This window comes from Petaurus breviceps, unplaced genomic scaffold (genome assembly GCF_028583685.1).
Source record: "Petaurus breviceps papuanus isolate PSGF00001 unplaced genomic scaffold, PetGlider_PUasm1.0 189, whole genome shotgun sequence".
Taxonomy (NCBI): domain Eukaryota; kingdom Metazoa; phylum Chordata; class Mammalia; order Diprotodontia; family Petauridae; genus Petaurus; species Petaurus breviceps.
The window spans coordinates 50,112,266-50,184,354 of NW_027185809.1; the positions used below are offsets into that span (position 1 = coordinate 50,112,266).

The window sequence follows — 72,089 nt, forward strand, 5'->3', positions numbered from 1 at the left end:
TTAACAGAGAGGTTAGGGCAGGATAGGTAGATCTGAGAATCATCAGTATAAAAAGAGTAATTAAACACTTAAAACCTGATAAGTTTACCAAATGAAGATACACAGGGAAAAAGAAAGCAGGGGATAGAACCCTATGGATGCCTATACTTAGTGGGTATTATCTGGGTGAGGATCCAGTAAAGGAAGCTGAGACAGTGGCTTATTGGAGGAAAACTAGGAGATCATGGTATCCTGAAAACTTAGAAGGAACAGAATATCAGGGAGAAGGAAGTAATCAATAGTGTCAAAAGCTACAGTGATGTGTACAAGAATGAGGATTGAGTGATGGCCACTGTATTTGGCATATGAGTTATATGAGATGAGGAAGAAAGTAGAAGAGAGAGTTCACAGCAAATGACCTGAATTGATTTGTAAAATGTGAAAGCAAGGTTCTCAGCTGAGAGAGTAGGAGGAAAGAGAGCCATTGGAGGTTTGAAGAGGGATGGTGTGGAAAAGCTACTGTGGAGACTGGGAAAATGATTCCATAAGGGAGTATGGCAGGATTACCTAGTAGCAGTGACAGCCCAGTTGAGGTTGTATAACATAAATTTGTGATGGAACCAATTAGAATGGTTACATGACTTTCTCCACCTTTGTTCATCAACACTTGTAAGAATAAAGGTAGTGAACAGTGGAAGCAATCCAAGGTTTAACAAGGTGCAATGGTTGATATGATAATGGGACCAGAGCCTCAAGAGAAGAGACAGTGTAGAGTTGAATTGGTTAAGCAAAGGGTGAAGATGGGGAAAAGAGAAGAAAATGACTAGGACAGGGATGATGACCGTACAGAGAACTGAGGGGTCAAGAGATTGAAGGTCGTGATTTAGACAAAGATCCGGGTTTGTAAGGGAAGGCAGAGGAAGAAAGAGAAACCCAAAACATTATGAGCAAATAAAAGGATTTAGGAATTATCAAGCATGAAGGTAGTGCATTTTTAGATGATGGCAAAATCAAGGGTATGAATTTCTTTGTGTGTGACTGAAGTGGAAAGGGGAAGTAAGTCATGGGAAGTGAATATGTTGAGGAAATGAGTGGTTAAGGTGTATGCAGGAGAGTTGATATATATGTTGAAGTCCTCAAGTTTAAGGGCAGAAGCTTGGGAGGAGAAAAAGATTGTGAGCCAGATTTTGAACTCATTGAGGAAAATAAGAGGAGGGACTTGTAACATTGCACATGACAATCCACCAGAATTTTGATTGGGTGGTAGATATGAATTGTATGAACTTCAAAGGAGAAGATGTTACTGAGTGATGGAGGTGGGGGAGAACCTGGAAGTGATGATGGGGAGCAAGGAATATTTCAATTCTTCCTCCTCAACCAGTGATACAAGTAAAAGAAGGGAAAATCTATCAAGGGAGGATATGTCATAAAGAGGGAACCAGGTTTCAATAATAGCTAGAAGATGGAAAAAAATGAAAAAGGAAAAATATTTAGGATGAAGGGAAGTTTGTTGCCTATGGAACAGCCATTCCAGAAGACACGATAGAAGGAATGGGTATTATTTGCTTAGAACTTTGGGATGGGAGGACTGGGAGGTTAGAAAGGTATGAGAATAATGAATCAGCTAGTAAGGAATAGGGAATGAAGTTTGGTGATTACCTATGAGGTTTAAATCCTGTTCCTATGCTTCTTTCTCTTGGGTTATGCTTTTCCAATGACAATCTGTTCCACCTACTGTCATCCCAACATTTCTCTTCTTTAGGGCTGAGGTGCCACTGACTAGTCTGTAGAAATGCAGACGATTATAAAGCAACAGGCTACCATTTCCAGTGGTATGATCACATTCAAAGTAGAATGCATTTTATACCAACTTCTCTACTCTCTACTATTGGATTTGCCTGGGAAAAATTATTACTATCATGTCTCTACTAATCAGCTTACAGTTTCATAAAATTATTTTCCCAATCTTGGCAACAAAGAATACAAAAGAAGAGGGAAAAGAAAAATAGAGAAGACTAAATCAAGGACATTGTCTAAAACAGACAGAATAATATATTATTATAGAAACAAGGTAGTAGTTTTTGGGATTTCAAAGAAATTTGCCATAATGTTATCAAGATTTTCTGGGGGAAGGGAAAAGGTTGAGATCTCTAAAATCAGGAAATAAGCCATCCCCATAGCTCTAGATCAATGTCTTCCTACTCTCTGATTAACCTTCTTCCATCTTTATCCAATTCCTATATCCATCCCAGGAGTCTGATCTTCAGAAATGCATTCAATCAAAGTAGATTTTAAATTGTACTTAAGTTAGAGTTTCAAGAAATAAATTGCATGTTTCTTAAAGTAAATCAAGTCTACCCTTTTATCCATGTGAACCTTCCTTATCTGCTGTTATGATACCATGAATAAATTAAATAGGCATATTTAAAGCAGCAAATGGAAGCATGCTTTGATATCTGGGGAATCCCTCAGGTGATGAATATATCAAACAGCTCAAAAAGCTACCTTGCCCAAAATGTAGGATTTAAGAGGTTACCATCCAAAATGAATAGCTTAAAATTCAAATGGCAATCTTTCCCAAATATAGAAGGAAGCAGCCTGGATTTTCTTTCCTTTAAAGACACTACTAGAAAAAAGTAGAATAAACAACCAAGATAATATTGGAAGATTAGGGAAAGAGACATACATACAAGTACTATTTCTTTTCTCGTTGAGATAGCTTGTTCAAAAGAAAAAAAATGAGACTTGGATTCAGAGCACTAAAGTAACCACCCCTCTCCCTTTCTCCTTACAAAATCTGAATTCCCTTCTCCCCTTTTAAGAGTTTTTTTTTTTCCTTCTGTCTTCTCTCTATGAGGTTGATGAGTCGCATTGATTCTATTGCTAAGGTCAAATTTAATGGTCTCTTCATCAATAGAGATTTTCAAGGACGGTGGATGATTTGAGAGGTTGACAAGGAGGAAGATGGGAAATGTACAGATGGGACTCCTGTTCATTTATCTTAACCTACAACCTCCGAGGTTTTGTGTCTCTATGAATTGAATATAACACTCACTAGCTTTTTGATGTTAGTCAAGTCATTTGAGTTATATAAGTCAGTTTCTTAATCGATATGAGGGTATATGATAACACTTTCAGTGCTTAAATCACAGTGTGCATTTGGATGCTGGTGGGTGCTTTAGAATTTTGAAGCACCCTGTAACCATGAGTGAATATTACTATTATTATTCCTTTCTTCTTAAAATGTACTTAATCATAAATCTTAGATATTTAAGTCAGAGGATAAATTATTTTAGAAAAAAATTTGTAAAGAACTCTCAAAATATGTGCCAGAATGGTATATATTTTATTGGAAAATAAATTCTTGTGCTAAAGGATGAGACTTAATTAGATCAAACTGAGGATACAAAATAAGTTTTCAGACATTCTAGAAATAACAGAAACCAACCTAAATGAGATACAACTCTACTAATGAGGAAGAAAAAAAATCAAAGATGAAAAAAGAACTTTAGGGTCAAGGAAGCTCTCTGACTAATTCTGCTTTAATGTTGATAAGAGATTTGTATTGAGAAACACAGGTGAGAAACATCATAACTAAATTTTAACCTAAATAGTTGCATTTGTTGTCTGAAGTATTTAATACTCTTGGGTTCTCAAACCACTCCAGAAAACTGATGGGTTGTAGATTCATACACATGTAGCCCTACATTTGTTATTGTTGTTTTCCAGGGAAACTTTATCATCACAGTCTCACTTAATACTGGAAGTCTGACCCATTAACCAATAGGGAGTTATCAAGTACCATTACAAAAAAAGACAGGAGAGAAATCAGAAGCAGACAAGCTTCCCTGGAGAACTTTACAATAGCTTGTTACTTGTGAAAAGATATATCAACAAACCTACATCAGTGAAAACCTCTCAAAAATTTTTAAAATGCAGGTAAACCCTTCCTGGGCTTCAGAGGCTCAGCTGAATTTGAGTAGCCTTTCAAAGTAAACAAAAAAATGATTGTATAGCTCTAAATAGCAACCAGTTTCTAATTTTTGGCAATAAAAATCTGCTTTCCGTCCTAATTTTTCTGCTCCATGACACATCCCCTTCACCCGCACATACATATATGTGTACATGGCAGTGCAATCTAATTCAGTAATATGTGGATTCAGCTCACAGTTTTCAGTCTCTATGTTGCCCTGTCCAGTGTTCTAATGCTGAAATTCATAACGGAATCATAAGATGTTAGATGTGGAGTTGGAAGGCACCTCAGACATTATGAAGAAACTGATGCCTAGGGGAACTTGAATGACTTGTTAAGGCTCACACTATAGTTCAAATCCAGCATGCTTTGTGATTTGCAATTCCTTTCCTTTTATCTTACCATGACTTCCCCCTCAAATTTCACTCTGGACTGCCCCTAGAATAAGGTGAGAATCAGCTATTAAGATTGTGTTGCAATGGTCTCAGTTGGTTGTTCCAGGAGAGGTAAAGTGAGGAGAAGAGAATGAAAATACCAAGTCATGTGATCAGAAAAGTGGAAACTGTATCACCAGCAGATATTCTGAAGTAGTCATGATTTTTGTTTGTTGTTGTTTTATAATAGGCATATGGGGATCGACTGCACACCCTAAAAGTTATTAACTAAAGAATTGAACTCACACATAGACATAAAAATTGGAAATGGAGGAGGGGAAATTTAATCAAATAGAATATAAAATGAAAGAGAAAATAGAGCCAAATAATTGGAAGTAAATTACTAAAATAATCTGAACCTGACAGAAGCAAGGAAATTAAGGATTGTAGGGAGAGAAATATTCTTACTTATTTGGAAAGATGCTCAGAAATAATAAGAATAAAATGGAGATGATCTATCTAAATGTGATTCATTGTTTTCCATTTCTCCAAGACACTACATTATCTCAGCTTCTACAGTACACAATATGAGAGGCATATTGTGGATGCAGTGGTCAGAGAACTGTTGTCAGAGACAAAAAGTCCTGGGTTCAAGTCCAATCTCTGACACATACTAGCTGTGTCACCTTAGGCAAGTCATTTGAACTTTCTAGTGCTCTAAGCAACTCTCTAAGAGAATAAGTTGTGAAGTAGGAGTTTCCTCATATGGGAGTTCCTTGTATCAGTGACATAACAGATCAAATGCATATCCCTATCCCTATGATGCACAGCTAAAATTCAACCAGATTGCTCAATCTACCCAGAGTTATAAATTGTACTCATTAGTAAATAACTAGTTAAAATTGGTGCCCAGGATCAGAAAATGTCTAAGAATTGCATCTGAAATGGGAAATGAGAGGTAAGATGAAAGCAGAATATTGTATATATAAACAACTCCCTTGTTAAATTAGTATTGACCCACTAAAAGGCAGTGTGGTGTAGGAGACAAAGAGAGTCTGTGTTTGAGTAGGAATAACTTTCTTCTATGAAACTCCCTATACCTGTAAAATAATAGAAACATACAATAAAAATATCAACATATTTTTTATTACCAGTGATTCTATTGAACTAACATTAGGAACCTCTCTGTTTAGAAGAATAAACTTAATTCAAAAAATAGATATACTATCATTTATACTGTTCAAACTATTCTTTTCAGGGAATGCCAATCAAAACTTCAGTATGGCATGAGGTACAATGTTTTTCCCTTCATATTTTTTTTAATTGACTTATTTACAGAACATTTTTCTAGGATGCTTAGATTATAAACTTCTTGAGGAAACAGATTACTTGGGCTTTTGTTTGTGTATTCCTAAAATTTAGAATACATCCTGTAACATAGTAGAAACTTGATAAACACTTTTTGAATGAATTAGCAAGCTTTAGGAAAAAAAAAATAATGGCTGACACTTACATAGTGCTGTAAAATTTACCAAGTGCTTTACATAGGTTATTTCTTTGACTTTCAAAATACTGCTGAGAGGGAGGTGCTATTATTATTATTATTATCTCACTTTTATTGTTGGAAAAACCTGAAACTTAGAAGAGTTTTTAAATGACTTAGCTAGGTTCATATATCCATTAAGTCTAAGGCAAGATTTGAACTCATGTATACCTGACTTCAAGTGTAACACTCTATACACTGCACCTACCATCTAAGTGATTCACAGAGATAGGGTAGTGAGAATCAATTAACCAACCTCACCACACACTTTGAGTCTCACACTTAAAGTCAATGTGAATTTTGAAAGTTAGCAAATCTAATGAACATGAGGTGCAATTCTTGATAAAAGATCAAGGGCTAGGCAATCCAGGGCCTTGGAGAGAGGGTGTGAAACTAAGTATAGCAATACATGAAAAGTGTCCACAAGAAAACATGGAGTAGAATTGTGGACAATGAATAGACTGAAGTATGGAGAAGCTTTAGACTTGACAAGGAAGTCAGTCTCACAACCAATGCCAATTAAAAGTTAGATATACTGCCTTAAGTTGTTGCAAGGTCCCCATTACTGGAGGTCTTTAAGAAATTGAATGACTACTTTCCAGAGTATGATAGCATAGGTTTCTGTTGAGTTAAGGACAGAACTTGAAAACATCAACAAAAAACAAAATCTATTAAGTACCTACTCTATGCAAGACATTATGTTAGGCATTGTAGATTAAAAAGGGAAAGAGTAAACAGACTATCCTCAAAGAATTTATTTCTACTAAAAGAATGTTACTTGTCCATGAATAGAACCTTGATCTCTATTTTTTCTGATACTCTATCATTTCCTAGAGTTAGTTTGGGGGTCTGCAATCTCAAAGACTGAGTAAATGGATCTTCTGTGCAGATACTCAAAGTTGACAAATTATGTCTGTTCAACAAAAGTCCAAAATTCTTTTGAGTGAACTGAACTTGACAAAGGTGCTTTATATTTATTTCCAAGAAAATTAAAGTTAGATAACAAACAAGTGACTCAGGTAATGTTATTTCAATAACACATTTTTTTTTCATTTTTTATACTGGTGTTAAGTTAAATAGTTATTGGATCACTTAGCAAGGGATGAATTTTTTAAATATCTTTAAAATATCTTTTATAAAACTAAATTGATTGATATCATGTATGAAACAAACCTTACTGAAATTTAGAGTTCACTATGTGTGGGGAAGGATTAGAAATAGCTGGGTAACTGCAGAAATTCCTTTGGTTTGTTTTTGAAATTTATAAGGAAATGCAAATACACCCACGTGTTCATGTGCACGCGCGCACACACACACACACACACACACACACACACACGAGTCTTTGTGAGGTATACATAGAAGAAAGCCTTAGTATCTCTATAGATTAATTCATAATTCACATTGGATATATTTAGCCAGTCAAGGCATTGCTTAGGACTCCCACCTGTGTGCTTCCCACATCATAACTCCCACTTTATTTAGTACCATATGATTCTGTCCCTTGGTAAACATGGAGATGTCATTTGGGCCTTAGTGAGTAAAATCTGGTTTCCTGTATTAGCTTCTGTCAGTCTCACCTAAATGAATGGTCTGTATTTGCTAGGATTTTGAGGATAAGCTATTCAATGAAAGCTAATGAATGCCATCAAACACTGAAAAAAGCACACAATGGCACCCTGGAGTCTCATCATGCTTCTTGATTTCTGTGGGAAATAATGTATATCTTAAAGATTTATTTTGAGGCAGTAAAATGCCCCCTCATTCTTCACTTCCAATGCTCTTGGTAGAGCTGAAAACAACCAAATCATTGTAGGAGAAATTAAAATACAGGCAAAATGAATGATCTGCAGGACAGAATATCATCTGGTGTTCCACAACACTAAGATGTGTGAAGAGCCATTTCAGTTAACAGGCTCAATTTATCTATATGGTCTTTATATATAGTTCATGCTTCCTCAAAAGCTAAAAGCATTTTATTTCAGATTATGATGATTATATCCAGGGTCCACCATGTAATTGAGAAAACAGATAGCTACTGTGTTTATCAAGGCCTTTCTGCTTCAGAATACTTCCCCAATTGTCTGGACATGGATCCTATATTGTCCATATAACTTACTTCAATGTATGAAGGCAAAAAACAAAAACAAAAAAATACCGCATATTATAATAACAAATGTTCTTTGGGAGAGGTAGCATGTTTTCTTTCTTTAAAACCTTACCTTAAGTGCTGTTCTTATTCAGATCAATACAACAAGCATTTATAAGTGCCTATTATATGTCAGATACTTGTGAAACAGACAAAAATAAAATGGCTTCTCTCCTTGAGTTTACCTTCTGTGGAGGAGAAAAAACAGATGCATAAATATTAAATATAAAATATATCCAAAATAATTCTGTGGACTCTAAGAAGAACTGTAACACAATAGATTGACCTATTCTTCTCAGTGGCAAATGTTAATACAATTATCAACCCCTGAGCGAGAGGTGTAGTATAGGGTAGAGGTGGTGAAGGGAGAGAAAAGAGAGGGTCTATGCTTTCACAGGAGTGGGGCAGTTGGTGAGGCATCAGTGCTAATGCTAAAAAAAAAAAATAATTGGTTCTTCTTGGTGTCTGGTTCATTAATGTGTGTGTGTGTGTGTCTGTGCCTTTGTGTGTGTCTGCGTCCAAGTGCATATACAGGGGAAGGAAAGGAGAAGTGAGCCACTACTTCATGTCTGAGGTTCTCACACTGCAGGTCAGTTGTCCCACGGGATTCATATATTATGTAGACTATCTCCTTCCCCCTCACACATCCAGCCGACTGTTTAGGAAAGACACTAATATGATACACATGTCTAGATAGATATGTCCAGAGGGAGGCAATCAGGATAATGAAGGGATTGGAGACCAATCTGTCAAAACTTAAATTGAAAAAGATCTGGGGGGGGGGAAGATTAGTATATTGCAAAATTCATGTACATTAAGAGGGAAATAGCATCCACCAACAATTAGGTAATAGTCCTGCTGCACTCTTGCCTGGTCAGGTTATATCTGCAATGCTGTGCAGTGCTTCAGGATCTAACATTTTTTCTTCAGGAATTTTGTGTCATCCTTACCAAAATGTTGACTCATTTTTCATGATTTTCTTGCATCACTTTCATTCCTCTTCCCATTTTTTCTCTACCTCTCTTACTAGATTTTGAAAATCCTTTTTCAGCTCTTCTATGACCTGAGACCAATTCGTATTTTTCTTTGAGATTTTGGATGTAGGACCTTTGACTTTTTTTTTCTTCTGAGTGTGTATTTTAATCTTCTTTGTCAGCATATAAGTTTCTATAGTCAGAGTTTTTCCCATTGTTTGCTCATTTTCTCAACCGATTACTTGACTTTTAACTCTTTGTTAAAGTAGGTCTCTGCTTCCAGGGTGTAGGGTGCACTATCCCAAGCTTTTTGAGCAGCTGTTTTCAGAGATGCTTCTAGGGACTTTAATTTCTCAGTTCTTCCAAAGGTGGTATGATCTAAGGAGAGGGGTTTGCTTCTCTCCTGTCCTGTGCTCTAGTTTCTGAGTGACCACAAGCACTCTTTTCTACCATGGAATTGTGAAGAGTGTTTCCTCTCCATGGCTGCCACAAGCTCTCCTATGCTAATGCTCCTCCTCATCCTGGGACTGCCACCCAGGACCATCACCCAGATCCAAGTATAGCCAAAGCAACAGAGTCCTAACTCAAGGCTGGCAAAAAGAGCCCTGTAATATACTTCTTGCCAGTTATTTGACCCTTACCATCTGTGGGCTGAGAGCTCCAGAAATAATCAACACCACCACTGCTATACCTGCTCGTGATGATTCAGTCACTCCCAAGGCCTGTTTCTAGTTTGCTGGGACCAGGTCTACACTGGCACAGCCTGTACTGAATTGTGTTCCTCCCTCATCCATGCAATAGACATTTGCTCTTGATCTTCCCAATTGTCTTGGGCTGGAAATTTGTTTCACTCCATCTTTTGGGGGGCTCTGCTGCTTTAGAATTTGCTTAGAGTAATTTTTAAAAAGTATTTGTAGAGGTTTGGGGAGAGCTCAGGTGGGTCCCTACCTTTACTTTGCCATCTTGGTTCCACCCTCAGCATTTCACATTTCAGGAAAGATATTTTGATAAGCAATAGAAAATTTAACAAAACAACCATGGGCTGTCTTACAAGATAGAAGTGATATCAGTAGAGCAAGCAAAAACTAGATAACCACTTGGGTCTGTGTTAGAGGGGATCTTTGTTAGAGTCTGTGGCCTCTGAATTCATTTCCAACTCTAAAATTCTATTATTTTGTGAAATATCATGGGTGCTTATAATATAGAAAAATGTTTAGGCAGGGTAGGTTGCTGAGAAAGTGAATATATTTAAATCAAATTCTCTAATAACTGTTGTTTTTTGGCTTATTCTTTTAAAAACTTTTGAGGGCAAAAATAGAGATAATGATTTCCTCCCCAAAAAGTCCAGCTTTCACTATAAAAGCATAACAGAAATTCAGGATAGAAAGGGACCTTGACAGTTTTTCCAGACTTAGGGATTGGGCCTATGATTTCATTGGTAGAAGGAGCTCTCACATGAAAAAATAATCTTTTTCTATTAATATAGTTGGGTACCTTCTTTGGATCTTATCATCTTACAAAATTGTAGAATACCCAGAAGTTAAGTATATATCATAGGTTTCTTCTCTCCTAAATTGGAACCATACTAATATATATATATTTTGGAGGGGAGAGGTGAGGCAGTCATGGTCAAGTGACTTGTCCAAGGTCACACAGCTAATAAGTGTCAAGTGTCCGAGACCAGATTTGAATTCAGGACCTCTTGACTCTAGGGCCAGTGAGAGCTCCACGTAGCTTCCCCTATACTAATATTTAAATAGATAGCTAGGTATCTAAAGAAAGAGACAGACAGAGACAGAGATGGAGAGAGACACAGAGAGAGAAAAAGACAGAGAGACAGAGCGAGAGAGATAGGGAGAAAGAGACAGAGAGACAAAGAGAGAGAGATGGAAGAATGGATGAAAAAAATGGACAGATAGTTGGATGTATGGATGGTAGACCTTTTCCACCAAGAGTCAAATTGATAGTTTGAATAGCAGAAATACCAGGCAACATAAAAATATGTTTCATCTGTTTTATGACCTTGGTTAATTTATGACTGTGGAACTCAATATTCTCTTTTCTAAATTCAGAGATAAAATCTCTATAGTTGATCTCTAATGTCTCTTTCAACTCTAACATTCATGATTCCAAATCAAGGATTCAGTAGAAGATAGAATGATATTTTATATACTACAGCATGGCTTCTAAAGGGGTGGAAGGTTTAAATGTAATAGAAATACATACATCCCCTTCCCTCAAATGCCTGGATCAATTCCTATTTTGTTACATCATCCTGCTCTTGAAACCATGGTTCTTATCATCAGCATTAGCATCATAATTACTAGTATTTTGTAGTATTTTAAGGTTTGCAAAGAATTTGTATAATATATACAAATACATAAATAGATTATACATATAAACCCATAAATATTTGATTTTCAGAATAAGTCTATGATAGAGGTGCTGACCACATTTTACAGTAGAGAAAACTGAGGCTGGGAGTGGTTTAATGACTTTCTTAGAGCCATACAGGTCACAGCTCCCTAAATAAAGTCTCTTCTTAACAAGAATATCACTACTGAAACCATCATCATCTTTAAATCTTTGCTCAAAAACATTTTATCACATTTTCTGGTCCCATTGTAGAGATTTTGTACTTATGATCTTTGCATGACAGTTTACACAGGGAAAATGAAGAGGTTTTGTTGTTTAGTCAATTCAGTTTTGTTCAACTCCACATGACCCATTTTTGGCATTTTCTTGGCAGATATTGGAGTGATTTGCCTTTTCCTTCTCTAGCTTATTTTATAGATGAAGAAGACTGAGACAAACAAGGTTAAGTGACTTGGCCAAGGTCACACAACTAGTGTCAGAGGCTGGATTTGAACTCATCTTCCTGACTTCAAGTGGCACTCTATCCACTGAACCACCTACACGAAGAGTTAGCTTTCCATATTATTCAGGCTCCCAGGCGTGGCTATTTAAAACAAAAAATTGGGGGGTCTGATTTTTGCATATTCACTTTCCATACTAAAAAGTTCACCTAAGGAATTACTGAACTGTTTTCTTCAACTGGTTTATACACAGAGACATATAAAAATAGGGACAATGCATTTGAGATCTCCACTTCTTTTTTCTTTTGTATTATTTCACTGATACCTTTTGTGAGGGAGAAAGGGGAGACAATTAAGCAAAAAGGGCTGATACAGATAAGCAAATTGAGGTGTAAAAAGATTAAGTAACTTCTTAGATCATACTAAGTCCTCTAACTATAAAACCAATGCCTTTTGTAATAGATTCTTCCCTCTACAATAATTTTCATACAAGTACCCTGAGGACAAAGGCTGTTAAAATTTTGTTTTCATATTTCTACCACTTGGAAGGCATCATTGTATAGTGAATAGAGAACTGAAATTGGATTCAGGAAGATCTTGATTTATATACTGTCTTGAGGCTTATTAGCTATGCAATTAAGTCAAACTACCTTAAGTTTTCTGACCTTCAAGCAAATCCCTAATATTGCAAGTTATAACCAAATGACAAAGTTTCTTTTTCTTTGAGATATTAGTGCATCCTTTGTGTTATTTTGAATGAGTTATTTGTAAAATAACCAAAAAAAACCCAGCACAATGCTTTAGCTCATAGTAGGTGCCATATAAATGTTTCCCCTTCCCTTCTCCTCCCTTCCCTTTGTACCTCACAGAGTACTTAACATAGCAAGTGCTTCTGAATTTAATACAAAGAGCTCAACTTGTAACATATTACACATGTAACTATTTTTATTATTTTTTTCATCTCATAATCAAACTTGACAAAGATAGTAGCGTAAGGTGATATATCACATACTCAGGTCTTGGCAAAAACATGTCCCTTTTTAGACTATAATGATAATGTATTCCTCCTACAAGAGAATGTTTTACAAGTGATTGCATAATTGGGAAAACTGCCTATTTCTCTTTGTTACTGATAACAAATAACTTTCCAGGGGCAGCTAGGTGGTGCAGTGAATAGAACACCAGCCCTGGAGTCAGGAGGTCCTGAGTTCAAATCTGGCCTCAGACACTTAGCACAAAATCTAGCCTGTGACCTTGGGCAAGTCACTTAACACCAATTACCCTCCAAAAATCAAAAACAAAACAAAACAAAAAACAAATCACTTTCCACCTCTTGGGTGGTAACTATATATGTGTACATATATATACATATGTGTGTGTGTATAGAAAGAGAGAGAGAGAGAGAGAGAGAGAGAGAGAGAGAGAGAGATCAGTACAGTTAACTGACTGGTGCTTTTTAAAATAACTTAAGAGTGATAAAAAGAATAACAATAGCTCTCATTTTACAGTATTTTATATTTTACCAAAATGATTTCTCTGGCACGGCACTGTGAGGCAAATAGTGAAAGTATTATTACTAGCATTTTGTATCTGAGGAAAATGATGCTTAGAGAGATGGAGTAACAATCACACACATAATTAAATGGTCAATGGTCACAGACAAAACTGAATCCCAAATCTGTCCCCAGTACTTTTTAGATCATACCATGTGTAAAAGTTAATATAATTAACAACAACAAAAGAGGACTTTTTTAAACATCGAAATTAGCAATAGTTATCATATAGCATATATATGAACCTAGACCATTACCTAGGGAATATTAAACACATTAAAAGATAAATAGAAGGAAATCTGAAGAATAAAAAACAGAAAAGGTGAGGGAAAAAAAATTTCAAAGAAAGTGACACCTGAACTTATCTTTGAAAGATAATGATCCCAAAGATTGGAAATGCCAAAGGATTTCCTTCATGCATGAGTTAGAATGTTGTGTATGTGGGAATAGTTATTAAACCAATTTGACCAAATTAGAACAAAGATAATATGCAGGACACCAATGTAAAATAACAATATTGTTAGACTCAAACTATATAAAACATTAAATGTCAAGTTTAACATTTTATTTATATATATTTTATATAATGAAATATATAAATATATTTATATAACATTTAATATTTTATCCTGTAGTCAGTATGGAGCCATTGAATATTTTGAGTAGAGAAATGTCATGATCCAATTTGCATTTTACAGTTATATATTTGGAAACTGTCAAAGGATAGATTGATAGAAGAGAGACAAGCAAAAATGTGGGCAGTGATAGTATAAGTGGAGAGAAGGGGGAAGATGTGAAGGATATTGTGGGGATAGAATAGTTAGTACTTAACAACTGATTAGATGCAAGAATCAATAAAGAAGGAAAGGGCAAGGATAAATCCTGGAGGGGGGAGGAGGAGACTGCATTCTTAGGGGCCAGAGGATGGATAACAACATGGCAAAGGAGATTGAGAAGCAAGATTCAAATAACTTGAAGGAGATTTGGGAGAGAGCAATTTCATAAAAGTAAGAGAGTAGTCAAAGAATTCCAGAAAGCGAAGAGACACTACACAAAAGAAGTGATGTCACAAGCTTCAGAAAGGTTTGGGAGGACAAAGATTATAAAAAGGTCATTATATTTAGCACTTTGAAATCATTGGTGACATTTTAGAGAGTATTTTCAGTGGCAGTGAGATAGTTGGTAGGCAGATGGTTATAGGGGTTGAGAAATGAGTGGAAAAATATTAGCTCAATCATGTCCAGCTCTTCATGACCTCATTTGGAATTTTTTGGCAAAGATAAAAATATAAAAAATATATATATATAAAAATATAAAAAAAAAACTGGGGTGGTTTGCCATTCTTCCTCCAGGTCATTTTACAAATGAGGGAACTGAGACAAATAGGGTTAAGTGTCTTCCTCAGGGTCACACAGCTAATAAATATCTGAGACTGGATTTGAACTCAGCAAGATGAGTCTTCCTGACACCTATTTTATATATTTAAACATTATTCTGGAAGTATGTTCAAAGGTGTCACCAAGACATCTAGGGTCTATGTAAAAAAAAAAAGTTAATAACCACTGGTCCAGGTGATCTCTAAAGTTCCTACTGATCTTAATATTTTATTTCTATTTCTATGATCTTGGTCATTTAGGAGTATGGGTATATGTATGTATGTGTATATATACATACACACATTGACTCCATTCAGATATGTAAAATTCATAGAAATTCTCTAGACCATTGATTATTACTGTGTCTATACTACAATCCCCAACAAAAATATAGAGAAAAATTAGAATAATTTATTGAATGATTATAGAGCCCCTTTCACTCTGCCATGTCTAGACTAGGCTATGATTGCTGAAGGCAAGGTTTTGTCTCTGTCTTTGAGAGTTGAAAGGTACCCTCACACACACCTAGACACAAAATAATCCCCTATTAAATAATTAAGAAGTGATCTTGGATATCCCATAGTGTTAAGTATCAGAATCAGTAAATGGTTATTAAACAGAGGAATGAATGAAGTCAACTAAGCATAGAATGTCATAAATATTGAAAACCAGCATCTTCTGCTTTCTTTGACCTTGTGTTATAAAAGCCTCTGTCAGTGGAACATAAAATCTGACAAGGCTAGCAGGACTCAGAGTATGGGTTTTGTGCCAGTATGTATGTCTGTTGTCTGAAGAGCAGTGTAGCTAAGTTGGGAGAGCCTCCTTGCAGTAGTGGAGTGATGAATTTTTCAACTATAAGGAGCTCTTAAGGAATATCTACTGAATTCTAAAGGAGTTGTGATCTGTGTCTGTGGAGGGAATCATTATATTGATGAAATTACAAATACTTGAAATTTTGAAGAAGATATTCCAACTTTTCAATTTCAGTCTTGACTGAATCCTCTTCCACATTTTTTTTTTCACTTAAGCTCAAGGATTTTAGCCACAGTGAAAAATCATGATCTGTTTGAAATATTTTCCTTCTCTGGTTTAAGCTCTTGTGTTTACTTCCTGATTAGTGTACATTTTGTCTCATATCCAAAACTGAACTCAGCTAGCTCCCAAAACCTGATCCTCATCCCATCTTTCTTGCTATTACTCATACCAAGTATCCTTTACTCTTTCTTCTAAATTGCTTCCACCATTTGATCACCTGCCAATATTATCCCTTTCACCACTATAATCTACTTCAAATACTTTTTTTTTCCTTTTCTTTTCTGCCACAACCATTCTCACTCAGGTCTGCCTCACCTTTTGTCTGGCTGTTTCCAATAGGCTATCATTTCTCCCCACATCAAGTCTCCTCTCTTCTCAATAGTCTATTTACCATGATCAGTTTAGTCTGATCAAAGAATGTTAAAAATGGGGAAATTGAGGGAAAAGGAATATTACAAACCATGCCTATTAAGTAGTGTATCTGGGACTTTAATCCAGGTACCCCAAAACTCAAACAAAAGCTCTAAAAAACCACACTATTTAATACTAAAGTCAAATATTTTATTCCATTACTAATAACAACAACCAAAACAAAAACAAAACTAACAAAAACTTTAGATAGCAATATATGGCATACGTCAGGGGTGGCTAGGTGGCGCAGTAAGAGCTCTGGCCCTTGAGTCGAGAGGACCTGGGATTGGTTCCAGCCTCAGATATGTAACACCCACACAAAATAACTATCCCTGTAACCTTGGGCAAGTTACTTAATCCTAATTGCTTTAAGAAAAAAAAGTATACTTTACTTGATGTCAAGTAAATCCTAGGTTCAAATCCCACTTTTGACACTGAGTAGCCATGGACACATTATTTAATTAAACCCTCTTATTCTCAGTTTCCTCATCTATAAATTGGCATCATAATATCTGTAGTCCCAATCCACCTGGGATATTGAAAAAATGAGATGAAATATTGTGTACCCTAAAAGTGTTTTGCAGCCCTTAAAACATTAAGTTAATGGTCAGTTATTATTGCTCTGAGTCTTTAAATAAACTACAAACTCCTAATCCTGTATTATTGCAATTCAGTTCAATTTGCTCAGCATTTTTATGTCCAGGGGGCTATTGAGGATACAAAGGTCTCTGTCCTCAAGAGACTTAGTATTTAGTAGGGAAATAATACATAGGTACATGAAAATTATAAGAAGTATTAGTCTAATTTACAAAAAAAAAAAGCCCTAAGAATGACTGATCTTTGTTGTCATTGAATAATTACTAATAAACACATAATGAATTAATCTTTTGATTTGTAATTTCTTTATATTTAGATATCATGTCATTGCCTAATGTTTGTATCTGAAAATAAAACTTTATGGATAATTTTAATGATAAAGTATGAAGAAATGGCCATTATGTGCTAGTGTTTGGTAATCTGATACAGGCATCACTGTATAATGTGTTTGTAGGAAGCAGAGCAAACTTTTTGGAAATGAGGCTTGCATAGAGAATGATGTATTAGGAAAACTATGTTGATTAACTCATGTTGGGCTCTTCGGTAATTACTTAATTCTTGACTCCATCTAAACATTTAACTCTCATCAGCCAATGCCTTCTTTATCCTTTGAAGGATTCCTTAGCATCAAGTCAGCAGTTATCAGCCAAGCTGCTTTGCATGTACCCTCTGGAACCTCCACTTCCATGGTAAAATATTTCCCTTCTGGGAAAGAATGTGTCAGGAATCCCCACAGAACATTGCTAATGTGGTAGGTTAAAACCATCATACGCATTGGCTTAAAGGGATTCTTCTCTTTGAATGATGAGTTGGATCTCATAAGGGCTGAGGAGAGGATGCACAGGGTCTTCTGTATGAGACAGATAGAATATGGCTACATGTCTAGGCCCAGAACAAATGTAAGGTAAATAGGATTTGACCCGAAAAGTTATTTCAGTTATTTATAGCTAGCTTAGAGATACTTGGAAAAGATATCCATTATCCCTCACTCAACAGTCCTCTGCATTCCATGCTTTTCCTCATTTCCGCTCCATTCTTTATGTTGCACTCTTTCTCTAGGGCATCTGGATTAGATTATTCAAATGAGATGGAACTTCTCACTGAAATTATTGGTTACGTTTTAGTCTTCAACATTACTTCTATGAGATTTTGAGCTTTAACTTTTCTCCCCTCCCTAAGATGGAATGCAATCTGATACAGGATATACATGTACAATCATATTAAAAATATTTCTACATTAGTTGTGTTGTGAAAGAAGAAGCAGAACAAAAGGAAAAAACATGAAAAAGAAAGAGAGCAAATAGTATACTCCCAACCTTATTCAGGCTCCATAGTTCTTTCTCTGGATGTAGATGGCATTTTCCATCATGAATTTGTTGGAATTGGCTTAGATCATTGCATTGCTGAGAAGAGCCAAGTCTATCAAAGCTAGTCATTGCACAATGTTGCTGTTACTGTGTACTATGTTTTCCTGGTTCTGCTCACTTCATTCAGTATCACTTCATGTGAGTCTTTCCAGGTGAGACCTTGAGAAAGAGACAGACAGACAGACAAAACAATAGAGACAGAGAGAGCATTTGTAGTCCTTCTTGTGCACTTAAAACTTTTTGTAAATGTTTTTATACTGAACTGTATCATTTGATCCTCAAAGCAGCCTTATATTTGTTATAATTAAGGCAAGTAATATGCTGATTTCATTAACAGGAAAATTTAAACACAAAAAGGCTAAAGGACTTATCAAGTGTTACACAATGAGGTAGTAACAAGATGTGAACCCACGTCTTCTGACTCCAAGTCCTGAGCATTTTCTTTATCTTCCCACAAAATTTCTAGCCGCTTTGCCATTGTACAACACTGAATGCAAATGCTCAATGTTACCTATCTTCCTATTTATTGGTTTTAATAGCAAAGGATGAGAGGGTATAGATGGGCTGTGATCTTCATTTATGAAATTGATCACATTGATCAAAGATTCATCATTGTATCAAAGTATTCATTTTTAAGAACTACCCTGTTTCAGTATTGTCTGCCACCAATACTCATGAGATAAATATCTGAGCAGATATTTTGGAAGTTCAGCCTCCATTCTCAGTTATCAAAGCTCACTAAGATGAAGAATGAGCAAAAGGATTGTAAATGAGAATAAATGACATCTAGCAAGAGTGGATTTTAAATTAAGATTTGAATTTGTTCTTTTTGCAGTTGTAACAGTTTCTCTAAATGTTAAGCTTTGCCTCCTTCCCCTCCCCCCCCCCCAGAGACCAGGTGAGGACAAGTAGCCAAGATCCAACTTTAATTCAATCAATACATCAAGAGCACTAACAGTTTTCTATTAACTCAGAAATATCACAATCCTATTGGGAAAAAGAAACAAAGAACAAAAGCAATTTTTTTTTGTTCCAGGTATTTCTATTGCTGAGTAAGAAACCCGGCAGTGTGCTAAAAGGATTTTATCTAAACCACAAATACTCTCCTGGAATCCAAATTGTCTCTTTTGAAAATGACATCAGCTTAAGTGCATTTTGACCAGTTAAATGGATCTCTATCATTTATCCCTTAAGCAAGTTCATTTTTCTAATGTTAGTTATCATAACGCAATGAATGCCACATTATTGTCCTCCTTACACAGCAAATTGTTGGTGTGTATAATGATGCACCTGTTACTCAAGAAATCCCTCAGATGCAAAACTGTTTTTGCAAAGCTGACATCCTCAGACAGAGCTTGTGCTGTCAAATGTTCAACTGCATAATGCAAGATGATCTGGTTTATGGGCATTAAAGACAATAATGTAACAGCTGCTGCTGAATAGTATGTTGTCAAATATCAATGCAGTGAGGAGAGATGATTATACCAGCTCCATTCATAGCATTATAGTGAAAATTGTGTCAATGTTTCTCTTATAAATCTTTCTTTTGATGAGTTTATAATTTGCCTGACTAAATATTTGCTCCAGGCAGCACCATAGCATTAAAGGTCTAAAACCCGAGATAAATATATGATGCCTCGCTATGTATGGCATTGCTTTTTTTTTCCAGTGTGACTGAAGGCTTCTCATTAAAATGGAAGAAATCTCTGAATGAATGCTGGAAACAGCATGTTGATTTTCTTGTTCAGATTTTCTTTGAATTCAACTGCTCCTAACAAATTTTGTCCATTCCAATTTGGTACAATAAAGGGCTGAACTGGGTTGAACTGGTACATACTAAGAATCCCCTCTACAATATTCTTGATGAATGGTCTACTAAGCTTTTTGAGGGGAGGGGTTGTTTTTTGCCTCTTTTCAAACTCCAGTTTTTAGCACAGTGCCTGACCAGAGAAGGTACTTAATAAATGTTTATTGATGGATCATATATCAGTAAATGGCATGAACAAGATGAATATTTTTCTTTTCAAAATGATCTTTCTACTACACTTCTTAAACCAGATGAGATCTTCTGGGTAATTTGTGTTTCACAGTAGTGTGAAAGATGGAGTAAATTGTCTGTTGATTATTGAATATGCTTAGAGCTGGGATAGGGTACTCTATACCAAGGGCCTACATTATGAAGAAACTATGATTAGGAGTGATAATAAAGAAAATGGAAGCATGTTTGGTAGGTAAAATGGGAAAAATACAAACAAAGAACAATAAACTATGCTGCTGCTATTACTACTACAGACAGAGTTATTTTCAGTTTAAAAGAATATAATTTGTTCAAATGAATGCTTGAATTTGTCTATCATGTCATCTTATTCCTCCTCCCCATGTCTTCTATTTTCTCCCCAAACACACCTAGTTAGTAGACAAAAATATAGAATTTCATATTTGGGAGGTAGTTCAGTGGCTATTCAGTCCAATATAAAACTGAAAAAAAGTCACCTCAGCAAAGATGTCTTAGAAGTGGTCACCCAGGCTTTGTTTGCTTCCAGGTCTCCAATGAGGCAAAATACACTACTTTCTGAAGCAGCTGGCTGATGATTTTACTTTGGTACAGCAAACAAATGAAAAAAACATATATCTGTCTCTTTGCAATTTCTATTTGCAATTTCATAGTTCTGCTGAGATCAAGTAAGAGAAGCTTAATTGTTTTTCCATGTCAGTTCTTGAAACGATTAATGGCATGCACCTTCTGAGTTTTCCACTCCAAATATGAGCATTTCCTTCACCCAGTACTGATATGATGTGATCTAAAAACCCATCACCATTGTGATTTCTCTCTTTCAGATATTTTCTAATTCATCCTTCAGGGCTGCATGCCATATTCCTGATATGTTCTAACCAAGGAGTAGTGGGACTGGGGTGGCTATGTGGCACAGTGGATAGAGTGTTTGACCTGGAGTCAGGAAGACACATCTTCCTGGGTTCAAATCTGACTTCAGACATTTACTAGCTAGGTGAACCTGGGCAAATCACTTAATTTAGTTGCCTCAGTTTCCTCATCTGTAACATGAGCTAAATAAAGAAGTTACAAACTACTCCAACATATTTGTCAAGAAAACTACAAATGGGGTCACAAAGAGTTAGACACAACAGAAAAACGATTGAACAACAAAAACTGAACATGAACCACCATCTTCTTAGACTTGGACAATAGCTCTCATTTAATGAATCCTAAGATTGCACTGGTAGTTTTGGCCACCATATTTTCCACTGTTGACTCATGTTGATATCGTTTTTTTTTTTTTTTATTTTGGACTAGAGCTGTTATATCATTGATACAGGCATACTTTCAATGAAGAAATCCTTTTACCCAAAGCAATTTGGTAACTGCTGTTTAACTTTGAGTCATAGAGTGTAAAACTGAACAGTATTTGTCAGAGGCAGAAATCAAAGGCAGCTATTTCAAGCTTTGAGGTAAAATGGTCATATATTGAACTTAAAATCTCTGAGAACATCCAAACTTTTTTCAGGTAATTTTTTACCTTAATGTCCCCACCCCCTCATTTGTAGCATCAAGGTTTTACTTTATTTAGAGTATAGATTAGTCATTGAAACAAAATTGTGAAACAATGCATGTATCAAGTTTTTCCAGTTGCAAGATTACATTGTTCGTACACCCATTTCATTGATTCTGCTCATATCTATCTATCCCTTTCTCTCAACTTATATGGTCCCCAGTATCATTCAGGTCCTAATCACTACTCACGTCTCACATACACTTTTATATACCAGCCTCAAGTCTCTCCTTTTACAATCTATCCTCCACATTATAGTCAAATTTATATACAAATATCTTGACCTGAGATTATCTCCAATTCACCCTGTATTTATTTTGCTTATACATACATGTCTTTATGTATCTTTATGTTGTTTCCCCCATTAGACTGTGAGCACCTTGAGAATATATACAGTTTTGGGTTTGTTTGTTTGGTGGCATTTTCTCACAATTTCTGAGCCATGCTAGATGACTAATAACTGCTTGATAACTTGACCAGAGTTGACATGTCACTCACTCATTGCTCAAGAAGCTTTGGAGTGAGGTCTCTTTTGGTGCCAGAAATAAATGCAAAACTCCACTGTTTTGCATTTAAATCTATCTCATCTGATTCTTAGTCTTAGTCTGAGTCTCTCTCTGTCTCTCTGTCTCTCTCTCTGTCTCTCTGTCTGTCTCTCTCTCTGTCTCTCTCTCTCTGTCTCTCTCTCTGTCTCTCTCTCCCTCTCTCTGTCTCTCTCTCTGTCTCTCTCTGTCTCTCTGTCTCTCTCTCTGTCTCTCTGTCTCTCTCTCTCTCTGTCTCTCTCTCTCTCTGTCTCTCTCTCTGTCTCTCTCTCTCTGTCTCTCTCTCTCTCTCTGTCTCTCTGTCTCTCTGTCTCTCTGTCTCTCTCTCTCTCTCTCTCTCTCTCTCTCTCTCTCTCTCTGTCTCTGTCTCTCTCTCTCTGTCTCTCTTTCTCCTTTTTCCCCTATGATTTCATTGACATTGGAACTCCCTCTACTATTTGAGTTCTTCATTTTTTTTAAGCCTTAGAAATTTGTCTGGGACAAAAAGATGTTAAGTGCCTTAGCCAATGTCACATGACAATCATGTTTTAGATCAGAACTTTAACCCAGATCTTTCAGACCTGAAGACCAGTTCTCTATAAACTCTACCATGCTGCCTCTCAAATATTTATGATGCTTTGTTTTTATATATGAATATTATATAGGTAAGATTCCAGGGAAATCTTAAAATGCAGCATGCTTGATTTCAAAATCCTGCATTTTGGCAACACTAAAGTATAAAATAAATATTTATGCCAAAGGGGGGGGGGAAATGTGAGATAATTATATTTATTCCTCATCATGAATCTTGTATGCTTTGTAAAAAATATACATAAAATTGGATCGTCTCTGTAACCAGTAGTCATTAATTCTTTGTTAATGCAATCTGCTCTGCTCTTTTGGCATTATTTTAATGAAGAACCATGTTTTACAAAAGCAAGTGGGGCAAAGACATTAAATCAGGACCTCTTTATTTTTCACTGCTCCAGCTTAAGTGCCCCCTAGTGAACTTTCTGGTTAATTAGCATTCTTCTGTTTGTCACTTTAAGTAATTGCTCTTCTCAATTTAATTGAAGTGTTATATTCAAAACTCTAAGAGCTAGGAAACAAGCCTACCTGATGAAGTAAGTTCAATGAGAATAAAGCAGATTGTGGCCTTTAGGAGTCAAAGGAGAAAAATGTTAGAAGTGAGAGAGAAAAACAGAATAATGGGATTAACTAACAAGTTTCTTTTCAGTAATTTAAGGGATATAGGATGACTTCGGTATTCCTAAAAAAAAAAAACATTTATTTTTATCCTCTATACTATAATTGGGGCACTAACTTTTACGTGCATTTAGTACCAGAAGAATATCTTTGCTATAGTTTATCAATGTGGCATTTTTGTAAAAGCCGTACAGGTTAGGAACTCTGAACTTGGGTTCTGGGCCAAATGCATATTACTAGATAGATGGTTATTAACAAGAAAAATAGGAAATCACTAAAAGAGGGAAGGCACTAGCATTAAGATAAGTTACAAAACTCCTCCTGTAGAAGATGGGATTTTAATTGTAACTTAAAGAGAAGTAGGGAAACTGAGAGGCAGAGATGAGGACGGAAAACATTCCAAGAATGGGGCTAGCCAGAGTAAATGCTTGTAGCCAAGAGATGGAGAGTCTTGCTCAAGGAAGAGCAAGGAATCCAGGATCACTGGATCAAAGAGTTTGTGACAAGGCATAAGGTATAAAAAACTAGAAAATTGTGGGTGGGTTGTGACTAGTTTAGGAAGGACTTTGAGTGGCTTTCAGAGGAAATAAGTGGCTAATCTGTTCTGGATATTTTCTACTTTTTTATAGTGAGTATTTCTAGAAGAAATCCTGTTAATTCTTTGAGTGGAAACACTAGACATGAGCCAGACCTATACTTTATTTAAGAAGTTTTCCCTAGAAATACAGGGTTGAGGCATTGGGCTAGAGAGTGGATGAAAATAGACTTAACCTAACTTTTAGAGACCAGATACTCCTCCCACTCCCAGGACTGTATTCATTTCCATTTGAATCTAGAGCAGATCTACATAACCTGTGACCTGCAGGCCACTTTCAGCCTGCCAAAGGATTTTGGGCTGCTGGTGAAAAATGTAGAGGATTTGTAGAAGGGTGGAGAAGGTTTCCTCCTAGGCCATGAGTAACTCTTATGACCCTCAGTAAAGATTTATATTCAAGTACTCATTTTTGAGTCTTTATATAATGTACAGTAATAAAGAAGAGATGAATAGAAAAGTATCAGTAGTCTTGTTACCTGTCTATACTCTAGATTTGGATCTTCATCTCTGCAGATTTAATGCATCAACTATGAAGCTTATTTGTATCAGAAAGATAGTTCTGGCCTTTACAATAAAAACAGTAATTGACTAACACATTTCACCAATATTCCTATCTGCTGGTCAAGGAAATCTCATTATAGTAGAGAAAACTACTTAGGAAACAAAATTAAGTTCACAAGTCTCATTCATGAGCAAATTCAATCAGAGGAAGGAAGACATTTATAGAGATAAGCCTGCCAAAGCCCAACCACATGATGTTATTTTCTCACCTTGATAGTGCTGGAGATATATTGTGACCACTCTCCTTTTTCAGCTATCTAGACTGCACTTTCATTGATCTATGCTACCTTTCAATTCTTCCAATAACACCAATTTACATCAAATGGCCCCTGATTGATTTACAGAATAAGAAGAGTTCTCATACTGTCTCTGTATATACAATCTATATTATATGCATACGTACATATATGTGTATATATTCAGAGAGAGAATTGATCATCTGTTCTCAAAGGCTATGCTGGTGGAGTATAAGCTTTGGTATATTCTACCAAACTGACAAAGATTTTGACTCTGGGAAAAGTGATGGATTCTCTCTGCCATATGGGAACCAGCCTACCTAAATTCAAATAGACTCCTCATGAGAAGATTGGTCAGCTGTGATGATTTTTTTTTTGTCCATAAGAAGTCATTCAACCATCTGCTAAGGCATGAAGTCATTGCAATCTGTATCTATAGAGTTCCCACATGGTTGTCATCACAGCTAGCTGAAGTATGGAATCATGTATATATTATACCACCCACCTGGATTATTTCAGTAGCTTTCCTCCCTCTACTCTCTTCCCACCAATTCATCTTCCATAGTACTGCAGGATTAGTCTTCCTTGTGTATTTATTTGGTCATGCCACACCTTTGCTCAAAAATCATTAGCAACTCCCTGTGACCTATGGATTACCCAGTCAGTTATCACCTATTAAGTGCCAACTACCTACCAGGCAATATGCTAAGCATTAAGGATTCAAAGAAAAAAGGGAAAAACCAATAGCATCACTGTTCTCAAGATTATCCTCTAATTGAGGAGGCAGTGCACAACAAGATACATATTGGAGATATTATGAGCAAAGTTCAGACTCTTTGCCTGACAACAGCCAGACTAAATTATATTCCTCATCCTCCAGGCATGATCCATTTTTTCATACATATGTGCCTTTACTAGGCTATTCACTATACCAGGAACATTCATTCCCTTATTCATGTGCTGAATCCTTTCATGTTTAACTCTAATACTGCATTTCCTTTTCTAATATTCCCTAGTCAATACCATGTTCCCTGTTCACAAAGCACTTAATCTCCAATTTACTTATATATATTATTTTATATATAACTTAAGCTACAAAGTTCATTTGCATAATGGTTTCTTTGTTGGTGGAGATTCGTCCATGCCTTATGTATGCATGAGAGATAATATGTGTCAGATGCAGAACTTGAACCCAAGTCTGGTAAAAACTTGAAAGGAGAACTCCTGGTCTTCTGACTTTCTGCTTTAAGAGAAAAGACTTGTAGTTCCAGACTCTCTTCAGGTTCCCTGAAAGGAAAGAAAAACCCTGAGAAAAAGCCAACCTGTAAAAGACCTGGCACTTCAATCATGTCCCTATCCCCAGCTTAGTACACTGGACACTTCAGGAAATTCCCCCTTTAGGAAATTTCTCCATCTGGGATTCTTTCTTGGTTGAGCAGAGATGCTTTGCTTCCAATGAGAACATCCATTCATCCTGTGTACAGTCTGGTATATATTCTCATATGTACACTTTCTATGATTTCTGTTTGCTATCAATTTGAATAATTGGGCCTATTTGCTATTTGCTATGTGTGTTACTTGTGGAAATGACTTTTAGTGAGAAGAGAGACAACTCTTAGACAGCTTAGAGGGACTCTTTCCCTGTTAAGAGATAATGATGAGAAGTTCAGTTTGGATCTACAAATTATTTTCCAAAGACTAACAAAATTTAATATTATTCTAGCCAGGTATGTCATCTCTCTGAGGAGAGCAGAGTAGTCAGCCTCTGGCCCCAATCTTCCATTCCTCTCTTGACTGTAAATAAGGTCTTCCCTAGAAAAGGGTAAAGATTTCTCTAGAAATATCTACTCATGCCTCCTTCAGGCCACATCTAGATAGATGCATATGGACACACAGAACCTGGGCACAACAGAGCACAAATCACTTTCTCTCTCTCTCTCTCTCTCTCTCTCTCTCTCTCTCTCTGTATACACACACACATATACACATATATATACATACATACATACATACATATATATACATAAATCATTATCAATGCAGATGTCATATCTGCCTTCTGGAACTCAACCCCCATTAAGGTAGAAAGCATCTCTTCACTAGTCTTTCTACTTTCTTCAGTACCTAGGATAGTGCTTTTGAGTTAGTAGATATGTTTCTTAATTGTAAATAGAATAGAATAGGATATGATGGGATAGGATATGATAGGATAGGATAAAAAAGGATAGGACAGGACAGGATAGAAAATATGTACTAGAATGGATGTTGTGTTTTAAAGGAGGTAAAGTTGTTTTCTAAGAATTTTCCATTGAATATGCTTTAACCTATCCTATTAAAAATAAGTTATTCCTTCATAGAGATATTTTGCAATATCAATTTATAAATTAAAAGAAAAAATAGAGAAAAGAGGATATAATAACCAGAAAATCTACCAAAATATTCCTTCCTGGTCCTTAATTCAGACTAAGGAAAACATCATTGCCCAATGAAAATAAGAAATTTTCACTTCTGTTTTGAGACTAAATGCAGTATATTATTTTGAGCCTGTAGTTACAACTACACATGGGAAAAACAAACCTCCAGGATAAAGTAACCACACAATTGAAATCAGGACTGTAAAACTCAACAAATCTATGATGTGCTTAATGTAGGGATATGAATCCTGAACAAAACAGTTATTACAGGCTTATAAAGGGACACATTCCCTAAAGGAGATTTTTGAGAAGAGGACAATGAAGAAGGTTAATTTTTTTAAAGACTGTCAATCCATATCCATGAACAAAGTTCTAACTTCAGACTCAAAAGTTCCAATGACAACCACAATAAAAATTGATTAATTGGTTGCTTTATGCAAGATATTTCCAGATCCCCAAGGCCTTTGCAATTTTTTCAACTGTCAGTACCCTGACCCTCCCCTGCCTGGAAACTATTGAATTTATTTTATATGTAGTTTAGATTTCTTATGTGTATTTTCCCTTCCCTCTCCCCAAAAATATATAAGTTCCTAGAGTCAAGGAATATTTGTTTTTTACTTAGCCTCTTAGGGGTTTAGCAGAGCACCTGACAAATTAAGGTTACTTAAACTGAATTGAAGTTGCTTTCTAAGAGGACAAATTAGGTTTTTAGGATCAAAAATGGATCATAAAAAGTGACTCTGGGAAGCATTATGGTGTTTCCTTGATCCAGTTGCTTCTCATTCATTGCTGCAAATTACTTATCAGTCTAACTATTACAAACCTGATGCCCAGGGTTTATAAGTGGAGAATTAAATTACATTTCCTTCTGATTTTTCAAAATTTCCATTCTTAGCAAGGCCTTAGTGGACACCTTATAAATATGTGTGACATTTTTATGGGTATTTAGTCTCTTAAGTGAAGAAAAAGAGGTAAGAATCTAAACTTCTTATCAGTCCATACATTCCACCAAAGTTCTTCATACATGTAGGTCTTGAATAAAAAAGAAAATTCAATAGAATCATCATGTTTTAAATTGTTTTGGACTAAAAATATTAGGACACATAGTGGGCCTACTTTGAGAGTGATCAAGGAGCAGACATGACATCAATAAATTATTTAAATAAAAATTGGCCAGTATATCAAGGGTTAACACACCCATCACCCCATTATTCACCATAGCTGGAATGGAAACAGAAATCCAACATGTGAAAACTTCAAAGGACAAAGATAATGATAAATTGGTTACCATTTACTTGGTGCCCAAGAAAGATGGGGCAACATTTGAATGCTGACAAGTATACAGAAGCAAACAAGACCCAATTCAAAGGAAAAAAGAAGTATGAAGGAGAACCATGTTTTGAGAAAATTTTAAAGACTATGACTCACAGATGATATAGTAACAGAGACTGAGTGTTAACCAAAAGTGTGCAAATCTGAGTCAGCATGAAAGAAACCTAGCTGAAGAGTTTTCCCTAAAAGAGCAACTTCTCACAGTTCTGCATTCCTCAGCAACTGTTTCCTGGCTCTGGCTTCTCTTATTTGTGCTTCAAAGGCTTCTAATGAAAATATTAAAAAGTATAGAAGAAAGACAGAATGGAACCTCTATATAAACATAAGGATTTTATTGGGAGAAAGGCATGAAATCTGAGTTCTAATTTAGGCTCTGCTACTAAGTACCTTATGACTTTGGACAATTCACTTCACATTTCTGGACCTCAATCTCCTAAACTATGCAATGAGCCAATTAAACAAAATAATCTCCAGGGCCTCTTCCATCACTAACATTTTGTTTCTATCAGAGCTTTGTCTATACCAACCAACCTAGATCAGACTCTTTACTGTGTTTAGTAAGGAACGTTACTGGGGATGTGCTGTATATGAAGTCTCTTTCCTCAAGAACCTTTACAATTTCAAGGGGAAGATGGTTGTGACCAAATTCCTAATTTATGAAAGGGAATAGTATGAGATGAAACCTACGTATTGAACTTCAGTGACTCAGCAGAAAGAAGGAGAGGTAGAATCATATAATCATAGACTAAGAGATGGAAGTCTCCTAGTCCACCCTCCTAAGAAAACTCAATGAGGTTAAGTGACTTGTTTAAAATCACACAGGTAGTTACAAAGCCAGAATTCAAACCCAGGTCCTTTGATTCAAAATCCCATTAGAATCATGCCAATCCTTAGAAAATATAATCCAAATATCCCTTCCTCTATGGAGGAAAAGGAATAACACTGGAGGAAAAATGAAGAGTAGAATTTAGAGGTGATGAATGTAAGAGAACAAAGTGATCTCTAGAAGGAGATGCCCAGCCCTCAAGTGAAGTTACATTCTTTCCTATTCCTGAAATACTGGATCCTCTTGAGGTTAAATTGCATAGCCATAGATTGAGAGATGGAAGGCACCTTACATGTCATCTAGTCCAACCTCCTAATTTTCAAAAAGGAAAACTCAATGAGGTTAAATGACTTGTTTAAAGTCACACAAGTGACAAGTCCTCTGTATGTTGTGTCCATGTGGACTTAATGTAGTACTGTTAACTGGTATTTTAAGTGTGTTAAGCTAGTGTGAATACTTTGCACAGTTGAATTTCATGAAATGTATATATTGGAAATCTTAGGATTACTAAATTTTGAGTACAAATTTATTCCTTCACAAAGAAAGCTACCAAGAGCTATGGAACAAGTTTTTAAAGTAATTTCAAACCCAATAATAAGCATATTGTCCTGTTGGTTAAGCAATACAGAGAGGGTTTCTGGTAAATAGCCACTTTTCTGCATTAGCCTGAATTACTTCTTTTTTGCTCTTTTGACTTGACCACCTAGCATAACTTTGTTTTCTGATAGTATCACTATCCACATACAGCCCTGTTGACGGTACAACTTTGATGGAACCAAAAGGTTTGTTCAAATGAAGATGTTACAAGTTGAAATTAGAGGTATGTGCTAACACCCAACTAACTTCCTTAAGGTTTTGTCTAGGAGTTTATTAATACATGCATTGGTGTGATCTTAAAGATAACAGGAGAAATACTGTTTTTGATTAGTGTTGCTTAAGTTTTTTTTTTTATTCTTTTACTTGTAGGCATCAAATTAACCTCTGTGGAGTTAGCATCCATATTAACTGAAGTGATTATTTTATATTACAGTTTGTAGCTGCAATAATAGCTCACCTGTCCTGCTACTTATATGTAAGCCACAAATATTATGTGATTCAAATTGTCCTATTTTTTGTACCAGAAGGTTAGCCATTTTTTGGAAAAATATGTACAGATTCTTCTTTACAAATGAACTCACTGTTAATCCATATTGAAAGCTATTTTAAACACTGCATTGGGACTGATTTTTCTAGTTTGGGAATCTAGCTAGATCACTCCATTAGGACATCTAAAGTATAGGTTTGAGTGGGAACAGTGAGCTAAAAAAAATTAGAAGTTTTCCTTCCAAGGATTTAATAAACAATTTATTGAGTACAGATTCTGGGATTGTACCATAAACTACATATATACATACATAAATATATAGATATCTACATATAGTGAAGTTGGGGCTCTGCAAGGTGATCTTAATGAATAACTAATTATCTAAAATCAAGCAGCTGACTTGCCAAGTATGACAATTTCAGAGTGTCTTGAGAAGAACTAGCCAGGAGCCAAGCAATGCTGATGCTTATATCAATGGCAAAAGTGGCTTGTACTAGTTAATTTTTTTTCTTATTTTTAAGCTGCCAGACCCCAAAGCTTTTTTAAAGTTAAATTTATCTATATGGGCATATGAATACATATGTGGACGGGTGCATATATGTTTACAGGTATACATAGATAGAGGGCACAGGACCAATTTAACAGGAAAGGATGATATTTAAAAGGTGAAATTAAGAGGTGAGAGAGGAATATAATGAGAGGAGATGGAGAGAGACAGAATGGGGTAAACTATCTCATAAAGAAGAGTCAAGGGAAAATGGTTACAATGGAGGGGAAGAATATGAAGGCAAAAGGGAATGGGTCAACCTTATTCACATTGAATTTGGCTTGGTGAGGGAATGGAATAAACACTAAATGAGTATCTCACCCTACAGGAGAGTAGGGGGGAAGGGGATGAGATGGGAAATGATTGAAGGGAGGGCAAGCTGGGGGGAGGGAAGTAGGAAGCACCCACTTTTGAAAAGGGATGGGATCAAAGTAGAGAATAGAATAAGTGGGAGGTGGGATAGGAGGGAGGGAAATATAGTCAGTCTTTCACAATATGTCTACTATGCTATTGTTTTGAATTAGCTACACATGTACAACCTATACTGAATTGCTTATCTTCCCAGTAAGGGTGGGTGACAAGGGAGGAAGGGAATGAATCTTTAATTCAAAGTTTTAAAATCAAATGTTTAAATATATATGTATATATATACATTATTATTATTAATACTATTTTACATGTAATTGGGAAATAAGATATACAGGCACTGGGGCATAGAGATCCACCATGCCCTACTGGAAAAGTCAAAAGGGTTATGGGAGAAAATATGGGAGAGAGCAGATTGGAGGAGGGGATATCCTGTGGGACTGCTATTTTGGGGCAGTGGGTAGGGGAAAAACAGGGAGAAAATTTGCAACTCAAAATATGATGGAAATGAATGATGTAAATCAGAAGTTAATAAAGAATTTAAAAATGGAAATAAAAATTAAGTTAAATTTACCTACAGGTAAAAAAATGTTGGCCAAAAACACCAAAGTAGCCATTTTTTTTTACTGGTCCTTACTTGGCAGTCTTTAAATATGTCAGAAAAGCTTTGAGCTGTCTTATCTGATTTCTCTAGAATTTTAAGATCTAAATATCGTGTAAATTCAGCAATGTTCCAAGTTGGAAGTACAGAAAAGATAACATGTAAATGGGGAGTGGTGAAGACTGGCAAACTAACTAGTTTTTGGCACTCTGAAACATGTCCACAACCTAACTACAGCCATCCAACCCAGTAACTGTACTAATGCCTATTACTATGTATAACTGTAAAACTCATTTCTTGTCTGTACCCTTGAAATTGAAATAAAATTTAATGAGAATCTTTGTTAATGTAAAAAAAAAATAAAGTAACATAAGTGTTCATGATAAAGCTAGAATTCAAACCCAGGTCCCTTAATTCAATATCCCATTAAAATCATGCCCATCTTTAGAAAATACAATCCCTTCCTCTATGGAGATTTCTCTGATTCTTAAGTGAACCCAGGATCTCTCATGGCATTTTTTACCTCTTATATCTCAAAGTTATATGTGTTTTATATCTCATGCTCTTATTGTGAACAGTATGGACATTTCCAAGCAATACTGGTTTGATATTAACTTGGAAAGACAAAGGCATAAATAGCACTTTTGTTAACTCGATGACAAAGGCACAGATGGTACTTTTGTTAACTCTACATGACACAAAAGCATGCATTAAGTGGCAGTCAGGATCCAAAAATACTTCAGTAGGCTAGAATATTGAACTATGAAATTTAATTATGATGAAATTTGTTTATAATAATGAAATTTAATTATGATAAACACAAACTCTTACATTTGAAATAAACAAAATATTTTCTGTTATACAAGATGAGAAAGGCAGAATTAGTCATATATTTCTGTGAAAAAATTTCTGTGACAGCTTTAATTGACTATAAGATCAACATAAATGAAAGATGATGTAGCAAGTAAAAAAGCCAATGCAAATTTAGGTTGAGATGTTAGTGTCCAAAATTAGGGAGGTGATAACTTAGATACTAGACTCAAATGGATCTTCATCTCATGAGTAAGGATGTTCTCTCCAACAACTGTAGCTCATCCATACCTACCTAACTTATGCAAGTCCTGTCTATGTCCTTCCACAGGTGCTGTATAAGGTGTCCACTGTACATTATGGGTACTTTCCTAAGTTCCTCTGGCAATTGAGAGGATCAAAATAGGGGACATATCCAGGCTGACCACTAGTTAATTCTGGGTTTCAACATATAACCAGTTTATCTTTTTTGCATATACATTTCCACAAAGACAGGTAGAGTTCTAAGAATTTTTGAGAAAGACTTAATTTGACTGTACGGTAAAAATATTAAAATCAAGGCAAAGTGTAACATAATTTTGGATTAAAATGTAAATGAATATGAAAATAGAGATAAGACATCTCCATTTCAGTAACATCACACAGAGTTGGGAGAGCTGGATGGACCAATGGATAGAACACTAGGCCTAGAGTCGAGAAGACCTAGGTTCACAATTGGCCCCAGATAGTTTCTAGCTATGTGATCATGGACAAATCACTCAGAGGTGGGGAACCTGCGACTTTGAGGCCATATGTGTCCTTCTAGGTCCTCAAGTACAGACCTTCGACTGAATGCAAATTTCACAGAACAAATCCCCTTAACAAAAGTATTTGTTCTGAAAAACTTGGACGCGATCAAAAGGCCATACCCAAAGACCTAGAAGGTCCCACATCTGAAACCCCATTTACCTTACTCACAAAGAGCCAGACATTGAAACTACTGAACAACAGCAATGCTTATTTTTCCTCCCTTTAGAAAGGAGAAAATTGAGGGCAAGTGATAGTCATGTAAAAAGAAAAAAATGATAACATCAGTGAAGCCTTTGGAAAAATGCATAGAAAACAGAAGTTCAAAAGGAAACATAAGTAGGACAGCTTTGAATTTAATATGTGGAATTTATTATATACAGCTAAAAAGCTGTGTATAATAGAAATTCATAGGTTCAAACACAATCATTCACTTTTCCTTTTTTTTTTCCATAGTAATGTTCTTATTTGTTGTTGTTTTTCAAGTTCAGAAAACAAAAAGACAAACAAAGACATCACGGGCTTTGGAATCAAAAGGCCTGGGTTTGAATCCCCTATGACATTGACAAAGTTGGTGTCCCTGGGCTATTCAATGGGGCTAATGATACTTTGCAGTATCTGCATCCCAGGATTGTTGTGAGGAAAGCCTTTGAAAACTTCAAGACACTATGAAAGGTTGAGTTGTTATTATTAGCACTCTAAAACACTAAGAGAGTAACAAAAAATGAGATAAATCAAAGAAACAAAAAACCAACAAACAAACAATCAAAATTTCCTTTTATTCAAAATGTGCAGGTTAAATGTCAGGTAAGAAAAGAAATCAGTCACCTGTTTTATTCTATTGCATTTAAATGGTTTCATGTGAGTCATGCTTTCCTGCTTTTATATTTTGCATCATCAAAGTAGCAGCTGTAAGACCCACTAAAGATGTCTATAAAACAGCTAACAAAGCTTCAGCAGAGAATGTTGGAGAAAATCGCCCAATGTAACTTATCACATTATGGAAATGGGGAGTCATATTTTTGTGTACTTTTAACATTTTATTGTTTGTGCAAAGTGAGATATAGGAATATCATGAGGCTTGTCAAAGAGCAGCAAGAATGGATTAGCATCATAGATTAAAGGCAAAGCAGTAGAAACACGATGATACAGGGAAAGACAGCTCCTGTGTCTTTGCTACTATGTCCCAGATGAAAACAATTTGTTCCAACCACCATGAAAGAGGTTGAAGTAGGTGCTGTAGAGCCCTTATAGCTTGGTCAAATGTCAAACATGCCAAGGTCATCCATTGCATCCTGGACCATCGCCAGTCATCTTGACTTTTGTTCTGCTCCTGGACTTCAATGACTCTAGATAGATATCTAGGCTGATAATGTTCTGTAGCTCTATCTCACTTAATTCCAATCCAGAGGCAAGTCAAGACATCACCCAACTTCCACTGTTTTACCCCAACATCATGATGTAATTGGTACTCTTTGAAAAGGATGAATAATACCATGTTTCCCCGATAATAAGACCTATCCCGAAAATAAGCCCTCCCCTTACTGTGTAAGATTCCTCTAAAATAAGCCCTCCCCCAAAAATAAGCCCTATTGAGATTGCTACTGTAGTGAAGGTGATCCCCTGCACTACACGCTACATTACGGTACCCTCTGTATGCACCGTCCCCCCCCTCCCCCGGTGAAACGCACGCTGCACTCCGAGCTGCATCCAATCAGAGCTGCAGCAGTGAGCGCGTCATCCTGTTCTTCCCCAGTGATTTGCTTATTGAATAAAGGTACATTTTTTTGTTCACATTTACCTGTTTATTAAAATTGATGTCAATGTTCATTAAAATAAGCCCTCCCCTGAAAATAAGCCCTCTGGTGTTTTTCTGTCCAAAAAAATTAATAAGACAGTGTCTTATTATCGGGGAAACATGGTAATAGTAACTACGCCTTTTCATTCAGAGTAGGGCAGTTTTCTTCCTCAAAGCCCACCTGAGTGCCCATCTCTTCTAGGATACCTTTTTAGAAATAATTAGCAATTTTCAGGAGATGTGTTTCTGTTCCCAGTTCAGTACAACCTCACCCACTATACATTCTCACTCACAGAAGTTCTATAGAAGTGGTCAATAGCCTAACAGAAAAGGTAGAGAAGGCTGCTAACAATACTATATTAAAGATCAGGTACTACATTTTTATAGGGATGCTGAAAAACATGTCCACAAGGATGAGAGAGGTAATTCAGAGCTATACCATATGAAAGTTGAGTTAAAGGAAGAAGGGCTGTTTATCCCGGAGAAGAAAAGGCTTATGGGGAACGTGAAAGAATTCAGATATTTTCGGGGGTCTTATGTAGGACCTTGAAATTGATAGAGTACTAAATTTGATGTCAAAAGACCCCAGGTATGAATTTGGGTCTTTTACTTATCTGTTGTATGAGCTAATTTATCAGTGTGGGTGGACTAGAACTTGTAGCAAATATGTGCCCTGCAATACTCCAAAGTGTTGTATCAAAATATAATAGGGAAATAATCGACAAAATTAAAAATACAATAAAATATAGATGATGCTAATATGTGGTTTTCTAAGTCAATGTGCTTCCCACAGGCATCCTTTTCTATGGTTAAGTGTCTCTCATTTTTATTTGAGTTTGACACCACTGGATTAGAAAATATCTGAAATCCCCTTCAGCTCGGTGATCCAAAATAAATGACTAAATCAAAAATCACTAACTAAATGCTGGCTGGTTGTTTTTCGATCATGTTCAACTCTTCATAACCACATTTGGGGTTTTCTTGGAAAGGATATTGGAATAGTTTGGCATTTTCTTCTCCAGTTCATTTTACAGATGAGGAAATTGAGGAAAATAGTGTTAAATGACTTTCCCCAGGTCACACAGTCAGCAAGGTCAAATTTGAACTTAGGAAGATGAATCTTCCTGACTTCAGACCTGACACTCTATCTACTATGCCGCCTTGCTGCCCTGATTAAATGTTATTACCATATGCCAAATTACTAAGTATTTGGGGATACAATTTAAAAAGCTAAGACGGTTCTTGTGCTCAAAGTACTAACATTTAATGAAGAAAATAACATACATAGGGGAGTTGCAGCCAAAGAAGAGAAATTTGGTTTAAGGAAAGTCACTTTCCTTCTATTATTCTATCTCATTTAAGGTTTTGTGGACTACTGCTTGGGTAAATACAATGACTACTTTTTAGTAAAAGTAAACCATCTGTTAGCCAGACAAGGAACATGGAGGTATAAGCTCATTATCTATATACTCAGTGAAAGTATCTTCAGGCAACACTAATAAGTGGATCAGATGAGAGGTGGCATGTCTCTTGCCTTGCCTGGCTCTTGGTTTTCATTTCTTCTGTTAGGTCTTCATCTTACAAAAGCTTTTCTCCTTCTATACAGATGGGAAATTATAGAAATTTGCTTTTTTGTCATCTATTAAAACATTTTTTCTGATTTATGCTTTTATGTATCAATATTATTTCTGAATTCCTTTCTTGTGTGCTTTTTCTTGTACAGAACCACATACCTGTGTTGAATTCTTAAGGTAATTTATGGGATATGCATACTACAGTACTAATATTTGTTATCCCTTTGTAAAGGATGATAAGCTTCTGATATTTAATTCAAGTCACTTACTGTTGTTCAGTCATATTCAATTCTTTGAGACCTCATTTGGGGTTTTTTTGTCAAAGATGCTGCAGTGGTTTGACATTTCATTCTCTAGTTCATTTTTATAGAAAAGGAGACTAAGGAAAACATGACTAAGTGACTTGCCCACAGCTGCTCAGCTAGTAAGTGCCTGAGGCTGGATTTAAACTCAGATCTTCCTGACTCCAGATCCATCACTTTATCCACTAGGCCACCTAGATGTACCTCTAGCTACTTGATTTTGTTGGAGTTTAGATAGGATTGATTTTAAGACAAGTTACTATCTTATTATTTTTTAAATGTTCAATGTTCTGTTGACTATTGGATTGGTGAGTAAAATAATGTGAATAAAAAGTATTAGGTTATAAGCTCATCTTCTGCAGATTCTCTGAAAAAATTTTGATGGAACTTCTATTAATAGATAAAACAATAAGTATGAATTGTACTTCTTCCTGTTCCCACACAGTTTGGATTTCCTCACCTAGGCACCTATATTTTGAAAGATTTTATTATTATTGCTTTCTCATTCCTCTCTTTTTTAAAATGAAGTTCAGATGGAAACAATAACACAGTCCCAGGGGTAAATGTCTCTCACTCATTATTCTTTTATATTTAATGTTTTATAGATTATTATACAAGTAGATAAAATAACTGCTTTTTTCAAAGCTAGATAAAAGTATTAAAATGTAAATTCTGTGTCTACGGGATCATTGCAAGTATCCTTGTTATGTAACTTGAATGCCATATAAGGCAACAGAGATGATATATCTGTCTGTCTGTCTCTCTCTGTCTTCTCTCTATCTCTGTCTCTGTATCTCTCTGTCTCTGTCTCTCTGTCTCTCTCTCTCTTTCTGTCTCTGTCTCTCTCTGTCTGTCTGTCTCTCTCTCTCTCTTTTTCTGTCTCCTCTCCCTCCTTCCATACCTCCCTCTCTCCTGTTTATGTTCATATATAGAAAGAGCAATTATTTATGTTTGGTGTAGTGATACTTATTACAAACTTTGTTCTGAAGTTTTATATAATGTAATTATGTCCAGGAAATTGTAGGCAGCAGTTCATTCTATGATAATGATCTGGCTTCATTATACATTACTGGTCAAATTCCCCAGATATTTTGAGGTCTGTATTTGTAGAAAGGGGATTTGGCAACTGTCAGCCCATGAAGGTTAGTGAGCTTCTGATGTATAATTCTATTAAACAGGTCATTGGTTAGGTATTTGGTAAGTGCTAATTCTTTTAGAGCCAACAGTGATGTATCACACAATTTCTATCATTTTCTTACATTTTCTACACTGATTACAAAATTTGGGCTTTTTGAAGATAATTCTTCTGTAGTTTCTGGTGGAAATAATATGGTATTGGACTGTAACAATAAACCCCTCCATTCCCAGAAACAAATATGCACAACTTATAATCACTGCTTGACACTTCTTTGTTGACATATGGGTGGCTGAGTGCATGCAGATGTCACCCATAGTCTAGTATTGAATCCTAGATGTTTCATAGTTTCCCTCTGGAGGTAGATCACTTTCATTTACATTTTATAAAATTAATAGCTCCTACCTATTGTCAACCTTTGCTATTGTTCAGTGAATTTATGTCTGCTTGTCACAAAAAATGTAGGCCTTTGAAATGTTTATTATGCACTCTAAAAATGTCTATCAATCCTTTTAGGAAAGGAAATGATCATCTTTCTATAGTTGCCTTAAGGTAATGGATCCTGTTAATTAATATCTTATAGATTTTTGTTAGGAAACTTTTCAAATATGTTAGGGTTCATTTTAGAGTTCTGAAAGTGTACATTGAGATTCTTATTGGATAGATGTTAATTGCTTTAAATGTGTTTTTTTCCATTCAACTTTGATTAGTAAGTTTCAATACTTTTATGATCCATACATTTTGTCTGAAGAACAAAGCATTTATTAGTATCACTGTAGCAGCAAGCACCCTGGAGTCCTCAGGGTTTGCTGCCCATACAGGTTCTTGGATCTGCTTTGTTAAAGGAAAGCAACTCAAAATGGGTTAACAAGCTTACTTGTTCAGGAGAAAAGGTCAGCACCCTGAACCTCAAAGTATACAGGCATAATTATCAAGACAGAAACATCAAGTAGACAGATTTCCAAACTGTCCAACCATTACATCCATACCCAGTCAACATCTGGGTTTCCACATTCTGGGTTTTTCAAAGCCGGGGGACTCTCAACAACAACGGCTTCCCAGAATTCAGATCAAATCACAGAACACTTCTCAAAGTGAGTCCCAAAACAAAGCTACACATCAGGGCTTATATAGCCTTCTCCTGGCTCAGAGAATGTAACAACCTTATTGACCCACTGGCTAATCAAAAAGTATCTACTGAAAAACAAGCCTCCCTCCCCAGGCTTCTGGTGCACTTTAGCCTAGGGGCAGGGAAGATCTTCCAAATTTGCATTCCCATTACAATCACCTATATGGTTTATTCCACTATAACCTCTATGGTGAAACCTGAAATCTTAGGTCTTTTGTTTAATGCATTGAGGATTTTACATTCATCTGGTCTAAATGATGTCTTGATATCATTGGAAGAAGATGAGATGAAGGAACTGTTTAATATGTTTTCTTGGGAAGACCTTTATATGTTAAGGTCTTTCATGTACATTAGGTGAATTTAGAAGAGTCATACTTAGTTCTATTTAGCATCGATGACAATGACTTTTAAGTTAAGCAGCATCTGAATTAGTTTCAATTGTCTCTGAAAATATGATTTATATTACTTGTTCTTGGCATTACTATGTTGGTAAAGTGTTCTAAATAGAGAATAGTGTTCCATGTGGATATTGAATAATCTAGGAAGAATAAATTGGTTCTAGATTAGTATCAACCATAAACAAATTATCCTAATATAAAATATGTGTTGTAAGTATATGTCATATATAAAAAATAATGTTAGTGATATTACTGATGGTAGTAGTAGTAGTAGAAATAGCAGCAGCAGCAGCAACCACAAGTAATTATGCTAGTCACTGGAGAAAATACAAATATGAAATAAGCCTTAATTATTTCCTTATAAAACTTATAATCAAGCAAGGAATATAAAGCATTAATATAAAGCAATCTAAATATAAAGCAAATTAGAGTATAGGTGTAAAGCAGAGATTTAAACAAAGTACTAAGAGATATACATTAAATGATATTTTCTTAGGGTTCCATCAAGCAATACTACTTAGATGGTGATGTTACCTGACATTAAAAAATAATAATTGGGTGCGGCTAGGTGGCGCAGTGAGTGGAGCACCAGCCCTGGAGTCAGGAAGACCTGAGTTCAAATCCGGCCTCAGACACTTAACACAAAAACTAGCTTTGTGACCTCGGGCAAGTCATATAACCCCAATTGCCCTCCAAAAAGCAATAATAATAATAATAACAAATGATATCCATAGCCAATTTCTTGTTTATATTCTCTTTAGAAAAATATATTCACATATTCTTCATGAGCTTCCTTTCCATCACATTTATTAAACTCCACCTTTTTTCAAAGAAGATATTTGATTTCAAACTTCAGAAAAGTATTTTTAATAAGCTATACAAAACACTAAAAGCATTTTGAAATCATTGAAAATTTTTGACAGCTGAATATTTGATGGATATAAAGGTAGGGGCTAAAACACAAAACTCATCATTAATAAATGACATATGCAGGAAGGAACCTCTAGTAGCCCATCCTGGTAGAATGATAAATGTGAAAAATTAATTTAGGAAATAGCAGTGCTAGGCCATTTTTAATCTCAGACCAAGGACCAACTCAACTAGTATATCCATTTGACAAGGAGAGACGAGGAAAAATTGGGGGGTTTCCTATATCATTCCGCATTCTGAATGTATATCTGTAGCATAATAATGTGATAAAAACAGTGCATTAGGATGACAATGTGGGCAGTAGCATGAAGGATAGAGGAGAAAAGGGATAGATTAATAGCAGGAAAGCCTATTGAATTTTCAAGCTGTTAGAGAAAAGTATCAGCAATTCAACTCACCATGCCTGCATCTTACTGCTCCACACTTCCCCTAGCTCTATTAAGTCTGTGTTTGTTTCCTGGAGGCAGTAGAATGTAAAAGACTTAAAAGATAGTAGTATAGAAAAATAGACCATAAAACTGATTTGTCTGATGAGGGAGGGAAAGAAAAGTTGATTTCATTTGGAGCTGATTATTATGCTGTTTGACAAAGAGGCTTGCAGGGGGTGGAGTGATACACAATTGTTATTTATTTATTTATTTACTATCAGTTCACAATATTCAGTTCCACAAATTTTTGAATTCCAAATTTTCTCCCCCACACTCTCCCGCTGCCATGGCACCATGCAATCTGATATAGGTTCTATATATACCTTTACATTAAACATTAGCCAAATTGTAAAGAAGAATTATCACCAATGAATTGAAGGATGAGGATGAAGAAACAAAACAAAAGAAAAAGAGAGCAAGTAATTTGCTTCCATCAGCATTCAGACTCCGTAATTCTTTCTCTGTATGTAGATAACCTTTTCTATCATGAGGCCTTTGGAGTTGTCTTATAAACTTGCATTGTTGAGGGAAGTCCAGTCTATTAATGTCAGTCATTGCAGATACAATGTGTCTGTAATTGTGTACAACATTCTCCTAGTTCTGCTTCCCTCACTTAGTATCAGATTATAAAAGTCTCTCCAAGTTATTATGAAGTCTGTCTGTTCCTCCTTTCTTATAGCACAACGGTATTCCATTACATTCATATACCAAAACTTGTTCAGTAATTTGCCAATTGATAGGCATCCCCTTGATTTCCAATTCTTTGCCGTCACAAAAAGAGCTGCTATAAATATTTTTGTACATACTGGTCCTCCTAACAATTCTTTACTTCATATTATTTTTCCCTCAAGGAAAAAAAATGTTTACATTAATGAATGTGGTAGAAAAAAATTCTCCTCTCTCCAATAGCTTGCAAATATTTTAAAATTAAATTGATAATTCAATACAAAAACTAATGGGTCTGTGCCCTCTTGAACTTACCATTTGAATCTACTTTTCCAGAACTCAGCACATTTGGGAGAAACGCAAGTCAGGAGTGGCCTCAGTGACCAAGGAAAACACATCCCAGATGTAAAGAGAAATATTTCCAAAATATGCATGTTTTATGTCCTATATGTAATTATGCATGTTGTCTTTGTAGCATACTCCCAGGTGATACTCTGTATAGCGTCATATCTACTGCATGTTCTGTTACTGTGTATTTATTTACTTTAGTTTCAATGGCATATGGATTGGTTGACTAGGGCATAAGGAAAATTATCCTTGTTTTAATATGTTGATACTTTTTTTATACTGCTTAGTTACAGGTTTTGGATTTGCCCCAGCTGATCCTTGCAAGGGGCTGAAAATAGTTTTGGCTCAGAGGAGGAATGTAACTGAAGTCACAACACCCATTTTTTAGTATGGGACTCTTCTCCTTGGTGGAGATCAATGCTCTCCATGAGAGTCAGTTTGGAGTTGATGAGAAGGGAGAGAAGAAATATTCTTTCTTCATTCTCACTGTCCTCCTGAGTGTCTTTGGGCTTTGAAGTTATTCCAGATGCTTTCAGGAGAGAGAGACAGAGAGAGAGAGAGACAGAGACAGAGAGACAGAGAGAGAGAGACAGAGACAGACAGAGAGAGAGACAGAAAGACAGATAGAGAGAGAGAGAGAGACAGAGACAGAGGCACAGAGACCTCCAAATGAGCCTACCCTGTCCTCCTGGACAGGCAGATATAGGGAAAGACACAAACAGGAGAGACATAAAGACAGAGACTAGAAGCCCACAGAGGACATGGGGTATTTTAAGGCTAGAAGAAAGCCTTTTTTATGGGAAGAATGGGATGGGGGTTACATGGGGAAGGGGAGGAGTTATGAACCAATACATATTCTACATAAAGGACAAATTCTGTTTGTTCATTCTCAGGGATGAGGCGATAAACTCTATATAGACTCTAAAACAGTTGGCAAGGGCAGGGGTGGGCAGGGGGGCAGAAATGAGGAGAAAGCTTCATCTGGATTGGTTCTGTTCATTCAGAGCAGTATACCTCGAGGTAATAGGGCTTCCAGGTCAGTCTATTCCTTCTTGCACAAGGAATGTATAAAATAGCCCAGCTCACATCAGTTCTGAGAATGGATGGGGTGGGCAGACAGGTGTACCGGACTCAGATCCCCTTATCTAGGACTCCTGTCCTATCCTCCCTCCTTCTAGGGTTGAATGGGGGTGGGAAGAAGCAGTTATATGCCTACAGAGGGTTTCTCAAGAGTAAAGATGGCAGAGGGGGCCTCTGAATTAATTTGAACTGATGTAAATAGAAAATTGAGAGAGAGCTAAAGACAGAGACAGAGACAGAGAGAGAGAAGGTACACACCACGGTTGCTGTGACTGCCAAGTCTTATAAATCCAGTTAACTGGGAAAGCTGATTACACTCATTGTCTTCCTCACTCTCTCTTGCTGCCAGTACATGATTCTGAGGCAAGAAGTGAACACCTAGGAGTCTTTAGGTGGTGCAGTGAATAGAGCACTGACCCTGGAGTAAGGAGGACCTGAGTTCAAATCCAGCCCCAGACACTTAACACTTACTAGCTGTGTGACCTTGGGCAAGTCACTTAACCCTAATTGCCCTGCCTTCAAAATACAACAAAAAAGAAGTGAACACCTAGATTCCTGTCCTTTTTCCATAAGCTATCAATGCACATGTTCAATCTTCTCACCAACTCTCCCTGAGGATCTAGGGTTGGAACATGGGATGGCCAGAAGGATGGGTAAGCAATGGTTGGAGGTCAATATTTCTATATGGAAGTATTAGGTCTATTTTTTCACTTTATTATATGGACAATAAATTATGTGTATGCAATATGGCAAATCTTTGGTTCTAGGAATGCAGGGAGCACATTACTTAGACAGTGGTACCTAAATAAGGAGGGACTCATGAGCTAGGCACAGGCAAAAGATTTCATATCTTAGTATTTTAAGCAATATTTCATTTGCTCCCCTAGAGCAAAAGTTCTTAACTCTTTGTTCATCTTGGACCTGTTTTGCAATCTGATAAATCCCATGGGCAATTCCTCAGAACATTGTTTTTAAATGCATAGAAGTGATTTCCACATTATCTAATCCCATGCTATATTATTCTTATCTACTGTTTTCTTTACCCACATAAGTGTCACAGGAACTTATGGGCAAATGACTCCAAGAAATGAAATTTACAAGAGTAAAAATGGTGATGCATAAGCTATGGGGTCCATGGCATACACCAGAGATGTTAAGAACAAGCTTATATGTAACATTCATCCAATGACACTGTCAAGTATAACCCAGACCAGATTAAAGTATAATTGGGGGGCTGCTAGGTAGCACAGTGAACAGAGCACTGCCCCTGGAGTCAGGAGGACCTGAGTTCAAATATGGCCACAGACACTTAACACTAGTCATGTGACCTTGGACAAGTCACTTAACCCCAATTGTCCTGCCTTCCCCCTTCCAAAAGAAAGGATAATTGGGAAATGTTTAACAAAATAATAAAATATTATAAAACAGTATATTTTAAAACTAGGTCAATATGTGAAGCCCCTGGGATCCTTCTCTATGGCCTCATTTCTGTTTGAGTTTGACATCATTGGCATACCCTACACACAACAGAAGAAAATTTTAAAAAAGATTTGGCAAGTAGATGAGTCAAAGCAAAACTGCTTCCCATATAAAATCATTACTCTTTTGGGAGAAGAAAAACCTGTGGGTTGGCTCACCCTCACTGCCTGTTTGTAAAGCATACTCAATTATTCATCTTATTCACCTGACTGACCACTTAAAAATGATGTAGTCAGTGCCTGGGTAATAATTTCATTTCTAAGTGTTCTGCCTGGTTATTTTTCTGTGCGTTCACATTATTAATTAATGGCCCTAGAGAAGTGCATAAATTGAGGCACTCAGTAGCAAGGGTGCGTGACTGTATTAACCAAGATAGGCTCTATCACCAGGCACTGAAGAGGCCCAAAAGGAAGTTTTGTTTTGTTTTTAGTTTAATTTCTCTTAATTGAATCAGAATAAATGGAATACATTTGAATAAACTTCACAGAAGCCCATAATACAACAGGATACGAAGAGTGGGAGATCAGCAGGGTCTTATTTAACATACTATATCCACATATCTGAGGTTTTATGCCACTGAGGAAGAATCAATAGCAAAGCACTTTGGGCCTTTGAAAAATATTGCCAAAGCCTTTCTGTGCATTAGTGTCTTATTAAAGTGGGACACAGGTATCATGGACTGACTGTGTTTAAAACCTAAGGCCATAATAAAAAATTATATATATATATATATATTTCCTGATATCATCTTACTTTGTTGATTTAGCTCCTTCGCATACCTCCCAGCCTGAGATAATAAAGTTGGAGTAGGGACCATGGAGAGAGAGAAAGCCAAGTTAAAAGAAAAAAGTCCTAAGCTGACATAGCCATGGGTTCTATTGACAAACCCTATACTATTTTTCCATGTGATTTCAGTAAGTTGAAACTTTTTTGTGCCCTAGATACAAAACGGAAATCAGAACACCCTCGCTGAAGCCTGCTTGTCTAACTAGGAATTATGTACAGAGGCAAGAGAAAATTTTCGGTTCCTTGAGAGAAAAAGCTAAAGCCCTCAGTTATAATCAATGCTTAGGCTTCAGCTGGAGACAAATCCAAGAAGCCAGGTGGATTGAATGGAAACAAGGTGATTACTTTTAAGGAACTAGAGTTCTCTTTGCCTGTATTTTCTTTTCTCTTAGTCCTCTGGGCACATAAAACTTTTCTGGAATGATAGCAGTAGTCATCATGCATTCATTCACTCCCACTCAGAAACAGCCACTAGAGGACTGTGAAAGTAGCAGAGTATAGCCACCAAGAGAGGGGCTGCAGGCATAACCTAGGAGTGAATAAAAACTGATTTTTCCTAAGGCACAGAAGATCGTGGAACCTGACCACTTCTGGTAACCAAACAATGACACCATCTATCATGGAATTTTTGTATTACTCCTTATTCAGACATTGAGAGAAGTAGGGATGGGATGGAGGAAAGTATTGATAATGACAGTAATTTATGTCTTTCCTTTACTCACCCCGCCATAGCTGATTTAATGGAGAATAAGGATGGGTGTATTGGATCAGAGGAAGGAAAAGAAATGATAATGGAGAACAGAGACAAAACTAACAATTCTAGTGTAACAAGACAAATTGTTGAGGTAAAGGAATAAAAGGTGCTTGGTTTGTAAACTCAGCAGACTCCCCTGGGTTAGTGTAGATTGTCTGGAAAACTACAATGGAAAAAGCAGGGTAGGGTCACAGTGGTGGGATTGAAAAAGAGCAGAACCCCCTCATAGTGTCACATGAAGCAAGGAGACAATGGTCCATATCCATTGGGATGATGGCACATTAGGACAAAGCCCCAATTGTCCCCACCCTAGTTATTTGTAGGACAAATAAACACACCACACAGGATGGCTGCTAGCACAGTTTCACTCTTCATGTGGTCAGACAGCAAAGACACTAAGAAGGTGTTAATCTTATTTTATTCTAGTCTAGTTTCTCAGAAGAGAATTGTTGATAATGGGAGGACAAACTCCTATAGCATTCCCTAATCACCCTTCTCACAGGGGCTGGAGAGAAGGGGGGGAGGGGGGAGACAACTACCTCTACATCTCAATGGGATCTGTTGACACAGGCACTACCTGGGCATCCCCTAAATCCCCTCAAGCCTCAATGGAGGCCAGCTGAGTCAAACACAGCATTTGTGCATTCAACCCTAAAGTTCCCCATTCACTTGCCACTGACTACATGTTTTATAGGGGCAACAGACAAAGAAGGCATATTGCCAAAAATAGCCTCACAAGTTTACATCACCCTATCCCTGTATCTCACTGAGCAGTTGCAGTGGATGTTTATATTATTTATCATTATATAATGCTGTGGGAACTCATATCTAACACCTGGGAATAATTATGGCTGTGGACCCTGAGAAACAACTCTAAGGAATAAAAACAAAAAGTCATTTTACACACACTAAATTCGCCTTAATTATACTAAAAATTCATCTTACTTACATTACTGCTCTGAGGATGGCCCAGACCTGTTCCTCTTTAATTCCACCACTATGACTCTATCCTGCTCTATCTCTAGGATGTTGTCCAGATAATTTACTACCAACTAGGCAATCTGTTGGGGTTATAACCCAGCCACCTCCCCATCAACTCCTTACCTCAGGAATTTATTCTATGAAGATCCTTTTTATCGATTTAAATAATATTCCTCTTCCTGGGCTTCTGTTCCTATAACAGCTGGAAAAAAAAAAAAAACAACAACATGAGTTTACCCTAGATAACCAGTTGTGGTCAGATGTTTTCTTTGTCCCTGTAGCGGCAAGCACCCCAAGCACGTCCTCAGGGTTTGCTGCTACCGCAGGTTCTTGGATCTGCTTTGTTAAAGGAAAGCAACTCAAAATGGGTTAACAAGCTTACTTTAATCAGTCAGACATATATCGTTTACCTTGTTCAGGAGAAAAGGTCAGCACCCTGAACTTCAAAGTATACAGGCAGAATTATCAAGACAGAAACAGATCAAGTAGACAGATTTCCAAACTGTCCAACCATTACATCCATACCCAGTCAACATCTGGGTTTTTCAAAGGGGGGGTGGTGCCTCTGGACAAAGGCTTTTCAGAATACAGATCAAATCACAGAACACTTCTCAAAGTGAGCCCCCAAAACAAAGCTACACATCAGGGCTTATATAGCCTTCTCCTGGCTCAGAGAATGTAACAATCTTATTGACTCACTGGCCAATCAAGAAGTATCTACTGAAAAACAAGCCTCCCACCCCAGGCTCCAGGTGCACCTTAGCCTAGGGGCAGGGAAGATCTTTAAAATTTACATTCGCATTACAGTCCCTTAGAGGAAACAAACTATGTGAAACTGATAGCATTAGTAATAATTATAACTGAGCCAAAGAGAATCAATACCAGAGATACAGATGGTAGAAAGGAACATCCTTGCCCAACAGATGAGCTAATATTTGTAATGTGTTTAGTACAGTTCCTGCCATATAGTGAGTTTTGGATAAAGGCTTATTCTCTTCCTTCCCTCCATACTTCTCTCCTTCTATGCTTTTTTCTTTCCTTCCTTCCTTCTTCCCTCTACCTGTAGCAATTCTCTATTCCAGGGGCCTTGGCTTAATGTTATTGTTGTTTTTTTATAGTTTGATAATTGCATTTCAGTATAATTGGCTCCCTTTATAATTTTTTTAATTAAAAAGATATTCTGACAAGAGGTTCATGGTTTTACCAGACTGCCAAAGCATTCTATGACACCTCCCTAAAAAATAGGAATCCCTGTTCTACTCAGACACCAAGTATGACATCTGGATGGCACTTAGTCTGGGAAACTTACTTGGCATTATCTTCTGTACTTACTGAAAATTCTGTAACACTAAAGATCTTTAGAAACAATAGTTATCCTGCTCTCAGAAAACTTCCCTGTTCAGATAAGATGGAAATATGGAAATGTCTATTAAGTTAAAGTAGCACTTGGCTCTTGGTCTGGCTTCCACTTCCTAAATTCCTTTCCAAGTACCCAGATGTACACACACACACACACACACACACACACACACACACACACACACCTCCCCTATCACTTTAACCAGTTAGGGATATCATGGGAATCCATCACTGTGAACTGATATGGAGATGGGGAGAGGGGGAGATTACTCGATGGGCTTATCTAAAATTGAGTGTGTGATATTGGTGAAAATAATAATGTCAGGACAAAACCTAAAGAACGTAAAATTATAGTAGGAGGTTCACAGTTTCACTTTCAACAAGGAACTACCATTGTTACAGCAAGCTAAAATACCTATATTTACATACTAGATCAATTTTCCTTTCTACTAGATATCTGTGGTTCATTTATACTTACAGATGTTTTCTTGCTTACCTCTAATTTAGAATGTGACATTTAAATATATACATACATATACATACCCTCATATATACATATGTGTCTATTAGATTGTGAATTACTTCATTAGATTATGAGCTTGTTGTTATTCCATTAGATTCTGAGCTCCTTGAGGGCAAGAACTACCTGTTGCCTCTTTTTATACTCCCAGTGCTTAGCACAGTGCCTGACACTTAGTAGGTGTTAATAAATGATTATTGACTGACACATTAACTATTTACATAGGCTACATAGAGGGCCTGGATATAATAATGTGTGCTATTAAATATGAAATAATTTTTAAATTTCCAGTTTCTGGGCAGCCTTTAAAATTATATAATGAGTTTATTTGCTGGGTTATTATTTATGAAAGCATAGCTTTATGTATATTAATCAACATGTATTATTTATTCACTACCTACGTTATGTTCAGCTTGTTGCTAGGTACTGTCTAGTATAGAAAGACAAAAGGTATGAACCATGATCCTTGTCCTCAAGAGCATATGATATATCAGAGTTAGATAAGACCAAAAAGGGGGTAATGGGAGAAGGGAGCAGACTTGGGCATCTCTGAGGCTTCTTCTATACTAGCTCTTCATTCTTATATTGTACACTGCTCGGTCATATATGCATGTATTCTTTCCTGCCATACCCCAGTCTGTGGGAAGCTACTTTTTATGATAATAGATAGATAAACAGACAGACAGACAGACAGGCCACATTCAGTCTCACCTCATATTCCCTGGTAATCTAAAGCAGGGACTATTTAAAAACCTTGATAATCTGAGTAAAAGACTATTTTTTATTTAAACTCCTTAACACACAAGTTTCATAATAATTATACCTGATACTTAGGTGCTATTTTAAAATTTACTAAGCACTTTATTTTAGTATTTCCTTCTAGGTAACTATATTGCACAGAGCTGTACTACAACGCTTAGAGCACTGGATCTGGAGCAGGAAGGCCTAAATTCAAATTCTCAAATTGCACCTCAGGCACATACTGGCTGTGTAACCCCAGGCAAGTTAACCTCTTAGGTTCCTTTTCTATAAAATGGAGATAATAATAAAAACTACATCTCAGTGTTATTGTGAAATTCAGAGACAAAACTTATGGAGTACTTTGCAAAACTTAAAATATTATACAAATGTTTTTATCATCACTATCATCATCATATTTCACAGGAGCTCTGTAAATGAGATAGTATTGGAAACTGAGGCTCAGAAAAATAGTGATTTGCCAAAGACCACAGAGATAGTGGAATCTGATCTATTACACCACACAGTTTCTAATCATGTCATTCTTAAAACATAGTTAATGAAGGCAGTTAGCCTAGTACTAGTCTACTCATACCAATTTTTGAAGTAAATCATGCAACAATAATCTCAAGAGGTCAATGACTAGAATAACAGAAATGTTGCTATACACTGCCTTTCACTTTCTATTTAGGAGAGAGGAGGTATTCTAGTATTCTAGAATATGGTATTCTAGAAATTCATATATGACCCAATGTTAAAAAGAAAATTAAGTATAATTCCTTTTATAATCAGAAGCATGTTTTTCATTTGCTTCCCAAATATTTATTAAGTTCTATGCCCTGAAGAAAATGTATTAATTTAGGTTATTTCAATGACTCTCATCTTTTTTTTTGCCTTTTGGAGGGCAATTGGAGTTGAGTAACTTGCCCAAGGTTACACGGCTAGTATTTTTGTGTGGGTGTTAAGTGTCTGAGGCCAGAACCGAACTTGGGTTCTCCTGACTCTGGTGTGGGCGCTTGTCTCTCATCTTTCAGCAAGAGAAAAGACTACACAGCAGAGTTCTTATGGTCATCACTTAATGGAATACAAACCAGGTTATATTTTTTTCAATCATTTAGTTATTATCTCTTGGTTAGGTATAGAAGCTATGTCGCTAGAGAAAACAAGTAAACATAACATGTTATGTTATACTTCCTGAAAGAGTTAATGAGATAAATGAAAACTGATTCCCTCTGAAAACTTGGACACCTTGTCTAAAATGTCAATAAAGATGAATGAAAAATTGGAAAGACATATGAGTAGATACATACAAAAGTAAACAGAACCATTAGAAGAGAATGCAGAGACTTTTGATCAAAATGTTTGTTAAACAGAGTCAGGTAGATCAGCTCTCCCACACTTTCTCCAGTGAGAAAAAATGAAAAGTAAAAATCACACCAAGACAAATAATGATCAAGAAATCCAATGAGGAACAGATGTGTCTTCCATATACGTGTTGTTTTTTTTTTTTTACAGGACGAAAAATGATCAAGAAATCCAATGAGAAGCAGATGTCTCCTCCAAATTCCTGTTGGTTTTTCCAGGACAAATAATGATCAAGAAATGCAATGAGAAACAGATGTCTCTTCCATATACCTGTTTGTTTTTCATATTCAAGTATTTCTCTTGGGTCCTGGTTGTTTAGATTTGTGTAAAGAAAGTGACTTCTTTCACAACAGAACCACCAAAAAAAAAATAACTCAGAAGGTCAAAGATAATGTGAAAATAGGTTCCTACTAGCAAAAACAGCCCCTATATTCAGGCAAAAAAAAACCCAGCAACCACCCAGCACAATCTGAGAGGGGCCAGAGACACATAGTGTGCAGGGTTCAATATCATGGGACAATGGATCAAGGAATAAATGAAGTAAAAGCTCTAAAGGAAAGAAAGTAACAGTGGTTAAAATGTTGGACCTGGAGTCAAGAAGTCTTGTATTCAAATACAGTCTCAGATACTTAGGTGCAGTATGACCCTGGGCAAATCACTTAAGCTCTATGTACCTCAGTTTCCTTATATGTAAAGTGGGGGTTATACTAGGACCCAGGGTTGTGAGAATCAAATGATATAATAACTGTAAAGTGCTTAGCACAGTGTCTGGCATACAATAAGAGTTACATAAATGTTAGCTATTAGCTATATTATTAGGAAAGGATTAAAATACAGCTAAAGCTTGGAAACAGAAAGTGGAAGGATTTATTCAATAACAGACTCCTTGAAAATTAGAATGGACCAAGGGTTGGCAAACTACTTGCCAGAGAGACAAACCTAGTCAGCTGCCTGGTTTGTTGTTTTTTTTTAATTTAATGATCCACAGGCTAAAAATGTTTTTTACATTTTACATTGCTATCAAATTTCATTTTAAAATGCAAAAAAAAAAAGTTCATAGCTTGTGGGACTTACAAAAACAGGTGATGGAGCTGAATTTTACTCTTTGGTTATAGTTTGCCACCCCTTAAAATAGATCAAATAGAAATCAATTAATTCACAAGACAGCAAGAAATGTTAGAACAAAACCAGGAGATTTATAAGTAATATATAAATTAAGATAGATCAAAAACTGACCTAGAAAACAGAGCCAAAAGTTTATTTAAGAATCATTGGACTCCTGGAAAAAAAAAATGACTTTTTTCCCACAAAAATGGAAACTCTGGATTCTGGCTTTCTTTGGAGTTTTATTTTTGAAGTTTCTTTTTAGGAAGCAATTAGAATTCTTTCTGTCATCAGAAATTCATTCTGTCTTCTTTCTGTCACAAAAGACAGAAGGATAGGTATAGAACTATCTAAATCAATATTAAAATAAGAAGATACAGGTTGAGGAGTGTTAAAATACCTTTCTCTGTATTTCAAGAATTATGTGTAACAACTGTCCAAACTATAACCAAGAGGGCAAATTGAAGACAGAAAAAAATTATTGATTAACTGTGTAAAAGAGAGTTGAGAAAACACACACACACATACACAAAGAGTATTGTGTAGAAATATATCAAATTCGATAGGAAAACAGGGTTGAGAATTGTTAAGAAGAGAGAATACTTTGGATGAATCCTTGTAGATAAAGTGAACTTCCTTATCTTGAAGTGACATTACATGACAAAAAAAAAACACTTAAGAATTAGAAACTGAGGTAGTGGCCATCAATTTAGCAATAGCTAAACAAATCCTGATGTAGGAATATAGTGAAATAAAATTACATCGTAAGAAATGACATGAGAAGATTATAAAGAATCTTGGAATTAGGCACTGATGCAGAGTAAAGTGATGCAAACAAGTTATGTAATGATGACAAAATGTAAAGACAAAGAAAATTGAGATATTTATGAACTTTAATCTAATCAATCATGATCTCCAAAAGGACCTGTTATTAAGCATATTACCCATCTCCTGACAAACTCAAGGTGCTGACAGTGATGCTTTTTTGGACATGAACACTGTGTATTTTTTTAGTTTGCTTCACCAACATCCTTTTTTGTTATTGATGCTTTATGTTAACATTTTATAATTTCACAGTAAATCTAAAAACACCAAACACATATTCCCCTATAACAACAAAGGACACAAATAGAAATATAACAAATGGAAACAAGATAATGGTGGCTTTCCATTCTTTTTAATTCAAGATGGAGAAAGGGGTTAACAATAGAAACAAAAAAGTATACATATATTTGTGCATATGTGTATACTGTGTGTGTGATAGAAAGGAAAAAATAGGTTAAGAATGAAACCCAGAAAGCAGAACAGTTTGGAAAATAATGGCTTGCATTTATTTAAATATTTAAAGGAATATATATAAATGTAGTATATATAAATTATATATTACATATATGTTATATATTTATTCATATAAAGGAAAAGGAATATTATATACACACTCACTACTATAGCATAAAGCAAATCAATGCTTAAATACAGAATGTAGATCAATATAATCAAAATCTTCACACCAGAGGGATGATAATAAAATATTATATGCCTCCTCTCAATAGAGGGATGATACACCACAGGTGTAGAATGACACATACATATCAGATAATGGCAATATTTCTATTTTTGTACTTTGTTTTTATGGGGGAAAATGTTCTTGGTGCATTCAGTTTTGCTGTGAAATTGTAAAATGTTAAAATAAAGCATCAATAAACCATCATCAAGGAAAGCAATTCATGGAGTAGGCAGCTAACCACACCAACTGATAACCAACTACTACACACAGAGTAGGCAAGCCAGAGTAATTGAAGCAGCAAGTCACCCAGGGAAGAAACAGGAGGCAGAATGTGCTAGACAAGTCAAACTACCACTGCAGTCTTGACCACCATCTCCCTCAGATCCTTTTGGAGATAACTCAAGACCCTGAACCTAAAAGCCTTTCAAATAGCAATGCTTCCAGCCTAGTGCCTGCAGCCATCATCCAGGAAGACAAACCTATGGAGAGGAAGTCTAGCAACTGCTCCTGCAGGTGCTAAAAACACAGCTACTGAAGATCTAGAAAAGAAATTTCTTGCCAACAAAGTTCTTGGTACTGTTGGATAGTTCAAAATGAAAAACTGACATGATTTTATCAGTGGAAATAGCATTAAGAAAGAAACATTAACATCTGATTTGCTGTTGTACCCTAAAGACAATGTTGGGTTTTTTTCCCTCTTATTGCAGTTAAAACTTTCTATATATATATATATATATATATATATATATATAGTCTCCCCCATTAGGAGATGAGTTCTTTGAGAAGAGGGGCTGTCTTACTTATCCTGTAATACACACACATACACACATGCACAAACACATAAGATATATATATACTCATACATATACATATATATGTATATATGTGTGTATAAATATAAATATATACTTCTTTATATATACATATATATTATATATACTTTTATAACTATTGTTAGTCCCATCTCCAACTAAAAAGAAAGAATGAAACCCCCCCTTGTAACAAAAATGCATGGTCAAGAAGAAAAATTATATGCAATGGCCATATCGAAAAATGCATGTCTCTTTCAGCACCTTGAATCTATCACTCCTTTGTCATGAGATAGGTAAGATGCTTAATCATAGGTCCTCCTGGAGATATGGCTCATCATTGATTTGATTGAAGTTCATAAATCTTTCATTGTTCTCTGTCTTTACAATGTTGCCGTAATAGTCCAACTTGTCTTATTTGTAGACAATATCTTGTTTGTAGAATAAACAGTGTTTTCCATATAGTAAGCACTTATTTTTTGTTCATGTTGGGTCCTTTCAGTTGGGTACATCTCTTATGACCCCATTTGGGGTTTTCTTGGCAAAGATACTGGTGTGGTTTGCCATTTCCTTCTCCAGTTCATTTTACAGATGAGGAACTAAGGTAAACAGGGTTAAGTTATTTGCCCAGGGTCACACAGTTACTGTGTCTGAGGCCAGATTTGAACTCAGGAAGCTGAGACTTCCTGACTCCAAGCCCAGTGCTCTTTCCACGGCACCACCTAGCTGCCTAGGATTAAGGTATGGTACAGTAAAGAAGTGTAAATAATAAACATGTACTAGGGATTTGCATAGGAAGTATCTAGTTTTATCTGGTAGCTAAGTTATTTCAAGTGAGAAAGTTAGACCTTCAGGGAAGAGATCTCTTTGGACAAATGACTTTGTCCCAAGACCAAATCACAATTCTGCATTCTAGATGTGTGTCTGCCTTTGATGTAATCCATCCAGATCCAGGAATGAAACTTGACTCTCTTTTAAATTTGCCAGGAAGAAAGATTCCCATAGTCAAAAGACTACTTGTCCTTGTCCTTATTATCATAGGTATGAAATTTTCAATGATGACACATACTAAGTGATGTTTCATTTCACTTCTATTCTTCTCTTCCAATCCCATTAATAACGCATGCATTTTCTCTATAGTCTTAGTTACCGCTCTTAAAGGCAAGACCAGTTTAGGACTCTAAGATTCCCACAGGACCCTCAGTTTATCTATCTTGCTTAAATAATCATTTAACAGTATGTGGAACAATTAAATTTAAAACACAGCCACATGATATAAGTTTGATTTCTGAATAGAAAGAGCCACCTCTGCCCTTTTTTGCTTTCAAATTTCCTGAGTAAAAGTGTTATCTTCCAGCAACTAATGATTCAAGTGTGTTTGGGAAATGTTTCCAAAGGTCATTTAAAGACAGACTTTAACAAGACTTTTAGCTTTCTAAAGTTGGCCAGATATGTGAGGAAACTGAAATCTTTAACCTCTGAAGTCCAACACAAGAGTATAGATTTTGATTTCAAAGGTCATCTCAGAGGCCATCTAGTCCAACCCCTTCATTTTTGCAATGGATCAGGAAACTAGGATGAAAGAGAGGTTAAGTGACTTGCCTAGTCATACAAGTAGGAAGCAAAGGGGTGAGTTTTGCTTTTAGATCTGATACCTGGAATGTCAGATTCAGCACCAGTTCCAATAGACAGTTCCATCTTTCAATCTAAAGGGTTGTGACCTAGAACATATCTTTAATTACTTCAGAGTTTCTTAAGAAAGCTCTTAATTAGATATTAACTCACTGACTTATGAGCCCATAAACAATGTTTTTTTCTGTATTCTAAACATAAACAAATAGATTCTAGACAAGTAGAATCAAGCTCTCTACTTGGATTACTCTTGTAGAATATAAACTCTTGTTTATGATATTTGCCATTCTGTCCCTAATATTTAGCATAATGCATATCATAAAGTAGTGGCATGTGAAATTGAATTGTAGACTTGTCTGGATTATAATGCCTAGAGTCAAGTAAAGTGGATAAAATGCTAGATCAGGAAACAGGAAGATCTGAGTTCAAATCCCCTCTCATACATGCAATAGCTATGTGATCCTGAGAAAATTATCTAACCTCAATCGGCCTCAGTTTCTTCAGCTGTAAAATGAGAATAATCATAGTGCTTACATCTTAAGGTTGGTAGGAGGATAAAAAGAGGTCATAATTGTAAAAGTGTTTAGAAAACCTTAATGTAATATAGAAATGCTATATGAATTAAAAGACATAGGTATATTTGCTCTTCTTTGTTACTATAAAAATCAAGGTACATTTTCTAATCAGAAAAGTATGGAATGGATAGCTGTGAGAGAATTATGAGTGATAAAAAAAACAAAAATAAGTAAGATTGTTGGAATAGCATAAAGAGTTTGCTTCAGAATTAAGAAGACATGGGTTTAAGTTCTGCCACCTGAGATACTGGTTCTGAGAATGAGCAAGTATTTGAGACTCTCTTTGACCTAGGTCTATCTTTAATATTACAAATTGCAAAGAAATTGTGCATCTGCATTGGCAAGGGGATTTCTTCACTGGAGAAGTTCCCTATACATATAAAGTCATAGGTATGGACAAAAAACCATAAGTAAATAATTAGCTGGTATTATCTTTTCTTTATATTAAAGGGGTGTTGTAAGGATAAAAGAAATCATAGTCATATACTTAAGCTAGAAGGGACCTTGGAAGTCATCAAGTTCAATTTTGTTATTTTCTAAATGAGGAAATTGAAGCCCAGGAAAGTTAAATGACAAAAGTATCTAGAGTCACATAAGTAGCAAGTGAGTGAGATAGGATTTTAACCTAGGTCTTCTTGACCTCTTTAAACCATTCCCCATCTGACTCCTAATATATTATATTTTATCTTCAATTTTTATATTCCCTCTCTTGAAAAAGCATTAAAATGGTATATATTCTTTGATCCTTTCTTCTTTTTAAGAAAGGTTTTAAGTTTTAATTATCCTATTCTTACCCCATCTGAAATGAGTATTCATGGTATTTTCCACCTGAACACAAGAGGAATTATGCACATTTTAACAAGCATATATTTTCTCAAAACTTATTGAATCTATCTTTAACAATTTCTAAGCTCTAGATGGTACAGATAAAATTTGAAATATTGTAATTGTGAAAAAGGAAAGGGAAAAAAGACAGTATTTTTACAGTAAATAGTTACCTATAGATAGGGTCAGGTTTCCATTTGGGTACCAAGAATGACAGAAGGCACTGAAAGATCTGAATCTAATTACCTGGGTGAACTTCATCCTAATTGATCCAATTTTGAAGATCGAAGGTTTATTTCCTTACCATAACTTTTTTAATGACCTTGGTATCATCAGGCTGTCTCTGTGAAAGATTAGTGTATACATCTATTTACAAATGAACATTTATTTTTAAAATGTAGCAGGAGCCAAAGTATAAAAAATTTTCTAAATAGAGAGTACAGTCTACTCTACCTCCTTGGTACCTGATAAGAGTGGGTTCAAACTTAAAGTGGTTGCTACTTAATCTGGTTCTCACCACTTTCATTTCTAGGCATAACATAACTGATGGATAAACCAGTCTTCTGCAGTGCACAGTGACTCAAACTATCTAACTATTTGTCTACTGTCAAACTTAATAGACTCCAGCTCCTGGACCTCTGGTGACTTCTTCTATGTTTTAGAGATTACAAAGTAGTTTTCTGGTCCATTCTACCTCCAATACTCATTTGTCTAAGATCAAGAATTGTAACAATGAAGACAGAAGAATCGTTGTTACCATTATACCCAACCTATAAGTCCACTCTCCTGACCTCTGCTTCCTACACAGCCATTTCAAATAACTCCTTCTCAACTGCCCTTGGTAACATTACACCAAGAAGACAGTTCTCAACATTTATCATAACCCCTGAAGAATCAAGCCTGTGGCAAAGATACAATAATGGTTCTTGAAGGTACAAAGAAGTCAGAGTTCCCTTGTGAAGGGAAAATGGCTTTTGACAGCTCCCTAGAAGAGAAGGATAGACATCAGGGTATTTACACAAGGTCTCTAGAAGCCTGCAAACAATGGAGGCAAAGTACACCAGTTAGTATCAGAAAGAGTTTCTGCTCTATTTAAACCTGGTTTCAGCCTGTGCTATTAACACATGGCCTAGATCAGTGCTTCTTAAACTGTGGGTTACAACCCCTTATGGGGTCTGTAGCAGCAAGCACCCCAAGCATCCTCAGGGTTTGCAGCTACCACAGGTTCTTGGATCTGCTTTGTTAAAGGAAAGCAACTCAAAATGGGTTAACAAGCTTACTTTAATCAGTCAGACATATATCGTTTACCTTGTTCAGGAGAAAAGGTCAGCACCCTGAACCTCAAAGTATACAGGCATAATTATCAAGACAGAAACATCAAGTAGACAGATTTCCAAACTGTCCAACCATTACATCCATACCCAGTCAACATCTGGGTTTCCACATTCTGGGTTTTTCAAAGCCGGGGGACTCTCAACAACGGCTTCCCAGAATTCAGATCAAATCACAGAACACTTCTCAAAGTGAGTCCCAAAATCAAAGCTACACATCAGGGCTTATATAGCCTTCTCCTGGCTCAGAGAATGTAACAACCTTATTGACTCACTGGCCAATCAAGAAGTATCTACTGAAAAACAAGCCTCCCCCACCCCAGGCTTCAGGTGCACATTAGCCTAGGGGCAGGGAAGATCTTTAAAATTTACATTCTTATTACAGGGTCTAATAACTGAATGTGGGGGTCACAAAAAATCTGGCAACAACAAAAAGTTTCTGAATGAGCAACAACTAAAAATTAATTCAAAATCAAACACAGAATGAATCCAAAGTGTTTCTGGCAGGGCTTGCCCATTTTGCATCATGCAACTTCACTGCAGTCTTCGTTCTGAGCACACATGAGCACTTTGTACTGCACATGTTGTCATACCATGCAACACTAACGAACGCTACCAAAAACACTTTGGCTCTATTGTATATTATGAATTGCAGTGTTTCTACTGGTATATGAAAAATTTTCTGGTCTTACAGAAATGTAATAGTTTAATTTCAAAAAGTAAAGACTTTTAATATTTTCCTATCATCACTCTTTAGCATGTAATACTCAAATTCGTATATCTTTGGATTGGATTGTGTTAGAATGCTTGATTTTTTAAAAGTGCTGCTCTTTCCTTTTATAGAAACATAAGTGTTTAATAGCAGCAAGTAAAGACAAAAATATTTAATGATATATTTCCACCATTACCCCTCTATGTATGTAAATGTGAACATATTTTTTTTAATTAAGCACAAATAAATGTGATTCCATAAAATAAAGCTAATATTTATTTGAGAAATTATTAGCAATATTTATGTTGTAGACAAAAATATTTTTCAGTTATGGATAAGTGGCTAAATTTAGAAAGAGGTAAAAATACTGATGACAATGCAACAGAGTCTTTGCTACCAGGTTATAGTACACCTACATTGACAAGAAAAAGAAGATATGCCAAATAATTTTTGTAATATGGATTTACTTCTAGTAATGATGACGGTGTGGAAAAAACTCTTTGCTTAATTTGTAATGAATTTTGGCTGCAGAGAACATGAAACCAGACAATCTAAAATGACATCTTAATACCAGGCATGCAACATACTGCAATAAACCAAAGGAATATTCTGAATGACTTAAAATCTTCAAATAAAGAAAAACTATGTTTTGAGAAATTTGTTACTGTCAATGAAAAGTATTTACTTTATCTTATGAAACTTCTTATTCAATTGCAAAAACTAAAATGCCCTACATGATAGGAGAATATCTCATGGTACCTGCTGCTATTTAAATGTCAGAAAGAGTTCATTGAAAAAAAATGGAGATGAATTTCATAAAAATTCCTTTATAGTATTTACAGTTTCCCAAAAAAATTCTGAAATTAGTAATGACTACTTTCAACAGCTTATTACCAGGCTTAATGGTAGCCCAAAGTTTACAATTTAATCAGACAAAACAAATGATATTTTTCACATGGCACAGTTGTTACTTTATGTAAAATATGGTTATGAAGCAAGCATACATGAGGAATTTTTTTTTTGCCCTTTGGAAGGGCACACAAGAGGGGAATTTTTATCTTAAAATTGATGAATTTTTCACAAATATGGGTTTAAAGTGGAAAAATTGCATTAGAGTCTGTACAGATGATGCTAGAGCAATGATGGGAAATAATGTTGGATTTTGTAGCAAAAGTTGAAGCTGGGAGTAGCAAACATATCACTTTTACTTGCTGCATGAGCCATTGGGAAGTACTTATAGCCAAGAAAAAAAATCATGCTAGAGTTAGATGTTGTCCTTTGAAATACTATGAAAATCATTAACTTCATTAAAGCTGTTCCCTTAACATAAAACAAAACAAGTTTGTTTTCAAACCTTTGAAAAGACATGGACTCCAATTAAAAAAACAAAACAAAATTTATTACTGCATGAAGAGGTAAGGTGCTTCTCAAAAGGATAAAGTTTAAACAGATTATTGAAATTGAAAGATGAAGTTGTTATATTTTTGACTTAGCAGAAGTCTGATTTTGTTAATTTTTTCATAATAACTTATGGCTTTCAAAACTATTATTTGTCAGATATTTTTGAAAAAACTCAATTATTTAAAAATGTCAGTTCAAGTTAAAAATTGCATATTTTTGTTAAAAGATAAAATTGAACATTTTACTTAAAAAGTTAACATATGGAGGAATAGGGTGGGAATTGGTGCTTTAGAAATGTTTACAACTACAGATGATTTTATAATTGAAAATGCCTTCCCAAAGATTTAATTGAAAGAGTTATAATTGATCATCCGAAATGCCTGGAGACACAGTTTCAGCATTAAATTTTGATTCTAAAAATATAAGTTAGTTTCATCAACCATACTCAATTGAAATTTTAAAAATTAGTCAGCTACCATTAAAAGTTCAAGAAGAATTTGTCAAGTTACCAAGTAACACAGGTTTCCTAAAAAAATCATTAAATGAATTTTGACTTGGAATTACAACAGAATTTCCAACAGTTTCTGAAATGACCCTAAACATAGTTCACCCATTTTGTACTATGTATTTATGAACAGCAGAATTCTCAGTATTGATGATTATAAAGTCAAAATATCAACCAACTCTGAAAAAAATTGAAGAATCTCTAAATCCTGCAATATCAAATATTCTGCCGAGATTTAATTGTTTACGTAAAAATAAACAAGCACATCCATGTCATTAGTATGCAATTTTGCTTTTATCTTTAATAAATGTTAAAATATATATATATATATATATATATTCAAAAGAATTGCTTTAAAATGAATTTCTTTATGATTTATTATCAATAAATAATGGATTTGTATATCTCTTTTATATACCTATATGCCCAAGGTTGTATTAAGATTTCTCAGGGGTAAAGGAGTCATGAATGGAACAAGTTTAAAGAGCACTGATCTAGATGAGCTAAGGACATGATTAACACCTTCCAAAAATGAGCATTCCTGGGAAGGCATGACTGGTACAGAACATTGGAGAAATGTTCTCATAGATTCTGAATTAGCAAACAAATCAATCATTTGGTCCTTGAGAAATTACAGGGAAATGACCTTCTTTAAAAGGATTTCATAGCAGAGAAGAAGTGAAGAGATAAGAGGCCACACAAGGGTCTGTCTTGGGAGATAAGGAGGCTAACACTATCTACCCAACAGGAACCTAAAAGCATTTCTTCCATCACTTGCCATTGGAGAAGAGAGATTTCATCTTTCCTGCCTTTTCAATACACACTTATTCCTGGATCAATAACCAGCTAGATGGTTTGTTTTACTACGCAGAAAGAAAATAAGAAATAGTCATAGAGTGCCTGCATGTCTTCTGAGTGGGAAGGATCCATTATTCAAGCCTGGGAGCAGGTTGGCCAAGCCGCCTTGAAGATATGTAATTGGAAGAGCATGTTGTGAAAGCTTTAAGGATTAGAACTAATATTTAATTATGCTTAAACCATAATCATTGCCTAGATAACACTGGGGAGATATTATCCAATGATTATTTTGGGGAAAATATACCAGATGAAGGTGCATAAGTTATAGTACTAAAGAAAGATATTCACAACACTAAGTTATACTTCAATCTCTGAGGGCAATAGGAGATTTGATCTGAAGATCCCACCTGCTCATGTCAATGAGAGCTGTCTGAATAACTCTAGATCCCATGGGTTTCACTCATATTTACCTTCAACTCAATTGAACAAACATTTATCCTAGTACTATATTGCAAGGCACTTTGATAATCACCATTAATGCAAATATTAAAATTAGAACAGTCCCTGCTCTCAAGCAACTTACATTCTTTTTGAGGGGATACAATGTATGCATGTTATATATTCATAATTTATTTAAGCATTGTCTTTACAAGTCACTCACTTTTTTTAAACTTTATGTATATTTTTAATTTACAACATTCATTTCTACAAGATTTCTAGTTACACATTTTCTCCCTACTTTTTCCCTACCCACCACCCCAAAATAGCAATCCCACTGAATAACACCTCCACCAATCTCCTCTCTCCTATATCCTCTCCCATGCCCCTTCAACTTTCTGGTAGGGCAAGATGGATCTCCATAACACAGTGCCTGTATATCTTATTTCCCAGTTGCAGGTAAAATAATAATAATAATAAAATAATAATAATTTTAAGCATTTTGTTTTACAACTTTGAATTCCAGATTCTTTCCCTTCTTCCTTCGTCACCCACCCTTACTGGGAAAATAAGCAATTCAATATAGTTTGTACATGTGTAATTATACAAAACATTTCCATACAGGATATATTGTGAAAGATTGACTATATGTCCCTCCATACTATCCCACCACACACTTGTTCTATTTTCTACTTTGACCCTGTCCCTTTTCCAAAGTGTGTGCTTCTAACTACCCTCCCCTCCAATCTGCTATCCCTTGTATCATCCCCCCTCTTATCCTCTTCCCCCCTACCTTCCTGTAGGTAAGATACCCAATTGAGTGTGTATGTTATTTCCTCCTGAAGCCAAATTCAATAAGAGTAAGATTGACCCATTCCTTTTTGCCTTCATGTTCTTCCCCTCCAATTTTCCCTTGCCTCTTATATGAGATAATTTATCCTATTCTGTCTCTCTCTATCTCCTCTCATTATATTCCTCTCTCACCTCTTAAATTCATTTTTTAAATACTATCCTGTCCTATTCAATTGATCCTGTACCCTATATCTATGTATACCTATACACATATATACAAACACTCACATATATATTCATATGCACATATATCTGCTTATATAGACATATATAGGTATGCATACATATATGTGTGTGTGTGTATATATATATATATAAGTGTGTGTGTTTGTGTGTGTGTGTATACACATTTATAGTCCCTTCAACTATCCTTATACTGAGAAAAGTTTCATGAGTTACAATTATAATTTTTCCATGTAGGCATGTAAATAGTTCAACTTTGATAAGTTCCTTATGATTTCTTTTCCCTGTTCACCTTCTCATGCTTCTATTGCTTCTTGAATTTTAGCGTTAAATTTGCTATTCAACTCTGGCTTTTTCATCAAGAATGCTTGAAAGTCTTCTATTTTATTGAATGACCATATTTTACTCTGAAACATGATACTCATTTTTGCTGGGTAGGTGATTCTTGGTTTTAATCCCAGCTCCTTTGCCCTCCAGAATATCATATTCCAAGACCTTAGATCCCTTAGTGTAGAAGCTGCCAGATCCTGTGTAATCCTGATTGTGTTTCCACAATATTCAAATTGTTTCTACTTGGATGCTTGTAATATTTCTCCTTCATCTGGGAATTCCAGAACCTGGCTATAGTATTCCTAAGAGTTTACTTTTTGGGATGTATTTCAGGAGGTGATCAGTAGATTCTTTCTATCTCTATTTTCCATCTGGTTCTAAAACATCAGGGCAGTTTTCCTTGAGAATCTCTTGAAGGATGATTTCTAATTTCTTTTTTTGCTCATGGCTTTCAGGTAGTCCAATAATTTTTAAATTCTCTTTCCTCAATCTATTTTCCAGGTCAGTGGTTTTCCCAACGAGGTATTTCACATTGCCTTCTATTTTTTTTTCATTTGTTTGGATCTGTTTAATTAGATCTGTTTAATTAGATTAAAAAATCTTAATTTCTCATAAAGTCACTAGCTTTCATTTGCTCCCATCTAATTCTGGAGGAATTATTCTCTTCAGTGAGCTTTTGATATTATTTTTCCATCTGGCAAATTTGGCTTTCTAAGGCATTTTCCTCATTGCCTTTTTGAGCCTCTTTTGCCATTTGAGTTAGTCTATTTTTTTAGGGGGTTATTTTCTTCAGTCAGGTTGTTGACTCTCATTTCATAATTTTCTTGCATCAATCTCATTTCTCTTCATAATTTTTCCTCCACTTCCCTTATTTGATTTTCAAAATCCTACTTAAGGTCCTCTCTGGCCTGTAACCAGCTAGTAATTTTCTTTTATCATTTTTTTTTTTTTTGCTTTTTGGAGGGCAATTGAGGTTAAGTGACTTTCCCAAGGTCACATGGCTAGTTTTTGTGTTAAGTGCCTGAGGCTGGAATTCAATTCAAGTCCTCCTGACTCCAGAGCCAGTGCTCTACTCACTGTGCCACCTAGCAGCCCCTTTTTTAATGATTTTTAAAAAATTTTTTTCATAATTTTCTTAGAAGCTTTTGGTGTAGGAGTTCTGACTTCACTGTCTTCCTCCCGTTCCATGCTTTGATACCTTTTGTCCCCAAAATATGAGTGTAAGTTTGGGTTGCTCTGTTTACTTTGCTTCCCTCATTTGCTCATGTTGCCATTCAGTTATTTGACTTCCAGGCTTTTTGCCACAATAGGACTCTGCTACCAGACAGGGGAGCTTTGTACCAAATGCTGGGGTTTTCTCAGCTGCTGAAGGTATTAATTGGGTGCCCTATCTGAATCTTCCACACGCTCTGGCAAGCTGTTCACACACCCCAGGACCTCCACCCTAGACCACAATCTAGATCCAAGCAGCTTAAGCAATAGTGAATACCCCTCAGACTGGTCACTTGGTCCCCCTATACCCTGCAGGCCAGGAGCTCTGAATCAGCCATGTGGTGGCTTCATGGGTGCAGTGCCTCAGCCACTTCTCGCCCCAGGGACAGAGGCCGACTGCACTGCCAACTACAGGATCCCAAAGTCCACACTGCATGGACCTCTCACTGTGTCCTTAGCATCTATGGGTTGATAATTCTGGAAACCACCACAGCTTCTGGTAATCAGAAGTCCCTCCAGCCAGCAGCTGGACAGGCCCACCCTGGGGCTAAAATCTCAGGCTCCTGCAAGACCATGGTTGGCTCCCAGAGCACTGTGCTGGCCACTTGTTGCAGGCCCACTGTGCTGTTCTCAGTGGGAGGTTAGCTTCTCTGTGTCATTTTGTGGGTTCTGTAGCTCCAAAATTTCTTCAGAGTCACCTTTTACATGAATTGGAGGAGGTAAGAGCCAGAGCCCCACGGAATTGGTGTTTCTACTCCACCATCTTGACTCTGCCCCCTCCTTGAGAATTTCTTGAAAGATGATTTCCAGATTCTTTTTTTGATCATGACTTTCAGGCAGTCCAATAATTTTTAAATGATCTCTCATGGATCTATTTTCCAGGTCATTGGTTTTCCCAATGAGACATTTTACATTGCCTTCTATTTTTTCATTTGTTTGGATCTGTTCAATAGTATCTTGATCTCTCATAAAATCATTTGCTTCAATTTGCTCCAATCTAATTCTGAAGGAATGATTCTTTTTAGTGAGCTGTTGAGATTCTTTTTCCATCTGGCAAATTTGCCTTTTTAAGGCATTCTTCTCCTCACTGCCTTTTTGAGCCTCTTTTCCCATTTTATTTAGTCTATTTTTAAGGTGTTATTTTCTTTAGTCAGATTGTTGACTCTCTTTTCATAATTTTCTTGCATCATTCTCATTTCTCTTTCCAATTTTTCATCCTCTTCTCTTACTTGATTTTCAAAATACTTCTTGATGGCCTGTAACCGGTTCATATTTTTCTTGGAAGCTTTTGTACAGGAGTTCTGACTTTAATGTCTTCCTCCCATTTCATGCTTTTGTCCCTTTTGTCCCCAAAAAGGAATCTAAAGCTATGCTAGCTTTGCTTCCTTTGCTTGCTCATGTTGCCACTCAATTACTTGACTTTTAACCTTTTTGTAACAGTGACAGATTTGTCCCAAATCGCTGGGGTTTTCACAACTGCTGGAGCTATTAGTTGTGTACCCTCTCTGCAGCCCCCACAAGCTCCAGCACCTGGCCACACACCCCAAGACCTTCACCCATGACAGTGATCCAGAACCAAGCAGGTTAAAGCAAGAGAGATTATTCTCTGAATGGTTTCTTGGTCCCCCTAGGATATTCAGGCCAGGAGCTCTGAAGCAGTCATGCGGTGGCAGCTGAAGGACTGCTGTGCCTCCACCACTTCTCACCCCAAGGGCCAGGGGCCAGACCATGCTCCTCCATCCCCCACAGTTCCAACAGAGTTCCACACTGACCTTTTACTTTTTCTTTGGCATTTATGTGTTGATAATTCTGGAAACTGCCACAGCTGCTGGGGATCCACTCTCCCTAAGTCCACTTCAGCTGCTGGTGGTTGGGGATGCCCTGGGGCTAAAACCACAACCTCACAGGGCTCGTCTTGGCTCCCAGCATGCTGTGTTCAACCTTTTCTGTAGGCCTGCCAGGCTGCCTTCAGCAGGAGATTTGTTTCTCTCTGTCACTTTTTGAGGTCTGTAGCTCTAAGATTTGTTTAGAGTCATATTTCATAGGTATTTAAGGTGGTTATGGAGGGAGTTCATAGAGTTTTCCTGCTTCCATGCCACCACCTTGGCTCCACCCAAGCCATTCACTTTTTAACAAAGGGAAGATGAACTTCAACTATAGAAAGAAACATACATTTTCAGATATTACTTATGTGGGAATTTGTTGAGTTGGACTATGGAGATATGTATTGAGGGATCTGGGGTTTGGGGGGGTAGGTTTTTTTATTGTTATAATCAATAAGATTTGCTTAATGGGATGGCCACAGTGAAAGAGATAGATTTTTTTAAATGATTACTTGAAAAGGGCAAATAAAATACCAGCCACCCCCTCAAAAAAAGAAGACTTTAGAAAACAAACAAGCCAAATAGGATACACTTTTATTCCCTGTTATTGGGGAAGGATGATGATGGTGTATTGTTTCAGCTCCAGAGTTCAGAGCTGTGGAAGGTCTAATCAGAACAGAGTTCAGCACCAATATGGTAAGCCACTAAGATTGGGGTGGAGGGGACCAGATTCCCTAAGGAAAGGTGAAACTGCCCAGGTCAGAAATGGAGCAAGTCAAAACTTTTATACTAGTCAGTAATGATGTCCTTAGACAATCTTGATGTCTCTCTATTGTGTAGCTCAGAAATATAAAATCAGGAGAGAGAATGTCTCCTGTTAGGGTGATTTCAATTATTTAAAAAGGGTCTCAGAGAAATCATATATAATGATGCCCTTCCAAGTCTATTGGGGCTTTTTTGTTTTTTTATTTTTTGTTTGTTTGTTTTTTTCCCTAAAGATGGGCTTAGGGAGAAGGTAATCTTACAAAGAAAATCACAAAAAGAAATCATTCTTGGTCAAGGAAATTTCCTTTCATTTTCTTATTTTTGAAAGGTTTCAAAAATGTTTTAGCCATGCGTGTGCACAAATAAGCAGGCTTGACATGAAAGGAAATTTGCATACCTCCGAATTTAGCCCTTTTCCAAGTCTTGCTATACATCTACTGAATCTTTAATAGGATTTATGGAACCACAGCATGGTGTCTCCATATTATCATCCTTGATGCAAGTCTCTTTCTAACCTTTCCCTCTAGTTACTGCCTCTGATGCTGATTTTTTGGGCTTTTCCAACTTCACTCCTAGCAGCCTTCTCACCTCTACCCCTGTGATCCCTCACTCCAATTGGTAACTTCCTACGACTACCACTTAAGGAAGTGTCCAAAACACCCCTGCTTACTTCTCTTCCTACTTTTTCACTTTGCCCTCATGTCAGTTCTCTCCTCACCTTTTGCCCCAGCTTCCATTTTATGTCTTGTCTTCCTCCATTCCTCTTTGAGAGGAGGTATTATTTTTTTTTCTTTCATCTATGTTCCCAGCATTTAGCATGGTGCCTGGCTCATAACTACTTAATATATTCTCTATTTCTCTCTCTGACCCTATTAAATGGTTTCTTGTCTTCCACCTTATAATGGGCCCCCTCCAATTTTGTTCCCAAGTTTTAAAAACTGTATTCCTATCTTGTTCATCCATGTGCTATTGTCTTCATAACCTGTCCTTTATTCCAAGTCATCTTTCTTTTGCCTTCACCTGCCTAAGAACTCAAGACCTACTTCTAATCCACAACTAATCCCCATAAAATTTAATCCCTGAGACTTGTTTCTGAATCTCCTTGAGACTGACAGACACTCTGCCTGGACACCTGTCTATTGTCTATTGCCAGAGAGATAGGATCATGGGATTCTAGATCTAGAGTTGCAAGGACCCTCAGAGCCAATCTTGTCCAACTCCCTCATTTCACAAGTGACATAATAGTTCTACTTAATCACTGGGTTTTGGCTATCCTTGGTCCGTATATAGTGTCAAAAACTGAATCACAAATATGAGAACATATAATTCCACCTAGCTTTCTCTTCAAGCTCTTTAGGCTCTTCAATCACTTCCAGCTTGTGACTTTTACCTTCAAGAAAAAAAGTTGGGTGATGTCAACCCTATTGCAGATTGTTCAAAGGAAAATAAGAATCTGTCAAAAAGCCGACATGAATAGAATTAGTAGTATCCATGATGTCCCTATCCAAAATCATTTCAGGGGATCCCCCCTTGGTGACATCTAGGATTCTCTTGGTTAAGGTGAGTTACTCCTCTTCCAAAGGGAGAGCTCCTTCACTTTCAGTTGTCTGGTATACATTCGTCTCTGTATACTTTGTCTAATTTCTGTTTTGCTATTGACTTGAATAAACAGATTGCATTGCTAAAAACAATATATAATTGCAGTCTTTGCTATATGTTGGAAAATAGTGAGGTCCAACCACATCTATAAGAGTCCTTACCACAGTCTATTTTACCCTTATTCTTTCAAGAACATCCTATTAAAAACAGAACTCAATCATTGCCCCAGATGCTTTTTTTGCTTCAAAATTGTCTCCACTTCTGCTTTCAAGCTAGCATCTACTTTTAGCCATTTCTATTTCTAGATTGTTCTTTCTCCACATGTTTTAACAAAAAATTACAGAAATTTCAGCAAAAACTTAATAAATGCACTATGTGTTTGTTACCTTAGGTAAAGTTTTATTCAACAAATAATTTCACTGTCTTATTTTTTCCATTCAGGGAAAAAAATGCTAAATGAAATAAGAAATGAGTATCCTAAATTGAATAGGCTATCATATGAGTATATTCAGAATGATGATACTTGGCTTTTATCCAAGACAATACATTAAGAAAGGAGAGTTTTAACCTCCAGAATTGACTTTAAAATAGTTTAATATTTTATCCTGATGATCCATTGGGGGAAATCCTTAAATTATATTTAATAGCATAAAACCCAAAGGTTTCATTATAATGCTCTACAAGAACTAATGTCATCAAAAGTGGTCTAATTATGGATAATTTATGAATATATTTTAAAGAAGAACCTAAATATATTCTTTTCTTTTTTTTCTAAAAAAGCAAGTGCTTAAGACATCAAAGGGAGTAATGATATAGTAGATCATATCAGCAATGAATAAAGTCAACTCACCTGTATCAATGCAGATTGTCAACTGCTTTATAACTTCTAGTCTTAGAGAGTTTAATGGAGCACCATGAATTTCCTGGGGTCATATAGTCAACATGTGTCAGAGGTGAAACTTGAACTCAGATCTCCTTGACCTAGAAGCCAGTACTCTATTCAACATATAACAGTTTCTTTCACAATTACTACATATTAAAATTTAAATTTCTATATATTAACTTTCAAATTGGTCAACAAGTTTTTACAAACAATCATTTGTGTTCTCCCAGAATTCTGGGAAGGTTGTTGGTTAAAAATAACAAAGAAATACTGCCATGCCCCCTCCCTTCAAGAGGCTTATGATCTGACTAAAAAGATAAAATTTAGGAATATGAAATTATGGACATGCAAATATGAAGTGTTATTTTGAAGTCACATGTTAACAAGAATAAATAACATGTTTAAACTAGAATCTTCCCTTTTTTTTAACTAAATCTAAATTCATGCCATGATGATTCAGTATTTACTTTCATGTCATTAAGAGCACCAAACAGGATTCCTGGGATCTCCTTAGGAAGAACTAACTAATCAACCAAGTGTTGAGTCTTGTTGCATTTCCATATAAACAAGAGCCTTATTCAATCTTTTTTTGTGGTAAAATTTTTAAAATCCTATTCCATTCAATAAGCAGTTATTAAATATCTCTTGTGTATAAAGTACAGGGCTTAGTATTAGGGATACACATATAAAAAGGAAAGTCAAGAATCTTACATACCTTACACTTTACCATTTAGTTAAGACATCTTTTCCAGTAACCACTATCAGGAACATGGGTATGAAGTAATTCACCCAGGGAAATGTGAAAAGCTTCACAGTACATGTGTTCTGGCTAAGCATTAGCTAATGTCTACAGTAGAAAAGACCAATTAACAGGTTCATTTGTCAGGATTCTATTTATACCAATGTTGGGGAAAAGGTTTATTTATTACCTTAAGAAGGAATTCATGCCTTGATGGCTGGGGTCTGTATTTGAAAGTGCTTAACTGGGTCCTTGCAATAAAAAGCAAGATATGGAAATTCCCACTTGTTTCATTACTGCATTTTATGCAGTATTCACATTAATTACCCATACCTATTTTTTTTTCCCCTTAGCTCACCTTTAAAACACATGGCTATAAAGCCATTTGCATTATGGCACCCTTTCTATCATAACCCATTATAATCCTTTTAAAATAGTTAACTGTAATGGTGCAGATTTCCACGTTAATTGTTGTGATTATAATGAGTGATGTTTTGAGATGAATATAACTCTGATTGACAGTATTGCTAAAAGAGCATTTAAAACTTAAAGAAGAGAAAAAGTATGAGAAGTCCTTCCTGAGAGAAATGGCAAGTGGCAGGTAGGGGGAGTTTCATAGAGAAGGTATTTGTACACTGTAAAATGCAGTGCGGTTCATACCATCATTTGTACAGTGACATAGTATACTTGGGAAA

At 36.0% G+C, this 72,089-nt stretch overlaps 1 long non-coding RNA gene across 2 annotated transcripts; it reads right to left on the reverse strand.

Annotated features, from left to right (window-relative positions):
* Nucleotides 1-17,411: 17,411 nt before the first annotated feature.
* LOC138164098 (uncharacterized) lies at nucleotides 17,412-48,191 on the reverse strand. Of its 2 annotated transcripts, none has more exons than XR_011168995.1 (3): nucleotides 47,800-48,191; nucleotides 47,513-47,591; nucleotides 17,412-18,306 (listed from the first exon to the last, which is right to left on the reverse strand). It is a non-coding gene; the product is annotated as an uncharacterized lncRNA (long non-coding RNA). The 2 variants fall into 2 exon arrangements; XR_011168996.1 differs by lacking the exon at nucleotides 17,412-18,306 and adding an exon at nucleotides 25,361-26,122.
* Between the last annotated feature and the right edge of the window lie 23,898 nt (nucleotides 48,192-72,089).